This window comes from Xenopus laevis, chromosome 1S (assembly GCF_017654675.1).
Source record: "Xenopus laevis strain J_2021 chromosome 1S, Xenopus_laevis_v10.1, whole genome shotgun sequence".
NCBI classification, from domain to species: Eukaryota; Metazoa; Chordata; class Amphibia; order Anura; family Pipidae; genus Xenopus; species Xenopus laevis.
Genome location: NC_054372.1, coordinates 191,575,325 through 191,633,681, shown reverse-complemented (window position 1 = coordinate 191,633,681; position 58,357 = coordinate 191,575,325). Strand labels below are relative to the sequence as shown.

At 43.2% G+C, this 58,357-nt stretch overlaps 2 protein-coding genes across 4 annotated transcripts; both read left to right on the top strand.

Annotated features, from left to right (window-relative positions):
• Positions 1–14,978: 14,978 nt before the first annotated feature.
• Positions 14,979–34,449, top strand: poli.S (polymerase (DNA directed) iota S homeolog). 3 transcript variants are annotated; one of them, XM_018244587.2, is made up of 10 exons: positions 14,979–15,127; positions 17,893–18,015; positions 18,672–18,836; positions 19,967–20,113; positions 22,274–22,510; positions 27,461–27,639; positions 28,897–28,988; positions 30,638–30,771; positions 32,838–33,040; positions 33,535–34,449. In XM_018244587.2, the coding sequence occupies exons 1-10, from the start codon at positions 15,022–15,024 to the stop codon at positions 34,357–34,359; spliced, it is 2,211 nt and encodes a 736-aa protein (XP_018100076.1). In that variant the 5' UTR covers positions 14,979–15,021; the 3' UTR covers positions 34,360–34,449. The 3 variants fall into 3 exon arrangements, with proteins under 3 accessions (XP_018100076.1, XP_018100075.1, XP_041436560.1); XM_018244586.2 differs by having other exon boundaries at positions 32,835–33,040; XM_041580626.1 differs by lacking the exon at positions 33,535–34,449 and having other exon boundaries at positions 32,770–33,010.
• A 3,781-nt stretch (positions 34,450–38,230) lies between these two features.
• Positions 38,231–56,823, top strand: stard6.S (StAR related lipid transfer domain containing 6 S homeolog). The gene is made up of 4 exons (XM_041579196.1): positions 38,231–38,479; positions 41,566–41,657; positions 49,471–49,520; positions 55,318–56,823. Exons 2-4 carry the CDS (start codon positions 41,568–41,570, stop codon positions 55,496–55,498), a joined length of 321 nt encoding a protein of 106 aa, XP_041435130.1. The 5' UTR covers positions 38,231–38,479; positions 41,566–41,567; the 3' UTR covers positions 55,499–56,823.
• The last annotated feature ends 1,534 nt before the right edge of the window (positions 56,824–58,357 follow it).

The window sequence follows — 58,357 nt, the reverse complement described above, 5'->3', positions numbered from 1 at the left end:
ACAATCGTCTGTAATGAAACTCAGGGATTCTGCTCAGCAGGGACAAAGATAAGAAATAGATCAAGTAAATGTATCAATTTAGAACAGTTTACAGGATCGGCGACCCCAAGGTTAAAAATGAAACTTTACACTTCAGTGGCAGAACTACCGGGGGGCAGTGGGTGCAATTGGGCCAGGGCCCGCACCCCCTCAGGGCCCGCCGGCAGCTCACGCACTGCCGATTTCCGGTCAAATAATCTGGTACGGAGGGGGGCAGGGGCCCGGCATCACATCCCGCACCAGGGCCCACCCCCCTCCACTTACGTTACTGTTACACATCGATATTAGAAAAACAGTCGCAAATATAAAATAGAAAGTAATTGGAAAAAGTCTTTATTTCTGGTGATCTATCTGAAACCAACTGAACTGAAAATAGTGTTTGAAGGTGAACAACCCCTTTAACGCATTCACTGCTGAGGGGCAAACAGAGTGCAGAACCGTCCCCTACTAGTGTTGGGGTTAATACTGGGGTGTCTCTGAAAATGTGTGTTGTTTAGCACTGCCTGTGTGGTGTGTGTGTGTATATATATATATACCTGGTACGGTATTTTCATTGTGGTATATATACTATATATATATATGTGAGTGCTCCTTCTTTGAGGAATATATATATATATATATATATATATATATATATATATATATATATATATATATATATATATTCCTCAAAGAAGGAGCACTCACAGGTCTTATAAATAGAAAAATATTTAATAGGGGCACAAAACTAACGTTTCGGCTGGGACACCAGCCTTTCTCAAAGTGACTTTGTTTTGTGCCCCTATTAAATATTTTTCTATTTATAAGACCTGTGAGTGCTCCTTCTTTGAGGACTATTGATAACACGTTTTAAGGATTGCACCCAGGCATCTATTTGATGATTTTTGTTGAGAGTGCCGGCATTCTCCAAGTATATGTATCCATCAGCAACCGCATTCTAATCCGGCTTTTCTGTGTAAGGGCTCTTACACATGAGCGTTCTGACCTGCGCTCCCCTTCGTTCCGTTTTTTGGCGTTCAGCCGCAGGGGAGCGCAGGAATAGACGCAAGTCATTATTTGAAATGGGGCTGTACTCACTCAGGCGCGTGTAGGCGCCGAACGCAGGTTCAGACGCAACATGCTGCATTTTTCCTGCGTTCGGCGCCTACACGCGCCTGAGTGAGTACAGCCCCATTTCAAATAATGACTTGGAAAATTGGAATGCTGTTCTATGTGAAGAATTTTATATATATATATACACACCATAGGCCATAAGTATTAACCTGGGTGCTAGTCAGAGGGAAGTATATATATTAAACTGGGCCTCACTGAAAGTGATTTGTGAGGTGCGTGACTAGCCCTGCCATGTCTCCTACTATGGATAAAACTATAGCAAGTATTTATTTCCAGAAAAGATGGCAACAAAGGAGGCAGCAAACAATTGGCTGTAGAAATAAATATTGTGGTGCAGTTAAGGGGCCCTTAAAGGGCAACATTACCTGCTGACTGAACCGTATGGAGCACTGGGTCAGGGCCTGGCCAATTATGGATCCTGGAAAATTCTGCTGTAAACGACTTGTCAGACTATAGATTTGACCCAGGTCTACACGGGCCCTGTTTTTTTGCCAAAAACAGGAAAAGATGCTCTAGTTCTGGACTACATAGATTGAAAAAAGACACTTGTCCATCAGGTTCAACTTTTTAAGTCTATATATAACCTGCCTAACTGCCAGTTGATCCAGAGGAAGGTGAAACCCCCAATTTGAAGTCCCTCCAATTTGCCTCAGAGGGGAAAATTTTGTTCCTGACTCCAAGATGCAATGGGACCAGTCCCTGGATCAACTTGTACTATGAGCTATCTCCCATATCCCTGTATTCCCTCACTTGCTAAACACCATCCAACCCCTTCTTATACCTATCTAATGTATCAGCCTGTACCACTGATTCAGGGAGACAATTCCACATCTTCACAGCTCTCACTGTAACAAACCCCTTCCCAATATTTAGGCTCTTTTCTTCTAATCGGAATGGGTGCCCACGGAGCTTCGCTGCACTTCTCTGCATTTCTCTGATTTTTTTAAAGTTTTTTTTTAACTAATGCACATAGAGGAGAGGGGGGGTGCAATGCCAGAAAGTTTAGGGGGCTTGGTACAGGGGGGTTAGTGTTTTGATGGGATAACATCTGAGAGGGTAATACGCCAAGACAATTTAAAAGGAACTGCATCAAAGCAAAGTTCTATAAGAGCAAGCGCTTTACTGTAGGTTAGTTTCTTGACATATTTATTTCATTCATAGTAAAATGTCAAACACTATGTAGGCTGGAAAGGAAATACCTAGACATTGAAAATTCTCTTTTCTTCTTTCGCTGCTTCCGATTATCCTGTGTTTGAATCATTGCTGTTTTATAGCAGTCTTTTATAAAGGTCACAGACAATTAACTGGAGGTTCTTTTCGCATTTCTCATTATCAAATGCAATCATTGACACAAGAGCCTGAAATGAAATGTGATCTGATTGGAGACAGTTTTGTTTGCTGTTTTTGTGCATCTCTGTTCTCACAGCTGGTGATCTTCTATTTGTGACTTACCTCCTCTTTCTAATCTTTCACTCTCAGCATCCCAATGACTTGCTACAGCAGAGCTTTACAGGATTTCTGCGGGTTCAAAAAAACCTTTCTGGTTGCACATTTGCTCAGGTGCCCTCAGCTCATATCAAGGTTACAAATATCTTGAAATATATTGTGAATACATAGGAATACAGTTAGGCTGATAAATGACACAAGTCCATTAAGTTCAGCCTTTTTGTCTTTATATAACCTGCCCAGGGCAGCCATCAGGGGGGGACAGGGGGGGACAAGTGGCCTGGGCTTGAAGGGGGGCCCAGCCGGGCTGCACTTTTTGAAGAGCCGGGCCCCCCTTGACAGCTCCGAAGCGGTGCCGCTCGATCAAGTCCCAAACAGCCGAATGCAGAAGTGCCGAACAGACGAAGTCCTGAAGCCGCGGAAAGACCCAAAGTCACGAAAGGAGCCGACACTGAAGTCCTGAAGCGGCGAAAAGACACGATGTCACGAAAACCGCTATAATTGAAGTCTTGAAACCACGAGTTCAATTCTACTAACACCAATGTGGGTTTTTTTTATTTATTTTTTTTAATGCTCTGGCCACCAATGTTTTATTTTATACTCTATAGGCCCCTTCCAATTTTTAAAAAAATATATTTTATGGGGCCCCAATTGTTTTTTAACTTGTAAGAGGGGCCTTGGCGCCAAAGTTTTTTAAAAAAAATATTTTCTGCGGCCCCAATTTTTAACTTGTAAGGGGGCCCTGGTCCCAAGGTTTTTTTTAAAAAATTATTCTTGGGGCCCCAATTTTTTTAACTTGTAAGGGGGCCCTGGCGCCAAGGTTTTTTTTAACAAGTCCCAACAAGTCCCAAGGTTTTTTTTAAAAATATTCTTGGGGCCCCAAATTTTTTAACTTGTAAGGTGGGCCCTGGCACCAATGTTTTTGTAAAAAAAACTTTTATGGGGGACCTGGCGCCAATGTTTTTTTTTTTTTTAACTTATAGGGGGGCCCTGGTCACCAATTATTTTTGTTTAACTTGTAGGGGGGCCCTGACCACTAATTTTTTTTAAAAAAAACTTATGGGGGACCCTGGCACCACAGTTTTTTTTTACATATAAGGGGGCCCTGACCATCAATAGCTTTTTAAAACTTGTGTGTGGGGGGGGGGTTACCTTTTTTAGCGTTGATGTCTGTGGGGTCTTTTAACTGTGGTGTGGATCTGGGGTGGGGTCTGGGTGGCGCCCAGGGGGCCCCAAAAATTTTGTTGTACGGGGCCCCGTGATTTCTAATGGCGGCCCTGAACCTGCCTAACCGTTAGATGATCCAAAGGAGTTAAAAAAAACCCTGTTTGAAGCCTCTCTAATTTTCCTCAGAGGGGGAGAAATTATGTAAATTCTCAACAGTCAATGTTTTTAGATTCTTAAATGAAAAGGGGTACACTTGTAAAAATATCTCATTATTGATATTGATCAGCAAATTAGTACTTACTTATACTCTCTTTAAAATGTTGTTACTGCAGCTGGGGTCACTACTTGTAATACTACTAAGTTAGCAGGGCCTTCCCCATTGACTCCATACTACTAAGTTAGCAGGGCCTTCCCCATTGACTCCATACTAGTATGTTAGCAGAGCCTTCACCCATTGATTCCATACTTCTTAGTTAGCAGGGCCTTCCCCATTGGCTCCATACTACTAAGTTAGCAGGGCCTTCACCCATTAACTCCATACTACTAAGTTAGCAGGGCCTTCCCCCATTAACTCCATACTACTAAGTTAGCAGGGCCTTCACCCATTGACTCCATACTACTATGTTAGCAGGGCCTTCCCCCATTGACTCCATACTACTAAGTTAGCAGGGCCTTCCCCATTGACTCCATACTAGTATGTTAGCAGAGCCTTCACCCATTGACTCCATACTACTAAGTTAGCAGGGCCTTCCCCATTGACTCCATACTAGTATGTTAGCAGAGCCTTCACCCATTGACTCCATACTACTAAGTTAGCAGGGCCTTCCCCCATTGACTCCATACTACTAAGTTAGCAGGGCCTTCCCCCATTGACTCCATACTAGTATGTTAGCAGAGCCTTCACCCATTGATTCCATACTTCTTAGTTAGCAGGGCCTTCCCCCATTGACTCCATACTACTGTGTTAGCAGGGCCTTCCCCATTGACTCCATACTACTAAGTTAGCAGGGCCTTCTCCATTGACTCCATACTACTAAGTTAGCAGGTCCTTCCCCCATTGACTTCATAGTACTAAGTTAGCAGGGCCTTCCCCCATTGAATCCATACTACTAAGTTAGCAGGGCCTTCCCCATTGACTCCATACTACTAAGTTAGCAGGGCCTTCCCCATTGACTCCATACTACTAAGTTAGCAGGGCCTTCCCCCATTGACTCCATACTACTAAGTTAGCAGGGCCTTCCCCATTGACTCCATACTACTGTGTTAGCAGGGCCTTCCCCATTGACTCCATACTACTAAGTTAGCAGGGCCTTCTCCATTGACTCCATACTACTAAGTTAGCAGGTCCTTCCCCCATTGACTTCATAGTACTAAGTTAGCAGGGCCTTCCCCGATTGACTCCATACTACTAAGTTAGCAGGGCCTTCCCCATTGACTCCATACTACTAAGTTAGCAGGGCCTTCCCCATTGACTCCATACTAATAAGTTAGCAGGGCCTTCCCCCATTGACTCCCTACTACTAAGTTAGCAGGGCCTTCCCCATTGACTCCATACTAGTATGTTAGCAGAGCCTTCACCCATTGACTCCATACTACTAAGTTAGCAGGGCCTTCCCCCATTGACTCCATACTACTAAGTTAGCAGGGCCTTCCCCATTGGCTCCATACTAGTAAGTTAGCAGGGCCTTTCCCCATTGACTCCATACTACTGTGTTAGCAGAGCCTTCCCCATTGACTCCATACTACTAAGTTAGCAGGGCCTTCTCCATTGACTCCATACTACTAAGTTAGCAGGTCCTTCCCACATTGACTTCATAGTACTAAGTTAGCAGGGCCTTCCCCCATTGACTCCATACTACTAAGTTAGCAGGGCCTTCCCCATTGACTCCATATTAGTATGTTAGCAGAGCCTTCACCCATTGACTCCATACTACTAAGTTAGCAGGGCCTTCCCCCATTGACTCCATACTACTAAGTTAGCAGGGCCTTCCCTATTGGCTCCATACTAGTAAGTTAGCAGGGCCTTCCCCCATTGACTCCATACTACTAAGTTAGCAGGGCCTTCCCCATTGACTCCATTGTTAGCAGAGCCTTCACCCATTGACTCCATACTACTAAGTTAGCAGGGCCTTCCCCCATTGACTCCATACTACTAAGTTAGCAGGGCCTTCCCCATTCACTCCAAACTAGTATGTTAGCAGAGCCTTCACCCATTGACTCCATACTACTAAGTTAGCAGGGCCTTCCCCCATTGACTCCATACTACTAAGTTAGCAGGGCCTTCCCCATTGACTCCATACTAGTATGTTAGCAGGGCCTTCCCCCATTGACTCCATACTACTGTGTTAGCAGGGCCTTCCCCATTGACTCCATACTACTAAGTTAGCAGGGCCTTCTCCATTGACTCCATACTACTAAGTTAGCAGGTCCTTCCCCCATTGACTTCATAGTACTAAGTTAGCAGGGCCTTCCCCCATTGACTCCATACTACTAAGTTAGCAGGGCCTTCCCCATTGACTCCATACTACTAAGTTAGCAGGGCCTTCCCCATTGACTCCATACTACTAAGTTAGCAGGGCCTTCCCCATTGACTCCATACTACTAAGTTAGCAGGGCCTTCCCCCATTGACTCCATACTACTAAGTTAGCAGGGCCTTCCCCATTGACTCCATACTACTGTGTTAACAGGGCCTTCCCCATTGACTCCATACTACTAAGTTAGCAGGGCCTTCTCCATTGACTCCATACTACTAAGTTAGCAGGGCCTTCCCCATTGACTCCATACTAGTATGTTAGCAGAGCCTTCACCCATTGATTCCATACTTCTTAGTTAGCAGGGCCTTCCCCCATTGACTCCATACTACTGTGTTAGCAGGGCCTTCCCCATTGACTCCATACTACTAAGTTAGCAGGGCCTTCTCCATTGACTCCATACTACTAAGTTAGCAGGTCCTTCCCCCATTGACTTCATAGTACTAAGTTAGCAGGGCCTTCCCCCATTGACTCCATACTACTAAGTTAGCAGGGCCTTCCCCATTGACTCCATACTACTAAGTTAGCAGGGCCTTCCCCATTGACTCCATACTACTAAGTTAGCAGGGTCTTCCCCCATTGACTCCATACTACTAAGTTAGCAGGGCCTTCCCCATTGACTCCATACTACTGTGTTAGCAGGGCCTTCCCCATTGACTCCATACTACTAAGTTAGCAGGGCCTTCTCCATTGACTCCATACTACTAAGTTAGCAGGTCCTTCCCCCATTGACTTCATAGTACTAAGTTAGCAGGGCCTTCCCCCATTGACTCCATACTACTAAGTTAGCAGGGCCTTCCCCATTGACTCCATACTACTAAGTTAGCAGGGCCTTCCCCATTGACTCCATACTACTAAGTTAGCAGGGCCTTCCCCCATTGACTCCCTACTACTAAGTTAGCAGGGCCTTCCCCATTGACTCCATACTAGTATGTTAGCAGAGCCTTCACCCATTGACTCCATACTACTAAGTTAGCAGGGCCTTCCCCATTGACTCCATACTAGTATGTTAGCAGAGCCTTCACCCATTGACTCCATACTACTAAGTTAGCAGGGCCTTCTCCCATTGACTCCATACTACTAAGTTAGCAGGGCCTTCCCCATTGGCTCCATACTAGTAAGTTAGCAGGGCCTTCCCCCATTGACTCCATACTACTGTGTTAGCAGGGTCTTCCCCATTGACTCCATACTACTAAGTTAGCAGGGCCTTCTCCATTGACTCCATACTACTAAGTTAGCAGGTCCTTCCCCCATTGACTTCATAGTACTAAGTTAGCAGGGCCTTCCCCATTGACTCCATACTACTAAGTTAGCAGGGCCTTCCCCGTTGACGCCATACTACTAATTTAGCAGGGCCTTCCCCCATTGACTTCATATTACTAAGTTAGCACTTAGCAGGGCCTTCCCCATTGACTCACAAGTCAACAGGGGGTGTATCTGAAGCAAGCAAGCTCGGCTTATTAAAACAATAGAGATTTTACAGCCCTTTTTGAAATGAATTGAACAATGTTATTTCCATTTACTATCAACTTTTTTGCTGCAAATAAAGGGTTGTTCACCTTTAAGTTAACTTTTATTATCTTATAGAATGGCCAGTTCTATGCAACTTTTCAATTTTTCTTCATTATTTATTTTCTATAGTTTTTTAATTATTTGACTTCTTTCACTGACCCCATCTGAAAAACAAATGCTCTGTTAAGGCTATAAATGTATTGTTATTGCTACTTTTTATTACTCGTCTTTCTATTCAGGCTTCTCCTATTCATATTCCAGTCTCTGATTCAAATCAATGCATGGTTGCTAGGGGAATTCCGACTCAACAACCAGATTGCTGAATAAATAACTTCACCATAATGTAAACATTCTTGTTTTTAGTCCCATCTTACAAATGGCTCCTTTTAAAGCATTTTTAAAAAAAAAAAATCACAACCATTCCCCTTTAAAGATCCTGATAAGTTTCTTCAGAAATACAAATCCAATTTGAGAACTTTTAAAGTCCTTAAATATTTCAGCTGCACTTATTGGGATATTTCAGTAGTTTAAAATAAAGAGCACAAAAATAATTTTTACCTCAAGCTGAATTTTGAAAGGTTCTTAAGGGTGTGAAATATGTAATTATGATGAGAACAGCTTGGAAATAGGTATTTGTGGGAAGGTAAGAACTGAATAACAAAGCGACTAGAAGAAAAATAACGATGCAGAAGAACCCAAAGTGAGGGATTTTGCCGACGTTCTGACAGATTATATTAAATCTGGCCTTGAAAAATTCCCTCGCCCTAGGGAACAAATTTGCATGAAAAAGGCTGCCTTTTTATTTTGTAATCAGCAAAAGGTAAAATATGAGGGTGGAACATTTAATTGAAAGAGCAACATTCTCCAACTTTAAGGGAAAGCAAAGAAAGTCAGATACAAATATTAAGGGGCTGGCTAATGTTTTAGTATTAAAGGGAAACAAACTACTTGGTTTTTTTTTCCTAAAAGAGATTTATGAATGAGATTAATATTGAAAACAGGCTCTTTCGTCATGGGATTCTAGCTTGGACTCCAACAATCAGTGGTCTGAAATTGCTTATTCCCATACCTGCAGCCTAATGATTTATTTACTAAAAAAGCAGAATAATATAACAAAGGGAGAACCACTGATTCAGGGAGACAATTCCACATCTTCACAGCTCTCACCGTAACAAACCCCTTCCCAATATTTAGGCAGAACCTCTTTTCTTCTAATCGGATTGGGTGACCTTGTGTCAGCTGGAAAGACCTACTGGTAAATAAAGCATTAGAGAGATTATTATATGATCCCCTTATATATTTATACATAGTTATCATATCACCCCTTAAGTGCCTTTTCTCCAGTCTTTCCTCATAGCTAAGATTTTCCCTTTACCAGCTTAGTTGCCCTTTTCTGTACCCTCTCTAATACAATAATGTCCTGTTTGAGTGATGGGGCCTTACCAGTGCTCTATACAGTGGAAGAATGACCCCCTCCTCCTGTGACTCTCTGGCCCTTTAAATACAGCTCAAGACTTTATTAATATGATTTACAGAGTCATATTCCAAGACAATTTGCAATTGGTTTTCATTTTTTCTTATTTCTGTGTTTTTAGTTATTTAGCATTTTATTCAGCCTCTCAATTTCAACAACTTGGTTGCTAGGGTCCAAATTACCCTAGCAACCATGAATTGATTTGAATAAGAGACTGGAATATCATGGATAAGGGATCATTCCTTTTTAAGGCTTGCTTTATTAGGTGGCAGAGTTCTAGCAGTTTGTGTGTCTACCGCTGCTGAACATTAACGGCTCGTGTAACAATAAAGAATTCTCCATGACGTTACCGAATCCAATGATTTGGCTTTCAACTATTTCCTGTGAATTTTTTTCTCCTGCGGTTTCCATTGGCTAAACTATCTCACTGGACTTAAGCCCATAGTGATTCAGTTTGCAGTTATGCCACAGCACAAAGACTAAAAACAGCCTTTTCTAAAGCATCAGCATCAGGCCACACAAGTAGTAAGGGGAAATTCAATGAGTAAAATTGCAACAAGCACCCCCCCTCCCCCACTCGAGGCTGGACTATAACACTCTCATGGTAGCCGACAGGTGGGATCCACATAAAAAGGTTCAGACGAGAGCATTGATGGCAACATACCTCCTTTGTCTCAAGGTGACGGTGGGGTTAGAACACACCTTTTGGTGTAAACTCTAGAATTAACCTACTCTACTGTTGAAAGGATAAGTAAACCTTTAAAATAAGTGAATGTGAAAATGATGAGAGTGCTATTCTAAGAATTAGCTATTTTCTTTTTATTTATAGATATTAAGGGATACATATACTGTTAATATGAATGAATTTTGTTACAGCAGCGCCACCTGCTGGTCAGTTTCCCACCAGTCTGACCACCAAGTAGTCAAGGAAGTTGTCAGGAGAAAGAAAGAGGCTGCTCTGATGTTCTTCTGCTTAGGAAAGATGTGAGAAAGGTTTCTAATTATTTTCCTAAGCATGTCTCTTTAATAATTCGACCGACTATTTCACCATCTAAAACCTGCCAAATTGCTGTTTTAGCCTATGGAGGACCTACTTGGAGTCAATTGGTGGACTTTGAAAAATCAAAGTTTTTTGGGGAAAAGACTTTGAATCGAATTCGATCAAATGCGCTATTCCTTTGATTCGAACAATTCAAATTCGCCCGAATTCAATCGAAAACTGACCTATTCGACCCAAAAAAAAACTTTGACTTAATTTCGGTTGGTCTTTTTGAATTTTGAAGTTTTTTAAATTCTAAATTTGACCCTTGATAAATATGCCCCTATATAAACCAAGTAGGCTGGTTTTGCTTCCAGTAAGGATTAATTATATCTTAGTTGGGATCAAGTACAAGCTACTGTTTTATTATTACACAGAAAAAGGAAATCATTTTTAAAAATGTAATTATTTAGTTAAAATGGAGTCTATGGGAGAGGGCCTTTTTATAATTTGGAGCTTTCTGGATAACGGGTTACCGGATAATGGAACTACTGGCACCCAAGATTTCTTCTGTCTTTATGAGAGTTACAGTTCAGAGACATCTTCTGTCCTCTATTCTCTGCCAGCAGTCACATGCCCTACAGTATATCCTACCCATCCATGCCTGCTGTCACCATCGTGGATGGAAACTGCCAGCCATCACTCACAACTGACCTTTTTTGTGCAGTTCAAGGATGGCAGTTTCCATTCATGTAAATGACAGTTGGCACGTGTGCCGTTAGCCTGAGGCAATTCTAGAAAGTAAGCTTGCCATCACATTTAATGCTTTGCAACAACAGAAAAGGGTGGGTCTATATGAATTCTAAGTTAAAAATGTAGCTAAATCGGACATGAATTAAAATCGAATTAAAACAAAAATAAAGAAAATAATTGGAATTCCAGGACAGCACCTTCAGAATATTTGTATTTCCTGCAAGACACCACAAATCGTTGCAAGCAGAGCTGTTTCTAGCCTCTTTATGCCTCAGTGGAAAAAAACATACTTTTTGCTGCTTGTTTTATTTAAAAAAAAAATTTTTTTTATTTCTTGGATTAAAAAGGGAAAAATCTTAAATTTAGTCACATTCTCCTTCCTGTCAGTAAGAGTACAATAAATACATATTAGCAGTCCACTGAGAAACAGTATGTATAAATTGCTCCTTATTTCAAAGTCAAAAAAAAAAAAAAAAAGATTGACTGGGGAGGTTTGTTTATACAGAGGCTTCTTGATGGACTATGTAGAAACAAGAAGTAGCATGTGACTTTACTTTCACTTTTAGAATTTACTCGGTTTAGTGCGAGAAATATAGTTATATATTAAGAAAGATATTCAGCACAAGCCGTATTAATTGGAATTTTTATGTTAAAAAAGGGGGGTATACTGGCCACCTGTAGAGGTCTGCAACTAGCCATACATTCAATGCCCATTTATCAAAGGTTGAATTTCATGTGCGTTACATTTTTTTTTACTCCAATAAATTCTACTATACTCGAAATTCGATTGGGAGGTTATTTAAGAAAAAAATTGAACGTCTAAAACTCGAACAAATGTTGCCAACTCAAAAACTCAACTTGAATTCAAATTTGACTAAACTTGATTCCAGATTATTCTCCGAAAAAACTTGAATGTCAGGAAAGCTATTAACATCTTCAAATGGGTCACTGGACCTCTCCCATTGACTTCTACATAAACTCAGCAGGTTTTAGGTGGCGAATAGTCGAATTCTAATTATTACCAGGGTAAAGGTTTGATAAATCTCAAATTTCTAAATTGAATTTGGATTATTCCCAATTCAAATTTGTGAGTTTTGACCAAAAAAACTATTTGAAAATTTGTTTTCAAATTTACTTGATAAATCTGCCCATCAATACAATCCTAGTGAGGTTTTAGTACATTTAGGGGCAAAATTATAAATTTGCATGGACAGCAGAATCAGCTGGTGCAACATCCAGTGCTTATAGGTGCCGAAGAAAACTATGTACTTAAAGGAGAACTAAACCCTAAAAAGAAACATGGCTGAAAATGCCATATTTTTTTATACTGAACTTATTGCAGCAGCCTAAAGTTTCAACTTGTCAATAGCAGCAATGATCCAGGACTTGTCACAGGGGGTCACCATCTTCGAAATTGTCTGTGACACTCACATGCTCAGTGTAGAGTCCAGGGCCGGATTTACGTAGTGGGTGCCCCTAGGCCCACTGTCGTTCGTCGCCCCTGTCCCCTCCCCTTTATTGATGCAAATTTTTGTATCTCCAGTGCATGCCCATGTTTTTGAACCAATGTGGGTGTGGTTGGGCAGCATGCCGCCCCCCTAAAATCCTGCTGCCCTAGGCCCGGGCTTGGGTGGTCTTTCCACAAATCCGGGCTTGGTAGAGTCCTGCAGCAGGTCGGGTACCCGCAAAAACCTGCGGTACCCTGCGGGTCGAAGTTCCGGGTACGGGTTTAGATGCGGGTCGGCAGATTCTGCAAGTTTGTGGGTCGGGCCACGGGTCTTCTTAATAGCGATTTTTACTTCTTTTTCTGATCACGCCTACTTCCAATGATTTCACGTCTGGTTTACAATGACAGCACTTCCTGTTTTACTCATTTTTTTCTGATCATGTATACTTCCGATGATGTCACTTCCAGTTTACAATGACAGCACTTCCTGATTCTTGATGGTCAGCGGGTCGCGGGTCCGGGTTGCCGATAAGGTACTTGCGGGTCGGGTAGCGGGTAAGAATGCGGGTTGTGGGTCCGTGTTGCGGATTGCAGGGTACAGGTCAGGTACGGGTTCCAAAAAATGGACTCGCGCAGGACTCTAGCTCAGTGGGCTCTGAGCAGCTGTTGAGAAGCTAAGATTAGAGGTTGTCACTAATTATCCAGCAGAAAATGAGCTTCCCTGGCTGTAATATAAGCTGATGCTACAGGTTTGCTGATTATTAAATTCTGATGCTAATTGCACTGGTTTCTGTGCTGCCATGTAGTAATTATGTGTATTAATTACTAATCAGCCTTATATTGTGACATTTCTATTCTATGTGTACTGTATATTGTGAGTGGGTCCCTAAGCTCAGTAAGTGACAGCAGCACAGAGCATGTGCAGTGGTATAAGGTAAAGCCTTGGCACTGCCACCAGCACAAAGGGAGTATTTCAAGGAAATGGCTGCGGCATTCGCAGATTCAACTTTGGCCAGAGCACTCTGTAGTTTTATTGGCAGCAGCCTGGGAGCAGCAGTAGGTACAGGATAGAAGTAACGTGGCACATAAATGGGCGTTGAGCGGTTTGGGTGGGGCCTTATCTCACCAAAAACAGGTTCTGCAACAGAAACAACCACCGGCCCCTGCTGAAATGACTTGTGCCTCAAACACACACCGCCAGCTATTGCCTCCTGCTAACAAAACAGTCACAACAAACGGTGAAGGGAGGGGGTTGCCTATCCTGTCAGTGCTGTCGCTGACACTATTTTGTGGAATCAGTGAGCAATGACTAGTATTTAAAGCCATGGTTCACTTTTACAACTTTTAGTATGTTACAGAATGGCTTATTCTAAGTAACTTTTCAGTTGGTCTTCGTTATTTCATTTTTTTTTTATAGTTTTTTTAATTATTTGCCACCTATTTCTTGACTCTTTCCAGCTTTCAAATGACTTTCACTGGCCCCATCTACAAAACAAATGCTCTGTAAGGGCAGAGACACATGTGGAGATTTAGTTGCCTGGCGACAAATCGCCTCTTCTTCGGGCGACTAATCTCCCTGAACTGCCTTTCCGCCAGCTAGAATGTAAATCGCGGGCGGGTTGCACTCGGATCCCTTCATTTAAGGAAGTGACTAAGCACTCCGGCGGGAAGGCAGTTTGGGGAGATTAGTCGCCCGAAGAAGAGGCAATTTGTCGCCAGGCGACTAAATATCCCCGAATCTCCTCTAGGGTTGCCATCTTTTCTGGAAAAAAATACCGGCATTCCTATATATTTATCTTTTTTCCCTATTAATAACATTGGGATCAGCCATCATTTTTACCAGCCAGGTGGCAACCCTAATCTCCACGAGTGTCTCTGCTATAAGGCTACACATTTATTGCAAATTTTTATTTCTATTCGTTCGTTCTCATTCTCACCTTTCTATTCAGGCCTCTGTTATTCATATTCCAGTCTCTTATTCAAATCAGTGCATGGTTGCTAGGGGAATTTGGACCCTAGCAACCAGATGGGCAAAACTTTAAACTGGAGAGCTGCTGAATAAAAAAGCTAAATAACTCAAACACCACAAATAAAAAGCAGATTGTCTAAGAATCATAATAAATGTACATTTAAAGGTGAATAATCCCTTGAACGGGCACAGGAAGAAACAGCGCCCACTAAATAACAAGAAAGGGATGGTTTCTTGTGGGCCCAGTGTTCAGGAAGAATCTGCCAACTGAGAGTATCACTACAGTGACTGTAAAAGCCCAGAACATGTCTCCAACACTGGCTAGTCTGTCACAGACGACTAAATTCCCAATAATAGTAACATGCTCCCTCTCCCGCCCAAAATGCCTGATGGACACGCCCCTTATCCACCTCGCTTCAGTATCACCTTAGTATTGCAGAGGCACGCAGTAGGCCTTAGCTCCGCCCCTCTCATTTTCTCCTATCGTAGAGCAGCGTTGCTGGACTGAGTCCCTCCCCTCTAATTTTCATCCTATCGTAGAGCCTCTCTCCCTGTGTGTGTGAGGAAGCTGTCGGTTTCTGCATCTTGGGATGCGCTCTCTGCGGGACAGCGAGGATGAGGCTGAAGAAGAAGAGGAGGAAGCGGGATGGTTGTGCAGAGCTGAGAGCCCGAGCAGTGGCCGCCCGGCAGTACCATGTAAATAACAAGTCGTTTCACGCTGCTCAGGCTCCAGCAGCACCAAAGGCCTCGTATCCCGACTCAGTGTTGTCACAGGGAAGGGGCAGGGTATCACTGTCTGTAGCGTGGCTGAGAGACCTTTAGTGAGGCGGAAGTAAAGGCTGAGCTTCCTATTGAGCCGGGCAGCCAATCAGCGGCCGCCATTGCTATAACTGCTTAAAGGGGAAGTTCACCTTTACCTTAACGTTTAGTATGTCATAGAAAGGCTAATTCTGAGCAACTTTTCCATTTGTCTTCATTATTTTAGTTTTTAAACTCATTTGCCTTTTACTTCTGACATTATCCATCTTTCAAATGGAGGTTGCTGACCCCATCCAAAGAATGAATTCTCTGTTAGGGCAGAGACACACACTCAGATTCGGGGAGATTAGTCATCCAGCTACAAATCTCCTCTTTTTTTGGGACTACTAATCTCCCCAAACTGCCTCCCGCCGGCTACAATGTAAATCGCCGATGGATGGCAAGTGGTGTGCTTCATTTTCCGAAGTTGCCTTACGAGGAAACTTCGGGTGACTCCAGAAAAAGAAGTGCTCCGAGTGCCATTGCGCCGGTGATTTAGATTCTAGCCAGTGGGAGGCCGTTCAGAGAGATTAGTCGCCCGAAGAAGAGGCGACTAAATCTCCACGTGTGTCTCTGCCCTTACAGAGCATTTGTTTTTTTACATTTGAAAGATGGAAAGAGTCAGAAATAAGTGGCAAATAATTTAAAAAAACTATTAAAAAAAATGAAATAACGAAGACCAACTGAAAAGTTACTTAGAATAAAACATTCTGTAACATACTAAAAGTTGTACAGGTGAACCATGGCTTTAAATACTAGTCATTGCTCACTGATTCCACAACCCCCTCCCTTCACCTTTTGTTGTGACTGTTTTGTTAGCAGGAGGCAATAGCTGTGCTTTGTGATTTCATTCATTGAGCGTGTGTCTCTGCCCTAAGGCTACACATGTATTGTTATTGCTACTTTTTATTACTTATCTTTCTATTCGGGTCTCTCCTGTTCATATTCCAGCCTCTTATTCAAATCAGTGCATGGTTGCTAGGTGAATTTGGACCTTAGCAACCAGATTATTGAAATGACACACCGGAGAGCTGCTGAATAAAAAGCTCAATAACTAAAAAAACACAAATAATAAAAAATGAAAACCAATTGCAAATTGTCGAATATCACTCTTTACTAGGGGTAAACAACCCCTTTATTCTATTTCACAGGCTGTAGAATAATGCCCATAGCCTTATCTGCCCCTAAACTGAGCAATGCAAGGGTTACAGAGATGCACACTTATTATGTAGGCCGCCAGATCTTTGGTTTGTGGCCTTTGGCTGAATGAATCTTTCCGCTTTATGACTAATTCCAATAGGAAATGAGATCAGAGCCCATAAAAGAATGATCCAATCAGAACAGTCCTTATAATTCGTCTTTTTACTTTCAAGAAGTTTGCATCTGGCAGCAGGCACTTCAAGAGCCCTAGAGATCTCTATCTGTCAGCACTGAGTGCCACCTTGCATATATACAGAGGGACCCCAGAACTATGGCCTTGGATTCTGTGCAGGGCGGTTGTGTTAGAAAGTCACTTATCTTGGGGTTGCTTAGTTTTAAACTGGGAAACAGATTTTCCTAAGGGTTTCAATACCTGTAATCTTCCACTTACAGCTAAGTATCCCTACGCCAAGCCCTAGAGGCCTTTTACTGCTTTTGTGAAACCCGTAGCCAGGGCCGCCATCAGGGGGTACAAGGGGCCCCCCTTCCGAAGTCCCGAACAACTTAAATGTGGAAGTGCCGAAAAGCCGAAGTCCAGAAGTGGTGAAAAGACCTGAAGTCACGAAAGGAGGCAAAGTCCAGAAGCTGCGAAAATACCTGAAGCCACAAAAAAAGCCGAGGTCCCAAAGCGGCAAAAAGACCTGAAGTCACGAAAAAAGCCGAAGTCCCGAAGCGGCGAAAAAACCCGAAGCTACAAAAAAAGCCGAAGCGCTGAAAAGACCCGAAGCCACGAAAAAAGCTGAAGTCCCGAAGCGGCGAAAAGACCCGAAGTCACGAAAAAAGCCGAAGTTCCGAAGCGGCAAAAAGACCTGAAGTCACAAAAGAAAGGCGAAGTCCTGAAGCCACGAGTTCAATACTACTGAACACCAATGTGTGTGTTTTTTTTTAATCCCGTGGCCACCAATGTATTATTTTAATACTCTATAGGCCCCTGCCACCAGTGTTTTTTTTATAAAATATTCTCTGGGGCCCCATTTTTTTTTACTTGTAAGGGGGTTCCTGGCACCACAGTTTTTTAACTTATAGGGAGGGGGGCCCTGGTCACTAATTATTTTTCTAAACTTGTAGGGGGGCCCTAGTCACTAATTATTTTGTTTAAACTTGTAGGGGGGCCCTGACCACCAATTTTTTTTTTTCTTTTTTAAACTTTTATGGGGGGTAAATTATCCCTTCAAATATAAACATGTTTTGTGAATTCCCTTCCCCTAAATCATTTTTGAGCCCGGGTAGGGTAAAAGCCCAGTGGGCCCTGCCGACCCAGACCCTCGCTGCCCCCTGGTCTTCCCTTTCCTGCTCCTGATTGAGAGAACAAGTTGCACAGGGGGCCCGGAGGGGGGTTTTGGTTGGAGGGGGATGATGGGGGGGCCCCTGTGTTGGGCCTCAGATCCTCCAGCCCAACACTGTGCCATCCACTGTTACCCCCATCTATATTCACATTTAATAATATATTTTTTTTTTCACAGGTTCCAAGACTCTGGGGAGATCAGGCAACAGTCCAAGCAGAGTTATTGTGCACATAGACATGGATTGCTTCTACGCACAGGTAGAAATGATCCGGAACCCAGAACTGAGGAATAAACCTTTAGGTGAGGGAATTATGGAAAGGGCAAATCCCAGACTGAAATGGTCACTGAAATCTTCGATGACTTCTAATATCCTTATCATTTACAGTAGGGGGTACATTATCCCTTATAATACATGAGTGATACTCAGAGTTCCCTGTATAACTCAGCCTGCAGCCTTGTGCCTTTATATGGTCACAGAACAACCCCTCAGTGACTTCTAATATCCTTATCATTTACAGTAGGGGGTACATTATCCCTTATAATACATGAGTGATACTCAGAGTTCCCTGTATAACTCAGCCTGCAGCCTTGTGCCTTTATATGATCACAGAACAACCCCTCAGTGACTTCTAATATCCTTATCATTTACAGTAGGGGGTACATTATCCCTTATAATACATGAGTGATACTCAGAGTTCCCTGTATAACGCATATCCTTATAATTTATAGTGGGGTAACTCCCTTATAATACATGCTGATTGTCCTGTATAACCCTTGTGTAACTATAATTACAGATGAGGAATACATAATAAACCTGCAGCACTGCAGTATATGTTGGATATGGATTTTGCAATTACTGACTGAGCTCTATGAATACTCACATACTGTAGATACCTCTGTCTCTGAGTGAAACTTTCCCATGCTGTGGGTAACATGTCTGTATGTTGACGTTGCAGGTATTCAGCAGAAATATATTGTGGTCACATGCAATTATGAAGCGAGAAAGTTCGGGGTAACAAAGCTGATGCTGATTAAAGACGCCAGAGAGAAGTGCCCGCAGTTAGTCCTGGTTAGCGGGGAAGATTTGACTCCGTACAGAGAAATGTCTTACAAAGCTACTGGTACTGCTCCATTCATTCTCACAAAGTTCTGGGACAGCTTTTGAATTATTTGCCTTCTTTTTCTGACTCTTTCCAGCTTTCAAATGGGGGTCACTGACCCCATCTAAAAAGCAAATGCTCTGTAAGGCTACACATTTATTGTTACTGCTACTTTTTATAGCTCATCTATTCAGTCCTCTCCGATTCACATTCCAGTCTCTTATTAAAATCAATAGGTGGTTGCTAGGGTAATTTGGACCCTAGCAACCAGATTGCAGAAATGGCAAACTGGAGAGCTGCTGAATAAAAAGATAAATAACTCAAAAAACACAAATAATAAAAAATGAAAACCAATTGCAAATCGTCTCAGAATATCGCTCTCTACATCATACTAAAACTTAACTCAAAGGTGAACAACCCCTTTAAAGGAGAATTCAACCAGTAATAAAGAAAAAACCCTACCCTGGGTAGACTGCCACACCCGCCCCCCCCAGCCTACCTGCCCCCCTGGGCGAATACCCCTATTTTTTTACTCACCCCTCCGTGCAGATTCTGGCCTTGGAGTTCACGGCAGCCACCTTCTTCTCCGGTAATCTTCATGTATTGACGGCGTTTTCGTCGCATGCGCAGTTTGAGTAAATTTCCAGTCCCGAACCACTGCGCATGCCCCAAAAGTCATGAAAATTTTTCAGAAATTTTCTTGATTTTTAGCCCATGCACAGTGGTTCGGGACCGGAAATGTACTCCAACTGCCCATCCCCTGAAACTACTGAAAAAGACAGAAGAAAGAAGATGGCGCCCATGAACTCCGAGGCCAGAATCTGCATGGAGGGTTTTTTAGTGCCATTTGCCCGGGGGGCAGGTAGACTGGAGGAAGAGGGGTCTACCCAGGGTAGGGGGAGGGTCTTTTTTATTACAGGTTGAATTCTCCTTTAAGATTAGCCCTTGGCCAGCCCCTAATCTACCCGACACCCACCTTTCTTCAAGGATCACTCAGTGCCCCGCCCTCCTCCATCATAACCGCACCCCTTTATGACACTACCACGCCCCTTTTAGGTCACCGGCCGGTAAATATTCTTTTAAAAGTTGGCAACCCTAGCTGGAATGAGTACTTGGCTGCCTCTGCTGATGAGCTTCTCTCTCCCCCGTAGAACTGCTGGAGGAGTTTAGCCCCAAGGTTGAACGACTTGGCTTTGATGAAAACTACATTGATGTGACTGAGCTGGTGGATAAGAAGTTACAGGAGGATCGAGAGACGCCAGAGGTTCTTGTATGTGGCCATGTGTACAATGATCAAAGTAAGTCACTGGGTTGCTTCATTCATATACTGTGTCAGTGGCAGGGATTTCATTAGAAATCACAGGCCCCGTACAACAACATTTTTGGGGCCCCCAAGCGCCACCCCAAATCCCACCCTCTCTACATCACAGTTAAAAGACCACACAGACATCAGCTCTAAAAAAGGTAACCTCCCCCCTCCACACACAAGTTATAAAAAGCTATTGGTGACCAGGGCCCCCCCATAAGTTAAAAAAAAAACAAAACATTGGCGCCAGGGCCCCCCTTACAAGTTAAAAAAAAATTGTGGCCCCAAAGAATATTTTTTTAAAAAAACATTGGTGGCGGGGGCCTATAGAGTATTAAAAAAAAAAACATTGGTGGCCAGGGGATTAAAAAAAAAAAAAAACACAAACTGGTGTTCAGTAAAATTGAACTCAAGGCTTCAGGACTTCAACTTTGCCTCCTTTCGTGACTTTGGGTCTTTTCGCCACTTCAGGAATTCAATTTCAGCTGTTTGCGTGATTTTGGGTCTTTCACCGCTTCATGGCTTCAATTTCGTCTGTTTTCGTGATTTTGGGTCTTTTCGCCGCTTTGGGACTTCAACTTCGCCTTCTTTTGTGACTTCGGGTCTTTTCGCCGCTTCAGGACTTCAGTTTCTGCTGATTTCATGATTTTGGGTCTTTCGCCACTTCAGGACTTCAATTTCGGCTGTTATTGTGACTTCGGGTCTTTTTGCTGCTTCAGGATTTCAATTCCTGCTGTTTTTCGTGATTTTGGGTCTTTTCGCCGCTTCAGGACTTCAACTTCGCCTCCTTTTGTGACTTTGGGTCTTGTCGCCGCTTCAGGACTTCAATTTCGTCTGTTTTCATGACTTCGGGTCTTTTCGCCGATTTGGCTGTTTTTGTGACTTCGGGTCTTTTCGCCACTTCGGGGCTTTGGCTGTTTTCATGACTTTGGGTCTTCGTCACTTCAGCATCCAGGACTTCAGAAGGAGGTGGCACGGCTTTGGCGCTGTAAAGGTGGGCCCGGCTCTTTCAAAAGTTCAGCACTGCCGGGCCCGGTACACTTATACCTACTGTGCCCCCCTGATGGCGGCCTTGGGCAGTGGTGTAATTATAGAGGACGCAGACCCTGCAGTCACAGGGGGGCCCAGATTGTGAGGTCTGCTTCCTCTATAGCTAATTAGAAAACGATCCTCCTCCCCAGTCGCTCTCTTACTGGCGCGGAAGGGGACGCAAGTCGGGCGGGTTGTGGGTGGAGTCGGGGCAGGACATTGGCAGGATCATGGCGGGACGGGATGTGGGTGGAAGGATGGGGATAGGAATGTGCCGGGTCCCTCTGAAGGTTTTTTTTGCAGGGGGGTCCGGCGCACTATAGTTACGCCCCTGTACTGTGTATACTAGGAATTCTGCCACATACGAAAATAACAAATCCATTATCCAGAATCCTCTATAACCTCATCTCTACCTCATTTTGTGCCTCTTCCAGTTGCCCCATCCATTTTCTTCTACTTAATCTCTACCTCTACTTACTGTATTTCCTGCACTATCCCTCATTACCCATTTCATTTAATCGCTTTCACCTCCTTTTTGCAGTGCCCCTTTTTTTTTTTTACAGAAAAAAAATGCCTACCTATTTATCTAGATACAGGTATGGGACCTGTTATCCAGTATGCTGGGGACCTGGGGTTTTCCAGACAAGGGGATCTTTCTGTAATATGGATCGCCACATGTTAAATCAAGATTTTAAACCTTAAATAGGATTGTTTTTCCTCTAATAAAGATTATTTATATCTTAGTACAAGATACTGTTTTGTTATTACTGAGAAAAAGGATTTTTTTTAAAAAAAATGTGAATTATTGGCTTATAAAGGAGTCTAAGAAAGATGGCCTTCCACTAATGCAGTTTCCTGGATAACAGGTTTCCGGATAATGGATTACATACCTGTTATTGTATTTTTTCCACCCCTTTTGATGTTCCGATAGGGGGGTTGGCTAAGCACTGAGGTCATTCAGCACTCAAGGTTATACAGAACTACAACTACCAGCATCCCCTTTGCCCTGTGGTCCTGCTCTAATGCGTGTCCCTTACTCTCCTGTAGACAATAGTAAAATAGCTGGCAGTTGTGCTGTTTAGGCGAGTAATTCCTGTGCATCATTATGTACATTTTGCTACAGAGTTGAATGTAAATGACTGGGCTCACACAAGGATCGCTGCAGGCTCTCACATCGCTTCTGACATCCGAGCAGCGCTGTACAACAGACTGGGTCTCACTGGGTGCGCAGGTATCGCCTCCAATAAGCTTTTGGCCAAATTGGTTTCCGGGACACACAAACCCAACCAACAAACTGCTCTGCTCCACGACAGCCAAAGTCACCTGATCAACAGTCTGGATCATGTCAAGAGAATCCCAGGTAAGTGACAGTTTCTGTGTTCTCTCTCTCATAGTGACTTCTTTTGGATCTCTACTGAATTACATTATCTACCTGATTCTATAACAACAATCTGCTTGGTACTTAAAGGGATACTGTCATGGGGAAAAACATTTTTTCAAAATGAATTAGTTAAAAGTGCTGCTCCAGCAGAATTCTGCACTGAAATCCATTTCTCAAAAGAGCAAACAGATTTTTTTATATTCAATTTTGAAATCTGACATGGGGCTAGACATATTGTCAATTTCCCAGCTGCCCCAAGTCATGTGACTTGTGCTCTGATAAACTTCAATCACTCTTTACTGCTGTACTGCGAGTTAGAGTGATATCACCCCCCTCCCTTTTCCCCCCAGCAGCCCAACAAAAGAACAATGGGAAGGTAACCAGATAACAGTTCCCTAACACAAGATAACAGCTGCCTGGTAGATCTAAGAACAGCACTCAATAGTAAAAACCCATGTCCCACTGAGACACATTCAGTTACATTGAGAAGGAAAAACAGCAGCCTGCCAGAAAGCATTTCTCTCCTAAAGTGCAGGCACAAGTCACATGACTGGGGGCAGCTGGGAAATTGACAAAGATTGTCAGATTTCAAAATTGAATATTGAAAAAATCTGTTTGATCTTTTGAGAAATGAATGTCAGTGCAGAAGTCTGCTGGAGTAGCACTATTAACTGATGTGTTTTGAAAAAAACATGTTTTCTGATGACAGGATCCCTTTCAAGGAAAACTAAACCCTAAGAATGAATATGGCTAAAAATGGCATATTTTATATAGTGAACTTATTGCACCAGCCTAAAGTGTCAACTTGTCAATAGCAGCAATGATCCAGGACTTCAAACTTGTCACAGGGGGTCACCATCTTGGAAAGTGTCTGTGACACTCACATGCTCAGTGGGCTCTGATTGGCTGTTGAGAAGCTAAGCTTAGGGCTCGTCACTAATTATCCAGCAGAAAATGAGCTTCCCTGGCTGTAATATAAGCTGATGCTACAGGTTTGCTGATTAATAAATTCTGATGCTAATTGCACTGGTTTCTGTGCTGCCATGTAGTAATTATCTGTATTAATTACTAATCAGCCTTATATTGTGACATTTCTATTCTATGTGTACTGTATATTGTGAGTGGCTCCCTAAGCTCAGTGACAGCAGCACAGAGCATGTGCAGTGAATCAGCAGAAAAGAAGATGGGGAGCTACTGGGGCATCTTTGGAGACACAGATCTTTACTGCTAAAGGGCTGTGGTTGCCTTGGGCTGGTACAGAAGCACAAAACATCAAGTACAACATTTCTAGCTACTTCTTTAGTTACGCTTTAGTTCTACTTTAACCGCTGTTTGTTGGTAACTCCCCCTACATGGCTACTCCCCATTATATCACAGGTCTCATTAAATGGGGGGAACCCCAGGCCCGTGTGCTCAATCAGGAAAGCACCGCTGTGACATGAGAACAAACTTACAAATGCCTGACCCCTTTTTCTGTGCTCAGCAGGGTTACATTGCCTTCAAACTGCCCAACCCAAGCGCATACATATAGATGTATTCCAGTTTGGGTGCTGTAGGCTGAATAAACCTGGGGTCTGGCTAAAAAGCAACACAGTAAATAAAAACATCTAGTGATGTCCGTGAGTTCAAGACTTCAGGCTGCCTTTGCCAGCAAAGGGGTTTCAACCAAGTATTAGAAATGAACATTTTATTTTCAGTTTTTTTTATTTTTTCCAATTACTTTCGAGCCCCTGAAATAAAGTGATTGTGTTAAAAAAAGGCTTTAGTTCCTCACATTTTTATGCAATCTTTTTGTTCAACCCACGGAATTAAAGCTGAAAGTCTGCAGTTCAACTGCATCCGAGTTGTTTCATTTAAAATTCATTGTGGTCATGTACAGAACCAAAATTAGAAAAAAAGTTGTCTGTCCAAATATTTATGGACCTAACTGTATGTCAGGTTTCAGGGAGTCTGATTTTATTTTTTAAATACCTCCGTTCTTGCAATTTCAACTGCTTTCAGGTTGCTAGGTCTTAATTACCCTAGTGACCAAGTAACTATTTGGAATTCAGAATCAAAGTTCAATAGGACAGATAGATACACATATTAAAAATAACAGTAAATCCAAACTCAGTTACTGTCGATTTGTTTGTGAGTTGGTGGGGTCAGTGACCCTGCCAACCATTAAAAAAAAAAGTGCAGTGTAGAATTTATTTAGTCAGAGAGAACTGGTCAAAGGTCTGACTTTTGCAAGACAGTAAATAATGCATACAGATGGGAAAATAAAATATTACAAGCATCTTGTGTGTTGCTGCCATCTAGTGGTTTTGTTTTGTTTTTTTTTAAAGATTTTCTTTATTGATTTTCAATTAACATGAGATAGAATAAAGGAAAAGTAAAGCAAGATGAGCGTTCCCAATGGCATATCTTACACCCCCTTAAAGGGATCCTGTCATCGGAAAATATGTTTTTTTTCAAAATGAATCAGTTAATAGTGCTACTCCAGCAGAATTCTGCACTGAAATCCATTTCTCAAAAGAGCAAACTGATTTTTTTATATTCAATTTTGAAATCTGACATGGGGCTAGACACTTTGTCAATTTCCCAGCTGCCCCTGGTCATGTGACTTATGCCTGAACTTTAGGAGAGAAATGCTTTTCTTTTGTTTGGCTGCTGGGGGGGAAAGGGAGGGGGGTGATATCACTCCAACTTGCAGTACAGCAGTAAAGAGTGATTGAAGTTTATCAGAGCACAAGTCACATGACTTGGGGCAGCTGGGAAATTGACAATATGTCTAGCCCAATGTCAGATTTTAAAATTGAATATAAAAAAATCTGTTTGCTCTTTTGAGAAATGGATTTCAGTGCAGAATTCTGCTGGAGCAGCACTATTAACTGATTCATTTTGAAAAAAAAAATGTTTTTCCCATGACAGTATCGCATTTCCTATATTTGCTCGACCACAGTCGGGTGACCATTTAAGGGATCGCCAGCCATTTGTCCCAAAGTTTCCCAAATTTTTCAGGGCAACCACGGGCAGTATATGCCAGTTTTTGCCTAGGGAGGGTGTCATCCACTAGTTTTTTTCCAGAAGCCAAGTGTAGGAGCTTCAGGAGCTTTCCAGGTCAAAATGGAGCAACTGCTGTAAGAACATAAGTTCTGGTGACCTTATGTTAGGTAGTCCCAAAAATGTATCCATGTAATTAAGTATTGTGGCCCAATATTGTTGAACCTTAGGAGAGCCCCATGCAAACATGCAAGTAGGTGCCCGCTTCTACATTACATTTAAGACATACATCCGGATGACCCTGATACATACGTGCCAGCCTGTGTGGGGTGAAATACACTCTGTTTAGGAATTTAATGTGAATAAAGCGATCTCTGATACAAATATTGGTTTGTGGATTTTGTTCAAGTATCTCTGCCCATGTTTCTTCATCTAGTGATGGGAAATCAGAGGCCCATTTTCCACATCAAAGTTCTATTGAAGCACAATTGCATAGAACCAACTAAGGGGCTTGGTCAATTCTGGTCTACGAAGGTAACGCTCTAGGGTAGACTCAGCTATCCGTGGGGTCCCCTCCGGAATTTGGTCCTGAAATGCGTGTCTTAATTGTAAGAATCTAAAGAACATCTGGTTAAGAAGACTATATTCCTCCTTCAGCTGGACAAATTGTTTCAGTTCACCAGCTCCAATTATATCCCCTAGATATTTCACTCTGGCATTAGCCCAGAAACTAACCTCAGGCAAGGATCTGAATTCTCCTAGGGAATTATTACCCCAGAGAGGGGTCCATTTGAACCAGGTGTGAGATTTTTTGTGCCCTGACACCACCATCTTCTGAAACACCTGGATTACCGTTTTCATGGGGGGGGGGTCATTGGGTACAATGCAGGTAAACCTCTATACAACTGGTTGGCTAAAGCTTCAAAGGAAGAGATGACTGCGGCCTCTACTATTGTGGCCTGGTTACTGGGGTCCGGATGGAGCCACCATCATGCATACACTGCATACACCATGCAACTGGCTAGCATAGAAATAACTTTGGAGGTCAGGAAGGGCTAATCCCCCTTTCTTTACTGGGGCCCAGGGCAGCCATCAGGAGGGACAGGGGGAAGAGTTGTAGAGGGCCCAGAGGGTAAGGGGGGCCTGGCGAAGCCGCACTTTCTTGATTAGCCGGGCCCCCCTGCTTTCTGAGAGCTGCTGACTTCGGGAAGGCAGGGCGGGAGCACAAGGGAAGGTATCTTCTGTCCATTACTTCCCCTTATTGGTCACTGAGTTTAAGTCCCGGTTGAGCTGCTCAGGGATTGGATAGCTGAGGTTTGAACTTCTCCTTCAGCTCATCCAATCACCATGCAGCTTTACCAGGACTTGAAATTCTGTGACCAATAAGGGAAGAAAATGCTGTCACTGGAAGAAGATGCAGCCACCTGTGCTCCCCTCCTCCCTTCTGTAGTTGGCGGCTCACTGACAGCGGGTGGGCCACACTAATGAAGTAAGTGTAACATGGCAGGGCCCCCCTAAAGGTAACCCTTTGTGGTCCCTGTTGTGTGGGGGGGCACGTTTTTTTACATGGACGTTTAAGGGGGGCCCAGGCCACCAATTTTCTTATAATGTGGGGGGGGCTTTTAATGGGAGATCCTCTGTGTCCATAATAATCTATTGTTGTTCTATTTGAAGATTGTTCTACTTTTTAATAGATGGTTATATAGGATATCTTTTAATATATATTATCTGTATAGCTGGAACTCTGCTTTCAATTTCTCTGTACAGCGCCGCAGGGGTTAAATGAATCCATGCAGCAGCAGCTACTAAGAAGCAATGCTTCCGATTTTCCTATTGGTTGCTTTGTAGGGTACCTTTCTTGTCTGACAATCATAAGTCTGCGCCATTTGGAACATGCGTAATAAGGGGGATCCGAATACTCACCATGCTTTTCTTCTCCTGCAGGGATTGGCTGCAAAACCAATAAGCGCCTTGAATCCCTCGGCCTGAGCAGAATAAGCGACTTGCAGGCCTGCCCCGTTACATTGCTAGAAAAAGAGTTCGGTAGTTCGGCCGCTCACCGACTCCAGATGCTGAGCCACGGAGAAGATGATTCACCTGTGGCCCCATCTGGGCCACCCCAGGTATTCTGCTATCATTCTGGATTGGGAACCCTGGCAAGGGGCCCAGTTAGGAAAACCGTCCTGTTAGTCTGTAGGGGAAGAATCACAAGAATGAAAATGTAATGAAATAAGAAACTTTGTAAATACAATCAATTAAATATTCTGCATTGTTTCTGAAATAATCACATTTAGGTTCACTATTCCTCTCTCAACATCTGTTTCTCTTCATTCTCTCTTCATGCAGCAGTTGGGTGTCAGATATTCACTGACAGTTAGATCCAATATATCTTATAGGGGTCTTCCTTTCCTAGCAGATGTATTAGATCTCACTCAAATAACTGATTCCAGTACAAACAAAATCTAACAAAATAACTGCCTTTTGCACAAATTCTGCATGTAGAGAGACATGATGTCTGGTGATTTTAATAGAGGGAGCTCTAATACATCTTCTAGGCAAATAGAGTCCCCCTATAAGATATATTGGATCTAACTGTCAATGAATATCTGACACCCAACTGCTGCATGAAGACAGAATGAAGAGAAACAGATGCTGAGACAGTGACAATAAACTTGGTTATTTCAGAAACAATGCAGAATTGATTGAATTTAGAAAGTTTTTTATATCAGTATGATGAAGCTTGTATTAAATTTTTAGTTTCTCGATAGTTACCCTTTAAGTCTAAAGCAGCTGGACTTAGAGCTTTCTTGAAAATATTTCACCACTCATCTGAGCGGCTTCTTCGGTTCAACTGCTCGGATGAGTGGTGGAACGTTTTCAAGAAAACAACAAAACAAGTGCAGTTGCTTTAGATTTAACTACTAGATACAGTATATCAGAGGCTGCTCTGATGTTCTTCTGCTTAGGAAAACAATTAGAAACCTTTCTCAAATCTTTCCTAAGCAGAAGAACATCAGAGCAGCCTCTTTCTTTCTCCTGACAACTTCCTTGACTACTTGGTGGTCAGACTGGTGGGAAACTGACCAGCAGGTGGTGCTGTTGTAACTAAATTCATTCATATTAACAGCACATGTATCCCTTAATATCTTGGAATTAAAAAGAAAATAAATAATGAATGTACATTACAAAAGTGCTTAGCATAGCACTCTCATCAATTTTACATTCACCTATTTTAAAGGTTTACTAATCCTTTAAGGATGTGCCTTATTGCATTGAGAGAGAATGTGGCAAAATGATCATTTTTCTATTTTTTTTTTTTTGCAGTAAAATCTAAAATATAAAGAATGTTTTCTACTTTATATTTTTTTTAAAATTTTCAGTCCATAAGTGATGAAGATTCCTTCAAAAAATGTTCCACTGTGAGTGAAGTGAAGATGAAAATGGAGGAAAGACTGAAGAATCTGTTAATCAGGTGAATATTGAATGAAGATGAATGAATTAGGGGATGTACAATACTGAGAGTGTGTTGGTGTATATATATAATGTTATTATGGATTGCAGCATGGATGCTGAACCTGGTAAAAGCCTGTATTACACCACTGTTCTTTGCAGTGGGTTCTTTAGCTGATCGACCACCTACTCTTGCACCAAAATATGGTGTCCCTCAGCAAACAAAATGTGTAGCCCAAGAGCAGTCCATAATAATCCTGTGGAGAAAATCCTCTTACCCAAAATTCACCATTCACAGATGCCTACAGTAGAAAATAGTAATAATGCCAGCAATAACATAATAGCTTTCTTTTAAGGTGTGAGATGTCTCTGTACATGTGCTCTAACAGAGGGTCTCTCATACACTCTTTTCCCTCCAAACCCCACAGTGTTCCACCATATCACTGCCGTATAATTTGTCCGTCCTGTTGAGTGATAGACCTGAGCAGGGAAACATCAAGAGACGCTTTCTTCTTCAGTAAAATAAGCTTTTGCCATTGATTTGCACAGGCTGAACACCAGGGGGTGCTCAAGTTTTACATTCACGATAAAGCATAAAGTATACTTATAATGTAAATAGTAAAAGTGCTCAGAAGAGCAGTCTGTGGGGTGTATGCTTTTTGGGTGTACTTAAAGGAAGAGATTCAGAATTTTGAAATTTTGGAGCAGTTACATTCCCTTTGCAATTGTTGGGGTGACTTATTGAATGCACAACAGTCTAGGCCTTTATTAAAGGGATACTGTCATGGGGAAAAAAAGTTTTCTCAAAACGCATCAGTTAATAGAGCTGTTCCAGCAGAATTCTGCACTGAAATCCGTTTCTCAAAAGAGCAAACAGATTTTTTTATATTCAATTTTGAATTTTGACATGGGGCTAGACATATTGTCAGTTTCCCAGCTGCCCCCAGTCATGTGACTTGTGCTCTGATAAACTTCAGTCACTCTTAAGGGCAGAGACACAAACTTTTAGATTCGGGGAGATTTAGTCGCCCGGCGATAAATCGCCTCTTCTTCGTGGGCGGCTAATTTTCCCAAACTTCGCAGACAAGATGGCACTCAGAGAGCTTCATTTTCCAAAGTCACCCGAAGTTTCCTCGTGAAAGAATGTAAATCGCTGGCGATGGGCAGTTTGGGGAGATTAGTCGCCCCGAAGAAGAGGAGATTGTGTCTCTGCCCTTACTGCTGTACTGCAAGTTGGAGTGATATCACTACCCCCCCCCAGCACCCTAACAACAGAACAATGGAAAAGTAACCAGATAGCAGCTCCCAAACACAAGATAACATCTGCCTGGTAGATTTAAGAACAGCACTGAATAGTAAAATCCAGGTCCCACTGAGACACATTCAGTTACATTGAGTAGGAGAAACAACAGCCTGCCAGAAAGCAGTTCCATCCTAAAGTGCTGGCTCCTTCTGAAAGCACATGACCAGGCAAAATGACCTGAGATGCACCTACACACCAATATTACAACTAAATACACTTGTTGGTTCAGGAATGAAATTTTATATTGTAGAGTGAATTATTTACAGTGTCATTTAGAAATAAAAACTGCACCATAAAAATCATGACAGAATCCCTTTAAGCTTCCTTTTTTCCCCAATAAAGCTGAAGGCAATTGTGTTTCCCCTTAGGATTGCCAAGGATGGAAGGAGCCCCCACACGCTGCGGCTCACCATACGCCAGTTCTCTCCGACCAACAAGTGGTTCAATCGAGAAAGCCGTCAGTGCCCTATTCCGCCCCATATAATCCAGAATATTGGCACAGGTGAACTATTTAAGGGCCTAACCATTGTTATTGGAGGGGCAGGAGAGGCAAACGGGTCACTGTACCTTAATTTGATTTTATACCGTTTGTATTTCTCTAAGGACTATGTGACATGAGTAGCCCACATGGTGCTGATACCAAAAAGGTGCAACAGTCCAAACACCTTCTTTACCATTTCTAGGGATGCACCGAATCCAGGATTCTGACTTTTTTAGCAGGATTCGGCCGAATCCTTCTGCCAGGCCGAACCGAATCATAATTTGCATATGCAAATAAGGGGTGGGGAAGGAAATTGTGTGACTTTTTCTCACAAAACAAGAAGGTAAAAAATATTTCCCCTTCCCACCCCTAATTTGCATATGCAAATTAGGATTCAGGGGTTAGGCCGAATCCAAAATAGTGGATTCGGTACATCCCTAACCATTTCTCTATTGGCTAATTTTTAACTTTGCTCTTGCTTTGAGCCCCTTACCTTCCGTGAGTTTATTAATAGCTCTTGCAATTTCAGCTTTGTGTGCACCTTCATTCTTCTCTTACCATAGCCTTTTTATCCCACTGCGACAAATATTTGTGACCCCTGTCATGTCATATTACTGCACATACCTATGCACCGGAAATACATGGATTGGACAGCACAGTGCAAGCAGTAGGGAGGGTGTCCTGGGGTCACAGGGTCTGCTGGAGGGCCACAGAGTCGATATCTCTTATGAAGGTCCTTTCTGTCTTCTCCTTAGTCCAGCCCTCAATCTCATTGCTCCCATTCAATTAAACTCTAAAGTTGGCCGGATGTCGATCAGGCAGGGGTAAAAATCCTGTCGGGCCGCCTGTATGCCATACATTATGATCTGATCATTGGGCCCTAGGGCTCACGATTGGATCAGCCTGATATCGCCCACCTCAATGTGGGCATATGGGGGAGAGATCCACTCGTTTAGCGAGATCTCTATGAGTATGGCCACCTTAAAGGAGAACTAAACATGTTTTATATACTGAACTTATTGCACCAGCCTTAAGTTTGAGCTTGTCAATAGCAGCAATGATCCAGGACTTCAAACTTGTCACAGGGGGTCACCATCTTGGAAAGTGTCTGTGACACTCACATGCTCAGTTGGCTCTGAGCTAGAGTCCTGCAGCGGGTCGGGTACCTGCAAAAACCTGCGGTGCCCTGTGGGTTGAGGATAGAAGTTCCGGGTGCGGGTATAGACGCGGTTCTGCGGGTCTTCTCAATAGCGATATTTACTCCTTTTTTTTGGCCATGGCTACTTCTGATGACATCACTTCCGGTTTACAATGACAGCATTTCCTGTATTACTCCTTTTTTCCTGATCACGGCTACTTCCGATGATGTCACTTCCAGTTTACAAAGACAGCATGTCCTAATTCTTGATTGTCATGGGTCCGGGTTGCTGGTGGGTCCGGGTTGCTGGTAAGGTACTTTTGGGTTGGGTCGGGTAGCGGGTCCAGGCGGATAAGAATGCGGGTCCGGGTTGCGGATTGCGGGTACAGGTCCCAAAAAAATTTACCCGTTCAGGACTCTACTCTGAGCAGCTGTTGAGAAGCTAAGCTTAGAGGTCGTCACTGATGCTACAGGTTTGCTGATTATTAAATTCTGATGCTAATTGCACTGGTTTCTGTGCTGCCATGTAGTAATTATCTGTATTAATTACTAATCAGCCTTATATTGCGACATTTCTATTCTATGTGTACTGTATATTGTGAGTGGCTCCCTAAGCTCAGTAAGTGACAGCAGCACAGAGCATGTGCAGTGAATCAGCAGAAAAGAAGATGGGGAGCTACTGGGGCATCTTTGGAGACACAGATCTTTACTGCTAAAGGGCTGTGGTTGCCTTGGGCTGGTACAGAAGCACAAAACATCATGTACAACATTTATACCTACTTCTTTAGTTTTAGTTTTCCTTGTCCTTTAATGTTGGTGTGATTGGTTCCTGCTGAGATAGAACATTCTGTATTCTAGTTCTAGTTCTCTCCTTTCCCCAGATAACCCCTTTCTCTTGCCTCCTCCTGCCTGTGACAAGATAAATGCTTTTTGTCCCTTTGTGCAGCAGAGTGTGAGGCCGTCCCTGCTCTGATGGATTTACTAATGAGGCTGTTCGAGAAGATGATCAATGTGAAGTTGCCATTTCATCTGACTCTACTCAACGTCTGCTTCTCCAACCTGAAGGCCTCCAACTCCTCCCGCAGGTCCATCGGATTTTATTTAACACAAAAGGCAGCGTCAGCAGCAGCGAGCCCGTGTAAAGGATCCGCGGTAATTGATTTGGGTTTCTATCAAGGGAACTAAATTTAAGTTGAAATGCAGAAAGTATTTAAAAAAATAAATCTGCAAGTAATCTGATTCTTGTGTTTTCCCTTTACTGATTCGGTGATACCATGTGACTAGGCGAATCTGTCCCGTTTTGCCAAAATATTTGCGAAACGCATTGAAGTCAATGGGCGTCGAGATAATTGTGACGCAAGACAATTTTGACATGAGCGACAATTTTTATACGCGTGACTCTTTTTGTCCAAATGTATTAAAGTCAATGGGCATCCAAATAATCTTTTTTGTTGCGGTCGATTTTCCATGGCAAGTTTTTGCCACAGTTTCGCAAAAACATTCGCTGGCGGAGAAATGCAGAAATTCGCCTCGAATCCATGCCTGGTGAATAAATTTGCCCATCATTACATGTGACATTTCCAAGCTGAATAACCCTACTGCACAAGTTCATAAACGATTCAATTTAATCTTGTTTTTCCCCTTAGGGAGTTGAAGAACACAAGTCACACAGTTTCCCCCATGTGGAGAATTGTCCAGCCTCTCATACAGCGGCACGAAGTATAGGCCAGCTCACCACTTGTGTACCCACCAATCATGATGATGCACACTCGGCATCGGAGTCCCTACCTGAGGGCATTGACCTGGAAGTATTCAGCCAGCTACCAGAAGAAATAAAGCAGGAGATCATTGAAGGTCAGCGCTCTGCAGCAGAAGCAGAATTGAGGAGTGCACCAAAAAGTCAGGCAACGCCTCCTAAGGGTATACTCCATTTCTTTTCCAGAGCTAAAGCAGCTGATCTGCCCAGCCAGCATGATAAACAATCACAGACTTCCTCGATTAAGCCCTTGGCTTCTATTGAGGCACCACAAGTTCCCTCGATAAACAGCTATTTCTTTACAAAAGGGAAGGCAGACTTTACACCTACTGGGAGAGATGATTCTTTGAGGGGCCCAAGGCCAGAAAGTCATCCGTTCAGCTCATGTTATGATATTGATCCTCACACTAAAGCAGAGCCTATGGATTCATGTTCTTCCACCTCCACTTTCTCTGTGCAGAGTGCAGACGTGGAGTTTACGGGAGCTGGGGATGAGCAGGAGAAGGTTCCCTTTCCTCACAGTGTCGATGTAAATGTCTTTTCCCAGTTACCGGAGGAGGTGCGAAGGGAATTGATTGCAGAGTGGAAACAGTTAAAACCCACCCTAAAAATACCTGTGAGGAAACAGAGTGAGAAAGCAAAAGCCTTGAGAGGTAAAAAGACTGGGGCATCAGCAGGAGCCGGTGGCCTACTCAAGTATTTCAAGCCCACCTAAAGGGATTCTGTCATTATTTTTATGATGTCGTTTTTATTTCTAAATTACACTGTTTACACTGTAAATACAATATAAAATTTAATTCCTGAACCAGCAAGTGTATTTTTTAGTTGTAATATTGGTGTGTAGGTGCATCTCAGGTCATTTTGCCTGGTCATGTGATTTCAGAAAGAGCCAGCACTTTAGGATGGAACTGCTTTCTGGCAGGCTGTTGTTTCTCCTACTCAATGTAACTGAATGTGTCTCAGTGGGACCTGGATTTTACTATTGAGTGTTGTTCTTAGATCTACCAGGCAGCTGTTATCTTGTGTAAGGGAGCTGCTATCTGGTTACCTTCCCATTGTTCTGTTGTTAGGCTGCTCAGGGCAGCTATCAGGGGGGGACAATTGTAGGGGGCCCGAGGGTAAGGGGGCCCGGCAACGCCACACTTACTTGATTAGCCGGGCCCCCATCTTTCTGAGAGCTGCTGACTTTGGGAAGGCATGGACGTTTAAGGGGCCCTGGCCACCAATTTTCTTAAAACGCTGGGGGGGGGCCCTGGCCACCAATTTTTTTTTTCTCTTGTGGGGTCCTAGCCACCAATATTTTTTAATGGGGGGGGGCCTGGCCACCAATATCTTTTTATTAACATGTGGGAACCCTAGCCACAAATATTTTTTTAGTTTTTTTACTGTTTGGTGGGTGGTGGACCTGTGGGGTGGGAAGGGCGGACCTGTAGGTAGGGCTTGCGGTGGGCGCAGCCCAGGGGGCCCAGGAAATTTTGTCGTATGGGGCCCTGTGATTTCTGATGGCGGTCCTAAGGCTGCTGGAGGGGGAAAGGGAGGGGTGATATCACTCCAAGTTGGAGTACAGCAGTAAAGAGTGACTGGAGTTTATCAGAGCACAAGTCACATGACTGGGGGCAGCTGGGAAATTGACAATATGTCTAGCCCCATGTCCGATTTCAAAATTAAATATAAAAAAATCTGTTTGCTCTTTTGAGAAAATGATTTCGTGCAGAATTCTGCTGGAGCAGCACTATTAACTGATGTGTTTTGAAAAAAGCATTTTTTCCCATGACAGTATCCCTTTAAAGGATAAGTAAACCTTTAAAATAAGTGTAAAACTGATGATGGGGCTATTATAAGCACTTTTGTAATTTACATTCATTATTTATTTTGTTTTGACTATTTGGTGGTCAGACTGGTGGGAAACTGACCAGCAGGTGGCGCTGATGGAACAAAATTCATTCATATTAACAGTACATGTATCCCTTAAAGGGGTTGTTCACCTTTCAGATAACTTTTAGTATGTTGTAGAGAATGATATTCTGAGATAATTTGCAATTGGTTTTGATTTTTTATTATGGAAGGTTTTTGAGTTATTTAGCTTTTTATTCAACAGCTCTTCAATTTGCATTTTAAGCAGTCTGGTAACTAGGGCCCAAATTACCCTAGCAACCATGCATTGATTTGAATAAGAGACTGGAATATGAATAGGAGAGAGTCTAAATAGAAGGATCAGTAATAAAAAGTAGCAATAACAATACATTTGTAGCTTTACAGAGCATTTGTTTTTTTAGAAGCTGAAAGCTGCAAATAATCAGAAGAAAAAGACAAATAACTATAAAACTATAAAAAATAAATAATGAAAACCAATTAAAAAGTTGCTTAGAATTGGTTGTTCTATAGCTTACTAAAAGTTCATTTAAAAGTGAACCACCCCTTTAATATCTTGGAATAAAAACAAAATAAATAATGCATGTAAATTACAAAAGTGCTTAGAATAGCCCCCTCATCAGTTTTACATTCACTTATTTTAAAGGTGTACTTACCCTTTAACTATTCCAGTTCTTATCAATAAATCTGTTTGGTAAAAGTATGTATTTTTCCCATGTTAAGGCTCAGGGCACACGATCAGATTCGTGGAGATTAATCGTCCGGCGACAAATCTTCTTAAAGGCGACTAATCTCCCCGAACTGCCTCCCGCCGGCGATTTACATTCTAGCCGGCGGCAGGCAGTTCGGGGAGATTAGACTCCCCGAAGAAGAGGAGCACTCGGAGTGCTTCGTTTTCCGAAGTTGCCCGAAGTTTCATCTATTGGATACATTCAGTAATTAGATTTCATGGCGGCTGCCATAGAGTAGGTTTCTGGCTCATGGAGACCAACTGCTGACTGGAAGTATATGCAATATAACAGTTTGTAGCACTCTCATCAAACAAATCAAACAATGAAATGCAAACTAACCCGCATCCCCAAAATGTTCAAATACTACAATTCCAGCAGCTGGGTGAAGGGAGTTGTAGTTGTACAAAACATCGAGGCTAAAGATTTGATAACACTGTATTGAAGTGTTTCACCTTCACACTTCAATCTGGACCCGCAAACATTGAGCCGTAACTGCTTTTCTCTCAGAAACCACTTGAAATAGAAACGTAATGTATATTGCAAAATATATCGATTTGTTTTAGGGCAGAGACACTTGTGAAGATTCTAGGAGATTTAGTTGTCTGGCAACAAATCGACTCTTCTTCGGGCGACTAATCTCCGCAAACTGCCTTCCCGCCGGCTACAATCTAAGTCGATGGTGGGATGGCACTCGGAGCGCTTCAGTTTCTGAAGTTGCCTGAAGATTCCTCGTGAGGCAACTTCGGATAACTTCGGAAAGCGAAACATTCCTAGTTCCATCCCGACGGTGATTTAGATTCTAGCCGGCGGGAAAGCAGTTCCGGGAGATTAGTCGCCTGAAGAAGAGTCGATTTGTCGCCGGGCAACTATTCTCTCTGAATCTCAACGTGTTTCTCTGCCCTTTACACAATTTCTTAAAACACATTCCTTTAGGGAAGCATACCCCCATGTAACCTAGCATTCCTTCCCCTTTACACTGTATGCTTATTACTATCTTCTAAATGCAATGCCACAACCATCACTTTGCTTACTTTTGATCTTGCCCATCCCCACGTTGTGTGTCTTATAAGTTCTATACGTTTTATCAGTTATCAGTTGTATCTCTGTATAGAGAAAATAAAAATAAAGACTCCACTGCTTTCGGAACAACCAAAATGGAAAATATAGTGTAGTGTCTGTATTTTGTCTAAGGGGGTTATTTCTCAAGGTCTGAATTTATCTCAGTATTTCTAAGTTTGAAATCCAATCAACTCTGATTGCCCCGAATGGACCTTATTTTTGAAGAAAAAACCCAAAAAAAATAGGTTCGTGCAAACTTCAGAGCTTTCCCTGAAAACTCTGTATTGTTTGGAGTTTTGCACAAAAACTAAGATTTTTTCGCGCAGAAACCATGAACTCATTGGATATCGGTACGGACATCAGCGCAGACACTGGAACCTTCCCCATTGATTTAAGCTCCCCATGGACGCGATGATTCTTCTTGCCGAACGATGGGGATTGGAACGATCGTACATCTTATGATTTTTCGGCCGACATCTGTCAGGAAATTGATCGGCCAGGTCAAAAAATCTTTGTCGGTCCCAGTGCAATCTATCTATGTTTGCAGGGCCAAGCAGGCAGCACCCCTTTGTTTTCCTGGCAAATTGGTCTTTTTAGTTGATGGTCAATTCGTACGATCGTTCCGAGAAAATCGTGGTCTCGCGATGAGGGTCGGATCTTTTAAAAATCTCAACATCTATGCCCAGCTTTATACAGGACCTCGAGAACTTCTAGATGACGGGGATTCGGATTCAGAGTTTTTAGACCATCGGACTTTAATAAATCTTGAAAAATTCATTTTTTTTTTCTGACTCCTCTTCCTGGTCTGTGAAACAGCTGGGGGTTTTCTACATTTTTTTTTTTTCAGTCTGAACCAGCAGTGCAGAAAATACAAAGGGACACGCAGTTACTGGTTTTAATATCGGTTACATGGACAAGAAACTTATTGGAAAGTTTCCCTTTAAATGTGAGTAATCTCCCTTTTGCCAGAACTTAAGATGGCTGGCTTTGCTTCACACTGAGCCGTGTGACCTGTGAGTCATGTGGCAGGCATGTACAGTGGCTGATGTTGATACTCCTGCACTTCCTGGTGAAACAATGAGTGGTTATATCAGCGACAGTGACAGATCAAAGTTCAGAGCAAAAGGATATTAGATCTGAGTCCCCGGCGTCTCCTCTCTGCGGGTGAAAGGGGTAAGATCTCATTTATATAGCCCATACACAGGGATCCCTTGGCAGCATCTCTGCAGGGTATATTGCTGGATACAGTTGCCACTAGCTGGGGAGGTCATAAAGGTGCGTTGGCTTTCAGTAGGAGTCAGCAGTCAGTTTAACCTCTCTGTATTCTGCCAGGTTTCACTAATCTGTCTGTCTGTCTGTCTGTCTATAACCGTTGAAGAGGAAGGTTGATAAATGTACAAAGGCCTGGTGAATCATATTGTCCCGTTTGTTAGATATTGGCACTTTATACATTAAGGACATGCAGCTTTCAGCTGTTATTGAAATGCAACGCCCAGCAAGTACGTAACAGCCAAAGGCTACGACACAGCTACTCCCTGCGTCGCTCCTCTGTCTGAAGGAAGAGGTGTTGAGTGTTGTAGTTCAGCTACAAATACCCAAGGTTTTATCCCTTCAAAGACTGTGACAACACAAGGGTTGTCTTTTGTCAGCAACTTCAGCAGACTGCAGGAAAACATGGCAACCAGAACCCTGACAGCACTCTTCACTATGTTACCCTTTAATCCAGTGTCGGACCAGGGCACCCAGAGTCTATCAAAGAACCAGGTCCGGCTGGTGTCGTCATCAAGGATGGCTCTTATGGCAGAGGTGCACACGGGTTTTTGGAATAGGCAGTTCCTGCAGTAATAAAAGCAAAACGGGGCCACCGGTCCAGCATAGGTCCCACTAAGATTTTCCCTGTTATCCTGGTGGGCCAGTCTGACTCTGCTTTCCTTAATCAATCTTTTGGGGTCCTTACATACAGTTGCTATATGGTCGACAGCAGGTAAAAATGCCCATAAGGGCCCTTGTATTGTGTACATTTGTACAACTCCCATCATTCTTAGCCAGACAGATGTTGGGAGGGATAGTTCCTGCCTGAGAGAGGTGTCAGCAAATGTCCGTGTTTCTAACCCTGGAGACCGACCCAGAGGTTACTGCAGACTCCACTGTCTGATAGTAATGCACAATGCATCTGCCTTGCCTACAGTATACCCTGTGAACTCTTTTCCTTTGGCGTGGGCAGTGCAGGAATGTCCGTGGAAATACAAATACACAAGGCTGTACTGTCCAACCAGTGTTTCTGGAATGTGCCGGAGGCAAGTTATAAACAAAGCCTGGGGCTAAATGTGCAAATCTGCAACTCACATTACGGGGCAGATTTACATAGGGTCGAATATCAAGGGTTAATTAACCCTCGATATTCGACTGCCGAATTGAAATCCTTTGACTTCGAATATCGAAGTCGAAGGATTTAGCGATATTCCTACGATCGAACAATCGAAGGAATAATCGTTCGATCGCACGATTAAATCTTTCAATCCATCGATCGAAGGATATTCCTTCTATCAGAAAATTGTTAGGAAGCCTATGGGGACCTTCCCCATAGGCTAACATTGGCCTCAGTAGGTTTTAGGTGGCGAACTAGGGGTTCGAAGAATTTTTTAAAGAGACAGTACTTCGACTATGAAATGGTCGAATAGTCAAACGATTTTTACTTCGAATCGTTCGATTCGAAGTCGTAGTCGAAGGTCAAAGTAGCCTACCCGATGGTTGAAGTAGCCATATTCGACCATTCGAAATTCCAAAGTATTTTTTCTTCTAATCCTTCACTCAAGCTAAGTAAATGGGCCCCTACCTGTAGGGTGGGACAACCAATGCCAGAAGAACCATTATACTAACACTGAGGAATCTATAACAGAGCTGCATGGTACTTATTGATAAGAGTATGTAAAGGCCACCAGCTGAATCACGTTGTTCCTATATGTTTCCATTGCTAATGGATTCTTCATTATTGTTATTATTGTGTGGTCTGATCCTAAGGATAGCCATACACAGAGGCTAACCCATGTCGTTAGGGAACTAATTATCCAATATGGGCAATGTGAGACCTTATTTCATGTTACCATTTACAGAACAATTGGGTTTTAAAGGAGAAGGAAATGCATTTTTACTAGGGGGTGCCAAAAATTAGGCACCCCTAAGTGATCGCATTTACTTACCTGACACCCCGGGCCAGTGCACCTATCAGGAGAAAACTGATCATTCCAGCGAGCACCATGGAGCTATCGTCTTCCGGCTTCTTCTTTCTTAAAATTTCCTGGGGCAGATGCATGTGCAGTAGAACGAAATAGGGGTTTTTTTTTCGTTCAAGTTTGGCTTTTCGCTCTACTGTGCATTCGCAGCCACGGAAAGAAAGAAGAAGCCCAAAGCTGATCACTGGAAAAACTCTGGGCCGGTGCAGTTTTCTCCTGTTAGGTACAATGCCCAGGGTGTCAGGTAAGTAAATGCCATCACTGTGCATTTACTTTTGGCACCCCCAAGTGTAAGATGACTTTCCTTCTCCTTAAAAATGAATCTGGGCTGGATTATTTTCTTAATGACGTGGCGGTTAGGTGATCCACAATTTCTCCAAACAGTCAGACGTAGTTGCAGTTTGGCTATTTATGCCTATGGCTAGATAGAATTAACCCATTCTTATGGGCCAATTTTTCTCATGGTGGAGAAGTTGTTGATGATCACAGGACCGCAATTCCAAACACGGCCCGTATAACACTGGACTGACTCAAGAACTGAAAGGTGACTGCTTAACAATGGACCATTTACTAAATGAAGATTTCAGAGGTGGTATCTTGGAGTGTGCCCTACGGTTTGGATCCTGGAATGTCCTACAATGGCCCAATCAGAGCCCTGATCTCATTCCACCTTTTGGTTATGTTGGGACCAGGCATTGACATCAAGGGGCAGAACAGAGGATTTTTAGGAGGTGGGACAGTGCCATCAGGGGTGGTTCAGTGGCATTAAGGGCTGGGGTTATGGTATAAGAGGGCAGTGATACAGCACACTTAGTGGTTTTAGTGGATAGTGGTTTATTAGTGGATTTCAGCAGTCCTATCTGGAGTATTGGAAACCCGAGCTATTCTGAACCAAACAGGCCGTGTAAAAACCAGACAGGTGGTAACCCCTAGATGTTAGACTGCTTATGCCCCAACTTTGATAAACATAGACCACAAGAAGGCTGGGAACCTCTGCATTATGGAATAATTCTTGTTTGTTCTTAGGGATGGACTACCAGAAGATAGCGGCTGATGTGGCACAAAAGATTTTGTTGTACAGCCAAGACACAACAGGGTGGAAAGTCTCCAAGTCTTCAGTAAGTAAAAACCAGGACAAGCATGCAGAGAATATGGTTCAGAAACACCCAATGGTGCCAAGGGTTGACTATAGGCTACTGTAGCCAATGGGAATGTATTGTATGAGATAACCCAGGAAGGTACTTGTTATTCCATGTCCTAAGTAGGAGTGGTCCTCAGTAGAGATGTCGCGAACTGTTCGCCGGCGAACTTGTTTGCGCGAACATCGGGTGTTCGCGCTCGCCGGAAGTTCGCGAACGTCGCGCGACGTTCGCCATTTTGGGTTCGCCATTGTTGGCGCTTTTTTTTGCCCTCTCACCCCAGACCAGCAGGTACATGGCAGCCAATCAGGAAGCTCTCCCCTGGACCACTCCCCTTCCCTATAAAAACCGAAGCCCTGCAGCGTTTTTTCACTCTGCCTGTGTGTGCTGAAGAGATAGTGTAGGGAGAGAGCTGCTGCCTGTTAGTGATTTCAGGGACAGTTGAAAGTTTGCTGGCTAGTAATCGTTTTGATACTGCTCTGTTATTGGAGGGACAGAAGTCTGCAGGGGTTTGAGGACATTTAAGCTTAGGTAGCTTTGCTGGCTAGTAATCTACCTTCTACTGCAGTGCTCTGTATGTAGCTGCAGTGGGCAGCTGTCCTGCTTCTGATCTCATCTGCTGACTGCTGCAATAACAGTAGTCCTTGTAAGGACTGCTTTTATTTATTTTTTTGTTGTTTTACTACTACTACTACTACTACTATAAGAGCCCAGTGCTATTAGTCTAGCAGTGTTGGGGAGTGGGACTGGTGTGCTAATCTGCTGCTCCTAGTAGTTCAGCAGCACCAACTTTAATTTTTTTTTTAATATTCATTTTTTTTTTATTTTACTTTTTTTTATTTTACTACCGCTGTAGTAGTGTATAAGTTGACCTTTTAGGCATTATTTGCCCTGTAGGCATTTTTTGCCCAGTGTGTTATTCAACCAACTGCCATCTAGCTGTGTGACCTTGTTCACATTCTGTCTAAATATCCATAATATTACCGTCTCCAGAAAAAACACCGGAGTGACTTTTTTCAAGCAGCCATAATATATTTTACGTAATCCGTATCCATCGCTGTAGTAGTGTATAAGTTGACCTTTTAGGCATTATTTGCCCTGTAGGCATTTTTTGCCCAGTGTGTTATTCAACCAACTGCCATCTAGCTGTGTGACCTTGTTCACATTCTGTCTAAATATCCATAATATTACCGTCTCCAGAAAAAACACCGGAGTGACTTTTTTCAAGCAGCCATAATAAATTTTACGAGATCCGTATCCACCGCTGTAGTAGTGTATACGTTGATCTTGTGGGCAGTATTTGCACAGTGTTTTCTTCAACCCGCCATCTAGCTGTGTGAGCTTGTTCACATTTTGTCTAAATATTGATAATATTATCGTCTCTAGAAAAACCACTTGAGTTACTTTTTTCAAGCAGCATTCATATATTTTACGTAATCCGTATCCACCGCTGTAGTAGTGTATACGTTGACCTTGTAGGCATTATTTGCACAGTGTTTTCTTCAACCCGCCATCTAGCTGTGTGAGCTTGTTCACATTTTGTCTAAATATTGATAATATTATCGTCTCTAGAAAAACCACTTGAGTTACTTTTTTCAAGCAGCATTCATATATTTTACGTAATCCGTATCCACCGCTGTAGTAGTGTATACGTTGACCTTGTAGGCATTATTTGCACAGTGTTTTCTTCAACCCGCCATCTAGCTGTGTGAGCTTGTTCACATTTTGTCTAAATATTGATAATATTATCGTCTCTAGAAAAACCACTTGAGTTACTTTTTTTCAAGCAGCATTCATATATTTTACGTAATCCGTATCCACCGCTGTAGTAGTGTATACGTTGACCTTGTAGGCATTATTTGCACACTGTTTTCTTCAACCCGCCATCTAGCTGTGTGAGCTTGTTCACATTTTGTCTAAATATTGATAATATTATCGTCTCTAGAAAAACCACTTGAGTTACTTTTTTTCAAGCAGCATTCATATATTTTACGTAATCCGTATCCACCACTGTAGTAGTGTATACGTTGACCTTGTAGGCATTATTTGCACACTGTTTTCTTCAAACTGCCATCTAGCTGTGTGTATTATCGTTTCCAGAAAAACCAACTGAGTTTTTGTTGTTGTTGTTTTTTTAAAAATAATGCCAGGCAAAGGCAGGCCGCCACGCAGAGGCCGTGCTAGGGGCCGTGCTGCTATGCAATCCTGTGGCCCTAGCAAATTGCCCAGTTTTAAAAAGCCAATGACCCTGAACTCCCAAAATGCTGAAGAGGTAGTTGACTGGCTTACACAGCACACCCCATCCTCTACCGTTTCTAACTTTACCACAACATCCTCCTCATCCTCCACTGCTATGGCCACCCCACGTAACACTTCCTCCACCACCGGTGCCCCTTCTTCACTGGAGTCAGAGGAGTTATTTTCCCATGAGTTTCTTGAACTGAGTAATGCGCAACCATTATTGCCAGAAGAAGATGAAGGAGATGAGGACCTTACACCAGATTTAATTCTGGCAGAGAACACGATAGAGATGGACATAATGAGTGATGAGGAGGAGGTCCCCGCTGCTGCTTCCTTCTGTGATGTGTCAGAAGAAATTGATGCATCTGAGGAGAATGATGATGAGGAGATTGATGTTTTGTGGGTGCCTAGTAGAAGAGAGCAAGAGGAGGGTAGTTCAGATGGAGAGACGGAGAGTCAGAGAGGCAGTAGGAGAATAAGACTTAGAAGAAGCAGGGAGGACAGCCCGCAGGGATCAGTAGGGCAACAACATGTATCGGCACCTGTGTTCAGCCGGCCAACGCACCCGCCATTGCCGCCAATGCCGCCAACTTCTACTGTTACCGCCAGATCGCACACTTCCAAAAAGTCAGCAGTGTGGGATTTTTTTAATGTGTGTGCCTCTGACAAAAGCATTGTAATTTGCAATGAGTGCAGTCAGAAACTGAGCCTTGGTAAGCCCAACAGCCACATAGGTACAACTTCTATGCGAAGGCACATGAGCGGCAAGCACAAAGCACTTTGGGAGCAACACCTCAAAGGCAACAGGCAAACTAAAAGCCACACTCCTTCTGGTCCAGCATCTTACTGCTCTACCTCTGCTCTCCTTGACCCGTCTGAACCACCCTCCACTCCGCCTTCCACCTTGACCACCTGTTCCCATTCCCAGTCATCTGCCACCAGCCAAGTTTCTGTGAAGGCCATGTTTGAGCGTAAGAAGCCAATGTCTGACTGTCACCCCTTGCCCGGCGTCTGACAGCTGGCTTGTCTGCACTCTTAGCCCGCCAGCTTTTACCATACCAGCTGGTGGACTCTGAGGCCTTCCGCAAATTTGTAGCAATTGGGACACCGCAGTGGAAGGTACCCAGCCGCAATTTTTTTTCTAAAAAGGGAATACCACACCTGTACCAACATGTGCAGAGCCAAGTTACCGCATCTCTGTCACTTAGTGTTGGGCCAAAGGTCCATATGACTACTGACGCATGGTCCTCCAAGCATGGTCAGGGCAGGTATGTCACCTACACTGCCCACTGGGTGAACTTGGTAATGGCTGGGAAGCAGGGAATGGGTAGCTCAACAACAACAGTGGAGTTGGTGTCACCGCCACGGATTGCACGTGGTTCTGCCACCACCTCTACTCCTCCATCGCTCTCTACCTCGTCTTCTTCCTCTTCTTCTTCTTACTCTGCTGCTGGGTCCTCCTTCTCCTCCTCCACACCTGTGCACCCCCAGCTCCCCCTAGGCTATTCGACGTGCCAGGTACGCCGTTGTCACGCTGTCTTGGGGATGACGTGCCTGGAAAGCAAAAACCATACCGGATCTGTACTCCTGTCATCTCTGCAGTCACAGGCCGATCGGTGGCTGACCCCACACCAACTGCAGATCGGAAAAGTGGTGTGTGACAATGGAAGCAATCTGTTGGCAGCGTTGAGACTGGGCAATTTAACACATGTGCCCTGCATGGCACATGTGTTAAATTTAATAGTCCAACGTTTTGTCTCCAAGTACCCAGGATTCCAGGACGTTCTCACCCAGTCCAGAAAGGTGTCGGCCCATTTCAGACGTTCCTACACAGCCATGGCACGCCTTGCTGACATTCAGCAGCGCTACAACATGCCAGTCAGGCGTTTGATTTCTGACAGCCAGACTCGCTGGAATTCAACGCTCCTTATGTTGGAACGTCTGCTGCAACAACAAAGGGCCGTCAACGAGTACCTTTTTGAACTGGGTGGTAGGACTGGATCTGCAGAGCTGGGGATTTTTTTCCCCCGTTACTGGGTGCTTATGCGCGATGCCTGCAGGCTCATGCGACCTTTTGAAGAGGTGACAAATATGGTCAGTCGCACCGAAGGCACCATCAGCGACCTAATACCCTTCGCTTTCTTCCTGGAGCGTGCCGTGCGACGAGTGACAGATGAGGCTGTAGACCAGCGTGACGAGGAGCTGGAAGCGCGCGATTTCTGGTCGGAATCACCAGAACGAACCCAGGCACCTGCTGCAACGCAGGGAGAGGTGCCAGAAGTGGAGTCAGAGGAGGAAGGTGGCTTTGTGGAGGAGGAGGAGGAGGACCAACAGGAGCAGGCTTCCCAGGGGGCTAGTGGTGACCTTTTGGGGACCCCTGGTCTTGTACGTGGCTGGGGGGAGGAGACCGTGGATGATGCAGTCCTTGATAATGAGGAAGCGGAGATGGATAGCTCTGCATCCAACCTTGTGAGAATGGGGTCTTTCATGCTGTCATGCCTGTTGAAGGACCCCCGTATCAAGAGGCTTAAGGAGAAGGACCTGTACTGGGTCGCAACGCTACTAGACCCTCGGTACAAGCATAAAGTGTCAGAAATGTTACCAACATACCACAAGTCCGAAAAGATGCGGCATTTACAAACCAGCCTGCAAAACATGTTGTACAATGCTTTTAAGGGTGATGTCACTTCAGGAACTCATCAACATTCCAGGGGCAGAGGTGCCAGTAATCCTGCCACGAGCGCACCTGCAAGGACAAAGCCCTTTGGCCAGTCTGTAACGTCAGACATGCAAATGTTTTTCTGTCCAAGGCAGCGCCACAACCCTTCTGGATCCACCCTCAAAGAACGCCTCGACCGGCAGGTAGCGGACTACCTGGCATTAACTGCAGATATCGACACTCTGAGGAGCGATGAACCCCTGGACTACTGGGTGTGCAGGCTTGATCTGTGGCCAGAGCTGTCACAATTTGCCCATGAACCTCTTGTCTTGCCCAGCCTCAAGTGTGCTCTCAGAAAGGACCTTCAGTGCAGCAGGAGGGATTGTAACTGAGAAGAGAACTCGCCTAGGTCACAAAAGTGTAGATTACCTGACCTTTATTAAAATGAATGAGGGGTGGATCTCGGAGGGTTACTGCACGCCGGAAGACTTGTTCTGACTTCTATGCAGCTGTCCTTCTCTTCAAGCCTCATGACTCCACACACAGCTGTCCTTTAGCGTCCTCCTCCCTCCGCCACCGTTACAAACTAGGGTGCAAACCCTACTGGTTTAATTTTTTCTGGCCTCTGTGCTTCAGTGGCTGCAACCAAAAAAACTGGGCAAACAATGTCTACAAGGTCAACGTATGGCAAAAAATGACTATTTTCAGCATTTATATGGCATATTTTTTCTGGCAACTGTGCTTCAGTGGCTGCGACCAAAAAAATGCATATTTTCTGCATTTATATGGCATAATTTTTCTGGCCTCTGTGCTTCAGTGGCTGCAACCAAAAAAATTTATATTTTCAGCATTTATATGGCATAATTTTTCTGGCCTCTGTGCTTCAGTGGCTGCAACCAAAAAAATTTATATTTTCAGCATTTACTATGCATAATTTTTTCTTGGCGAACTGTGCTATCCAGTGGCTGCTACCCCATAAAAATATGCGTACTTTTCCTCGCCATTTCACCTGAGTGCAGTATCTCTTTTCTGCCTCTCGTTTCGTGGCTGCGGCTCCCCAAAAAAAATACTGGGCCAACATACAAATCGCTCCTACAGCGTCACTATACGACATTTGATCCTTGTAGGCATTGTTTGCCCCATATTTTCTCTGGCCTCGCTCAGCCCACTCATAGCATCGACGAGGCCACAAAATATGCATAGTGCTCTAAATGCTTGATGAATAGTACATTTTTGCTCATACGGTTGACTTCCAACGTCTAATATTGGCAACAAATTGCATCTGATTTTCCCAGCACTTTTATCTTGGCATTTTTTCTTTCTGCAACTGTGTCTTTCAGTGGCTGCGACACAAAAATCTGGGCGAATCAATTGCCTATTCCAGTGTCACGTATGCTGCAAAAACTGACGTATTTCAGTCATTTATTATGGCATATTTTTTTCCTGCAACCCTTGCTTCCCAGCTTGCCTGCATACTCCATAACGTACTACTGGTCGCAAACACTCGATCTTACAACGTGGTCAACGCGTTTAATACTGGCCGAACATAAACAAATTGTACCTCTATTATTCCACGTGCTACTTTTATTATGGCAATTTTTCTGGCCAACTTGATGCCTTCTCAGTGTGCTGCGCTTTTCCCCAAAATACATACTGAGGCCTAAATCTCCCCCAATGTCCTACCAAGGTCCAACCGTCCTGATCGCAGATTGTTTTCACAGAGGAAAGACAGTTAGGTATTTACTTACGCCAGCTCAATCAGCTACTAAGATGCCTATAAGATGTCCTCTCCACATTTCCCCTCTGCAGACATTCCCTTGTCCCCTCCACCTATACCCGAGATCAGCCGGAAAGTAATCCTCCCAGCCGCTCCTACTATCCTTTACTTTATGCAGCTAGGTCCGATGATCAACTTATTCTGTCCTGTCCCTTAAATCATAACAGCTCTTGCTCCCTTTAACATCCTATTCTCTTCCAAGGGCCACCACATCAGGCACAGATGTTTTCGCATACATTTTCTCTTGTATATCTCCCCCTCATGGCATGCTCCACTGTTCCTAGTTTTCTGTTTGCACCTCCCTTTATTAATTTCAATTTTAAAACGATTTTTTGGTCAGAAAGTCTTTTTTTATATATATGTTGTTAAAGCTTCCTCCATTGAGTCTCATGGGTCGCGAACCGCTTCGCTCGTTGCGCTAAGTTCTGCTCGATTATTGTTTCGTTATATCTTTTTTTGTTCCGACGTTTCGTATATTCCTCCTATGTTCTTTTCAGGAAGAGTAGCTGTTATTCCATGTTTCCTAAGTTAATGTGATTTTGGGCCTCCCCAGGAAGGTACTTGTAATCTTATTCCCGCATCGTTCCCTAAGTAGGAGTGGCCCTCAGTGAGTATCTGTCTATGCCGATGATTCGTATAGGTAGGAGTGGCGCCTCCCCTGGAACTGGTACTTGTTTCCCCGATGTCTACAGGGATTCTCTCCCAGGACATTGTACTTGATCATCATGTGTCCTTAAGTAGGAGTGGTCCTTAAAATATCTCCAATTCTCATATTTAAACACAGGTCGAGTGGTGCCAGATTAATTTGTTTGGTTGATCCTTTAGCTCTCTCGTTTCACCCATTTAGCTGCTAGCAATACTGAAAGCAAGAACTGCACCTCTCATTAACACTTGCATCAAACGTACACATGACACTCAGATAGCTACCACCCTTGTAATGGTTTCTTTGAGACTCCTGTGTATGATTCACTCCAGGTACCCGCTTTGTGGCCTTTAGCATCATTTGCCCAACGCTGTACAGAAGCGAGGCCCCCGGTACTTGAACAGCGCAGCTAGTGCTACAGGGTCCGTCGATTTTTTATTTACTTTTGCAATTTTCTCTTATTTCTCCTAAGAAAAATATAGTTGTCTCCTGGAAACCATCGAAGGAATACTCCGGAAATATGTAAGTATTTCACATATAATTTCCAATATTACATCCTGAACTGCAATATCCCAATCTTAACATAGCATTTCCTATAGGCACCCCACCTGTATTACTGGCAACCACTTCCCCCACGCCCAGATTTTGATGGCATCAATCTGGCTTGAAAGTTACATACAAGTGCTGGCTCTTCCTTGCCTCAGGAAGCAGAGGAATTGCCTATTGTAAAGATAAAGGTTTGATGGCCGGGTTAAATTTACCCCCTGGAATGCGTCCCCCTGTTAACTGTTCCTCGCCAGTCTTGTAGGCTCCTATGGCAGGCCCTACCATGGCTTGATGTTTATATTAACCACTCCCAACCCTACCCAACAGTCCAAGACACTCTATTTCTCTCAAGAAAGGCTGCGTGCTGACTGAATAACCCATGCCCCGTGATTGCTTCTCTGTGGTGGCCCAGTTGGGTGCCCTCTAAACCTTGGGCAACCGTGGGTGCTGTCCCCACAACCCGGTAATCCACTCAATTCCAGTTGTAGTTACCTATTCATCCATCTCTGTTAACCGACTTCCTGACTTCGCCTTCTCTCCTCCTCCCCTTATATTTCTACCACGGGAACTTTGCCCTTAATTTGACGTCATACTAGTAGTATCAGCGTCAGGTTAGTGATCCTAGACTTAAAACGGGTCTGCAATTTGCACTGCATCATGTGCTCTTCTTTTCTCATACCATAACCCGATTTACTATGGTTACTTTGTATGTAAGCCTTTCTGCCTTGTCCTCCTAATGATCTGGACCCTACTTTCTTTGCCTATCCTTGCAGCCTATTGTGTATATCAGATAGCAGGCAGTGTGTGGTCTTGACCTGTCAGAATCCCTTATTCTGAGATCCTTTGTCCCTCACTCTCAAACCTCTTCCTCGCCTATATCCTGGTATGTCATCGTTCTGACATATTAAAGCGACCTTGCTAATATAAAACTCCTCACTCATATATATCCTCGTCTGAGCTCCATTACCACAGCCATAATATGTTAGACTGTCTATCCACCTATTCTTATGCCTACATTTGAATATAAGGCATAAATACCAGTTGTACTCTACACTCCAAACACCCCCTTCGGTTTTTTATCCTTGTCTAAGTTTGTGGACGGTCTCTTTTCTGACCTGTCCGTCCTCAGTTATTCCCTAAAAAAATTTCTTTTTCTCACACTATCGGCAAAGTGATAGAAAAACCTCCCACTGGAACGACAGCACTTGTAAAACTCACGCTCAGTCCCACAAAATAATTATTAACACCTTTATTTGGTAGTCATGTGTTAAAAAATTAAAGATATAAACATCCACTGTCTAGTGCATGGGGCTGAATATGCCACTTCACTTTATTGTTGTAAGAGTGCTGTGCCCATATAAATATAAGCTGCCCAAGTGCAAAGATTATAAGTGAGTCGAGCATTGGGCGACCTGCCTCAAAATGTTATTGTTTCCCACAAACAAATTCCGGCGGAATAATAAGTGAGTGGATCTCAAATTAATAACCTACTCTTCTAACTCTCGCTCATACTACTAAGGAATAAATTGATAGTTAGTAATTTGATTGACTAACATATTGCTCTCTATCTCTAATACATTAGATTTATAAGTCTGCTTTACACTCTTAAATTGTGATTATGTTATTCCTTTTACTAAGATTCGATTAGTTAATTAACTAGTGCTGCTTCATTATGATAGTTAATAAAAATCAAATCAATGTTCCAATTTCCATTGAGAAAGCGAGAAAATGGATAAAAGGATATTGTGGAGTTGTCCCAAATAAATGCGATCCTAATTCTTGTTCTATCCCTCGCGGGAACCACCCTCATAAGGTGAGAGTCCAGAGTAACGTACTGTGGTCTCGTAATTAACTGAGGCCCTAGAAGATGAGATTGCGAGAGTACTACGAGTATCCTAATAAAACTCACAATTCCGCGCTGCCCCTGGAGTTTTAGTATTGCAGACGCTACATGATAGGAGTTGAACGAGCAAAGATTCTATTCACCCTACCCTCCGAAATGGTTTGACCCCAAGTTTAAATAATTGTTTAAAGATAAACCCAGATCTGAAAATGACACGCCCTGTACGCCGCCGTTTCGCCTCTGTCTACCTTTGTCCAAGGCGTACATCTAATGTCCCCTTGGGTGACGCCGCGCGTTCTAAATTAGCGTTTCGCGGACAGTAATTTAAAACGCGTTCAACGGCAACATATTTACCTTACGTCTCCTTAAACGTTAACCACTCACGCCCGCTACACTAAGCGCCGTCGTCCGCGCCCGTTTCATTACCCCAGATCACTCTTTCTAAACACCTATTTAACTGGGTCAAGCCACTTTTGGTCCCAGCGCGTGGTGCGATAACTAGATCCTTTGCCTCGGTTTTCAACTCCTTCCTCTTGTGTTTGCATCTCCCCTAAAACCCTTTCCCCAGGTCTAAAGACCGCGGAATTTGTGTTTATCTAAGGATATCGTTCTAGTCTCCTCAAATTCCGCTTTAGGCTCAGTTATTTACCCGTACCCACGCTAGTCCCGAGTCTACCTCTGCCTTTTCCTCCCATCCTCTCTTAGGTGTTTCCCCCAGGGAGTCTCTACAAACTTACTTGCAGTTTTGACAAGCTCCACCCATCCTCCCTTTTTCCATATTTCTTCCTTTTCTCATGGAATTTGAACATTGTGCATTTATTTTTATCCTTCTCTTCTGAATGGCCAGAGCCCTAGTTAATTCACTATTTCGAATCCCTACTCTAAGGATTACCCTAATTCCCATTTATGCTACTGTAGCCATCCCTTACTATCCTTATTGTTATTATATATTTCCATCTTAGTCCAATAATTTATACCTATTCCAATGTATTCCCTTAGTCTGGTCTCTCATCTTCTTATACTTAGTTAATTTAGGATACGGTCTATTTAATTTTGGTACTCCCCACTTTAACTTTAATCCCGCCGGAATTTCTCTTGGTGGAAACCCATAAATTTGTCCTCCTCCCTATGGCCTCCTCCTCCTCCACTATAATTCCTTTGCACATTGCACCTGTTATACCTCTCTTCACTCTGCCATCAGGCCACTCCTTCCTACTCATACCATTAATAAGTGGCTATTCCAGCATTCATGATGACCATCTCCGGATGCTCTTAATTTTAAGCTCTCTCTTTCCTAACCCTTTCACTACATAAATACACTTGTCGCTTAACTATATTCGTGACTGCCTCTGAAGTTTAGTCTGTTACCCAGTGTGGGGTTCCCCTTTCTATTCCCTTTGTGATTATTGTGACAAGGTTCTAAATACAGTGCCTTGATGATGGCCCTTTTATGTATACCCGACCCCAAGATCTCTATCCAGTGGTCTGTTTTCCTCCTCAATTAAAACATACCGTGGAGCGGCCTGCCTATAATAGAGGAAACTCGCCCAGAGCTAATCCCTCTGTTCCATTTCATGTCATCTGGCTGCAGTAACTCTCTCCACAGTGGACCAAGGCCACCTTCAGCTTTATGACATTTACTCTACTAGTCCGCCCTTATTGACCCAACTCAGGTAATTTAATATCCATGCTCGGAAATTATATTTTATGCTGATTAATGGACCTTGCTTGTGGTTGATTCTGATTCAAATCCATCCCTTCCTCATGTTCTTATGTGTTATTTACTCGTTGAAGACCAGCCCTGTTCTCCCCTGCCGTCTCTATCACACCACTATGGGATGAGGCTTTATATCATAAGCGAGACATTTACCCCTCTTGATTTCTGGTACACGAGTCAAAGCAGTCTATGATGGTGTGTGATCACTACCTAACCTTCTAAGCTAATACTGGACATCACAATCCTCCTCTCACCTGGTCGGCCGAACTCCGATCCCACCAAGTAGCGTTTACGGGTCCTGTCATCCGGAAAAATCGTCTCTTTGTCCAAAACGCATAGTTAATAGTGCTATACCCAGCCAGAATATTTTGCCTACCTGAAATCCCATTTCTTCAAAATCGACCCAACCAGTTTTCTTTCTTATACTCTTCTCAATCTTTGATACTCTGACATGGGGTCTAGACTATTATCTTATCTAATTTCCCAGCGCTGCTCGTCATCTGACCTTGGCCCTTCCCTTGCACCTTTAGGAGAGAATTGCTTTCTCGGCAGTGCCTCTCTGCTAGTTTCCTTCTCCATTGTAACTGAATTGTGTCTCAGTGTAGACCAGTCGGTTTTTACCCTATTGGAGTTGTTGTCCCACTTAAGGTACGCCCAATGGCCCCGGCTTCCCCCGAAACGCTCTCTTGACCGTTTGTTACAAGTGTTTATGAAGCACCATTGACACAACTCTGGCTCACACCCCATTTTCCTGCCCAACTAAATCCACCAGGTATTGGTCCATTCTTCCTTTTACCTTGTGTTTCCTCCTAGACTCCCACCTGTTGACATCTTGTGTTTAGGACGCCGCCTCATCTGGTTACCCCTTCCCAATTGTTCTTGTTTGCGCGACTGTGAGGGGAAAAGTGCGAGGCCTGGTGATTCACTCCAACTTGCCCAGACTACACTAGTCAACGAGTTGATTGACATATTTATCCAGAGCTCACATGTCAGCATGACTTTGGGGCAGCCTGGGGAATGACAATATGTCCTAGCCCCAAGTCAGATTTCCAATTCATATAAAGAAAATCTGTGTTTGCCTCTTTTGAGACAATGTTCTGCCATGTCTCTCCCTCAGATCGCAGCAAATTTGTCTCTCCTCTCTAAATGATGCCCATTTTCGGAATAAGATAAATGTTTTCTCCCATGCACAGTATCCCCTTTCTTTAACCCTCATTACTCACCCCTTTACTAATACATCCCTGTAGCATTCAGCCCAGCATTATTCTGGTGTAACGTGACTGACCTCACCAACATAGATCCTATTCACACGGCCCCCAGAATTAGTTCTGCAGAGCACCCAATGGGCATTTCAGCCCATCTCAGATTCTCATCTTTCCTATGTTCTAGATTTTCAAGTGTAGCTTTGTCCCATTTAGTAGTATTCCTCTCCATCACCCAAAACTGTCCTAAATATTCTATCATATTATAAATATCTTTTTTATTTGCGCGTCCTACAGCTATAAGTGTGGATAGTGCTCAGCGCTGGCTTCCCCTCATGGCATTCTCACCTCTCACCCGTGTCCGTGGCTTGTAAATAATCCTCTGGACTATGGCCTGCTCCCCTCTTCCAGCAGCTATAAGGCGTCTCTCTACCTATCCATGCAGGTTTTTTCTAGAGACAAAAAAGTTGTGAAATGGTTGCAATAGTTAGGCCAATTAAAATGACACCATCTACTTTATTTTAAGACCAGTTAACATTTTATTATAGCTCTGTCTCTCTCAAATTATCATATTTTCTGCGCATCAACTAGTCTTCTCAGCCTCCTAGTTCAGGGAAAAGTTCGGCCTTACACTTGTAAGATTCTGGCTTCATTAGGCCTAAGGCTCGCTGAAAGTTGTGGGTCGAGCCTTCCACGATGCATTCCATATACAAAGACCCATAATAACGATGCCATAACTCAGTGTCAGCTCAGCTTTTATCGGCCCATATACGGCCACCTTTATGCAACACGTATCATGTCTCCATTGGCAGAGAAATACTCAATTCAGGATATTTCGGCTTACTAGATGTCATATACAGTAATTCTAACTAGTTTTATCAGTCAGAGGTGTGAGATTATTTTGTGCTCTTAGGTTATAACAAAGGGGTTGTCTCCTCTGGCAAAAGTAAGCAGTGGGTTTGGTAGTGGCTATATAGTGTTGTAAACACTAGCCTTCCTTAGTATTAACTAAGCTCACATAGGACATCATGTGATTTATTTTATTCCCAGGAATCCAGCACATTCCAAACTTTCGGTTTTCATCCAGCCAGAACTAGGGGGTTTGCTTCCTCGTTCACTGGTGGAATCGGCTCTTCCAAACAACGTGTTCAATCTCATCAAGGATACCAGAGAAGGACTTAAACAACTGTGAAGCAATGACCAGACAGGGTAGACCTCACAGCGGGTGCAACAAGCATTGCTTTTCTAGCTCCAGAGAAATCTGTATAAGGAGCTGTATCAAAATTTGAAAATTCCTCTTATTCACAGCAAATTGTATCTGTGAGAAACATAGTGAAATGTTTCTCAACTCTTTATTTTACATCCTCAGGTAAATATTTGACAATTTCCATAAGGTTCCCATAAATCTAATGGTAAAGCAACTAATTATTTTATAGAAAGACTTCCATTCAAACGATGATGTGAAAAATTTGATCTGCTGGACCAGAGTGATTTTTGTTTACTGGGACGCATCATGTGTGTCTAGAAAATCAAGTTATATTTTACCGTTTCTTGAACGGGACATCAATATTTGGAAATTCAGTAGGAGCTAAAGGCAGCCCATGTGGAATTTGAACATGATGCTAAACATACTATTATGTGGAGTTACATAGAAAATAGTCGAAACGATCATTGTGAGCAAAAAGCGGCAAAGATATATACCCAAGGGAACATATCGCATCTTCACACATACAGCCGAAATACCTCAATGTCAGATAAACAGTTGGACCTCAGCGACGTCATATGCACAAAAATACACTGCTCACCTTCAGTTAGTAGCAGAGCAGAAAGCTACGCATTCCTGTGTACTGCAGTCATATTGCACGGTGTTCATTTGCACCTAGAGGGCAGAAGAAGGGATAGGTTGTAGGGTTACCAAAACCAGATATGGTGCTTTACCTTTTTTAGGATTGTAAAGGGAATGGAAAATACAAGGCAATTATGTAGCAATGACATTGCTACACTATTAAACTGGATGACAGTCCTTATTTTAGCCCTACAGTGCGGACAAAGTCAGACGGCTTCATTATAGAGACTCAGAACAACCAACAGCAAGAACATAAGGACTTTAGATGGTCATGCATGTACTGATAAAATCCTAGCATTTGAGGTTCATGTATGCTATCCAACCAATATCGATGTTCTATGGATATCAGTTGGCTTGTCAGTCTAACAGGTTTTGAACGTTCATGTTCATATGAACAATGTCAACCTGCTTATGGTACATCAGCAGCTACTCCTCGGTTCTTGCATTGAACTGGCTGTCGGCCAGAATGAATGAAACAAATGAAAGTTTGCCTGTTGTACTGTATCTGCCCATTCAGACTGCAGGGCATTTGGTCATATATACTCAACTTAACTGTACGCACAGAACTTGTCCATATCACTTCTCTCAACTGGATACTTTTCGTACGTGTCCCAGTTTTCCCAGACCTCCCAGGCAAGGAAAATTAACACCAAAAAATGAAAGTGTTTTAAAGTAATAAAAATAGAATGCAGTGTTGCCCTGCACTGGTAAAACTGGTGTGTTTTCTTCAGAAACACTACTATTTTTTATATAAATAAGCTGCTGTGTAGCCATGGGGGCAGCCATTCAAAGGAGAAAAGGCTCAGGTTACACAGCAGATAAGCTCTGTATAACATGTTATCTGTTATCCACTATTTAACCTGTGCCATATAGCCTTTTTTTCAATTTCCACCATTGCTACTTAGCAGCTTGTTTATATGAACTATAGTAGCGTTTCTGAAGCAAACAGATCACTTTTACCAGTGCAGGACAACACTACATTATATTTTCATTACTTTAAAACACTTTCATTTTTTGGTGTTACTGTTCCTTTAAAGGACCAGTAACATCAATTTTTTCTTAAATCGTTAGTATAGAACGGAAAAAAACACAAAGACAAATTAAAACTTTTAATTGCCTACTTTAAGCAAATATCTTACTAAAACCGCTGCCGCTCTCTTCAGTAAGGCGATATCCATCTGCGGCCTCTCCGATTTTCTTCCCTCCCTCCTCCCTTACCTTATAGCGATCCAGGAGGAGATACTCGTGCACTGTCTTCCTGCCATTCCGCCGCCCGTGTCTGATCAGATGGAGTGCTAACCGGCAGCTTTCCTTCTATCGTAAAGTTGATTTTTCAATTAAAGCACTTAGCCCGATTTAAAACGCTTTAATCGTCCTCTTTGTGTTGTTTTTTCCTGTTCTATACTAAAAAAATTGATGTTACTGGTCCTTTAACTATAGCCATTGGTGCTCTAAAAATAAATGATGTGCAGCTAACAGTAACTTCTGTCTAAACAATTGTTTTGTTATGCCTTCAGTCTGCTGTTCCCCAAAGTTAGAAAATTGTCCTTTTGAATTTCAGACGTAAACACTCTATCTATACTAATAGAGATAGATTCTATTAAATTGTGATTCTTTCCTTAGTTATATGGCCCCTTTTAATCCCGCACAACAATGCCTCTTGTAGCACAACATCAGCTCTGTTATCAAGTGTATGCTTTGAATTGGCAGGGACACTGTGCTTCTTGTCTCCCCTATGATTACTATGAGTCCTCAAGGTCCATAGGCATTGTACAGGTGGATCCTCCAATGGTGAAAATCATCACCAGCTGCTAGCTCCTAGTATCTGCTCCCCTTTACTTTACTCGCATCCATTGCCGCTAGGACATGGAGTCAGATTCTCCTCTAAATAAGTGCTACACTGACATTCTCTCCTCGGGTGTAGGATCCCACCATGTGTTGCCCCTTATCCTGGCCCAACTCCTGTCTCTCAAACCCCTACCGCCTTCCCTCTCCTCTACCAGTACTGCGCTCATTCCAAGGTTTCCTTGTACCCGGCATTTTCCTGATATTTTTCAATGACTGTCACTAGTACCAACGTCCTCCCCGCATGTGCTCGGGGTACTTCTGAACCTCATGGCTATTATTATTATTAACATTTATTTTCCCAGAACGCCCCACTATATTTTCGCCAGCACTGGTTTAGTAACTGTCCCCAGCTATTAC

Bases quoted from the DNA above. Each gene is read 5' to 3' on its own strand.
- poli.S (XM_018244586.2), top strand. From the start codon at position 15,022: ATGCGCTCTCTGCGGGACAGCGAGGATGAGGCTGAAGAAGAAGAGGAG. The intron at 28,989-30,637 runs GTGAATATTGAA...GTTTCCCCTTAG, and splicing joins CTGAAGAATCTGTTAATCAG to GATTGCCAAGGATGGAAGGA. The intron at 33,041-33,534 runs GTAATTGATTTG...TTTTCCCCTTAG, and splicing joins GCCCGTGTAAAGGATCCGCG to GGAGTTGAAGAACACAAGTC.
- stard6.S (XM_041579196.1), top strand. From the start codon at position 41,568: ATGGACTACCAGAAGATAGCGGCTGATGTGGCACAAAAGATTTTGTTG. The intron at 41,658-49,470 runs GTAAGTAAAAAC...ATTTCTCCTAAG, and splicing joins GGAAAGTCTCCAAGTCTTCA to AAAAATATAGTTGTCTCCTG. The intron at 49,521-55,317 runs GTAAGTATTTCA...TAGTATTAACTA, and splicing joins AAGGAATACTCCGGAAATAT to AGCTCACATAGGACATCATG.